Raw genomic sequence first — 72,089 nt, 5'->3', positions numbered from 1 at the left:
AGGTTGTCCATTTTATTGGTATAGAGTTGCTTGTAGTAATCACTCATGATCCTTTGTATTTCTGTAGTGTCAGTTGTTACTTCTCCTTTTTCATTTCTAATTCTGTTGATTTGAGTCTTCCCCCTTTTATTTCCTGATGAGCTTGGCTGATGGTTTATCAATATTTTTTTTATCTTCTTAAATAACTAGCTTTTAGCTTTATTGATTTTTGCTGTTGTTTCCTTCATTTCTTTTTCATTTATTTCTCATCTGATCTTTATGATTTCTTTCCTTCTGTTAGCTTTTGGATTTTTTTATTTGTTTGTTTTTGGGGTTATTTGTTGTTGTTCTTCTTCCTTCTCTAATTGTTTTAGGTGAAAGGTTAGGTTGTTTATTTGAGATTTTTCTTCTTTCTTGAAGTTAGATTGTATTGCTATAAACTTCCCTCTTAGAACAGCTTTTGCTGCATCCCATAGGTTTTGGGTAATCATGTTTTCATTGTGATTTGTTTCTAGGTATTTTTTTTTTTCCTTTTTGATTTCTTCAGTGATCTCTTGGTTATTTAGTAGAGTATTGTTTAGACTCGATGTGTTTGTATTTTTTACCATTTTTGTTCCTCTAATTGCTATCTAGTCTTACAGTGTTGTGGTTAGAAAAAATGCTTGATACAATATCAGTTTTCTTGAATTTACCGAGGCCTGATTTGTGACTCAAGACGTGATCCATCCTGGCGAATGTTCCATGTGCACTTGAGAAGAAACTGTATTCTGTTGTTTTTGCATGGGAAGTCCTATAAATATCAACTAAGTCCACCTGGTCTAATATATCATTTAAAGCTTGTGTTTCCTTATTATTTTCTGTTTGGATGGCTGTTCTTTGGTGTAAGTGGGATATTAAAGTCCCCTACTATTATTGTGTTACTGTCAGTTTACCCTTTTATGGTTGTTAGCATTTGCCTTATCTATTGAGATGTTCCTATGTTGGGTGTATAAATATGTACAATTGTTATATCTTCTTCTTGGACTGATCCCTTGATCATTATGTACTGTCCTTCCTTGTCCCTTGTAATAGTCTTTATCTTAAAGTCTATTGTATCTGATATGAATATTGCTACTCCAGCTTTCTTCTGATTTCCATTTGCATGGAATATCTTTTCTCCATCCCCTCATATTCAGTCTGTATGTGTCACTAAGTCTGAAGTGGGTCACTTGTAGACAGCATATATATGGGTCTTGTTTTTGTATCCATTCAGCCAGTCTGTGTCTTTTTTAATCCATTTACATTTAAGGTACCTATTGAAATGTATTTTCCTATTACCATTTTCTCAATTGTTTTTGGTTAGTTTTTGTAGGTCTTTCCCTTCTCTTGTGTTTTCTGCCTAGAGAAGTTCCTTTAGCATTTGTTGTAAAGCTGGTTTTATGGTGCTGAATTCTCTTAGCTTTCGCTTGTCTGTAAAGCTTTTGTTTTCTTCATTGAATCTGAATGAGATCTTTGCCGGGTAGCATCGTCTTAGTTGTAGGTTTTTCTCTTTCATCACTTTAAATATGTCTTGCCACTCCCTTCTATCCTGTATTTTCTGCTGTAACGTCAACTGTTAACCTAATGTGTATTTCCTTTTGTGCTATTTGTTGCTTTGCCCTTGCTGATTTTAACATTTTTTCTTTGTGTTTAATTTTTGTTAGTTTGATTAATATGTTTCAGTCTGTTTCTCCTTGGCTTATCCTGTATGGGACTCTCTACACTTCCTGGCCTTGACTATTGCCTTTCCCATGTTGGTGAAGTTTTTGACTATAATCTCTTCAAATATTTTCTCAGACCCTTACTTTTTTTCTTCTTTTTCTGGGACACCTATAATTCGAATGTTGGTGTGCTTAATGCTGTCCCAGAGGTCTCTGAGACTGTCCTCAATTATTTTAATTCTTTTTACTTTATTCTGCTCTGCAGCAACTTTTTCCACTATTCTCTCTTCCAGCTCACTAATCCATTCTTCTGCCTCAGTTATTCTGCTATTCCTTGTAGAGTATTCTTAATTTCAGTTATTGTGTTGTTCATTACTCTTTGTTTGCTCTTTACTTCTTCTAGGTCCTTGTGAAATGTTTCTTGTATTTTCTCCATTCTGTTTCTGAGATTTTGTATCATGTTTACTAGCATTACTCTGAATTCTTTTTCAGGTAGCTTGCTTATTTCTTCTTCATTTATTTGGTCTTGTGGGTTTTTATCTTGTTCCTTTGTCTACAAGATATTTCTCTGTCTTCACATTTTTTCTAATTTACAGTATTTGAGGTCTCCTTTCCCTAGACTGAAGGGTTCTAGTTCCTCTTGCTTCTGTTTTATGCCCCTGGTGATGAGGTTGGTCCAGTGGTTTGCATAGCCTTCCTGATGGGAGGGACTGGTGCCTGCTTTCTGGTGAGTGGATCTGAGTCTTTTCCCTGTGATGAGCAGGGCCATATCAGGTGGTGTGTTTTGTGGTGTCTGTGAGCTCAGTATGACTTTAAGTAGTCTGTGTGTAGATGTGTGGGTTTGTGTTCCTGTCTTGTTTGTTGTTTGGTGTTAGGCATCCAGCACTGGGAGTTGCAGGCTGTTGGGTGGAGCCCAGTCTTGGATTCAGATAGAGGCCTCCATGAGAGTGCTCAGCAATTAACCTTCCCTGGGGCCAGGAATTCTCTAGTGCTCCAGAGTCCTGGACTCACTGCTCCCACCCCAGAGCCTCAGGCCTCACTTCCAGTCAAGGAACTAAGACCCTGCAAGTCACTCATCCTCACAATAAAGGGGATTAAAAAAAAAAGATTAATAAAACCCCAGACAAATGGTAAAAAGTAAAATCAAGCAAACAAAACAGAAACAAGGAAACATGCACTGACACAAAAGAAACAAAAACAGAATTAAATTAAACAAAAAGCAAGAGAACCACCAGACAAACAAAAGAACCAAAGGACAAAATCAAACAATTAAAAAGAAAACTAACAAAAACACAAAAACAAAACCAAGTAGAGTGCCAAGTAAAGAAGGAAGCAAAGAAACAAAACAAACAGACAAAAATGATACCAAAAAAAAAGAAAAGTAAAAGAAAATGGGGAAAGAAGACAGAACATCAGAAAGCAACATAGAAATAGAAATATAAAAAATAAAATTAAAATATATTAAAGAAGAAGAAAATAAAAACTAACAATACTCCAGACAAATGGTAAAATCAAAATCAAACAAAAACAGAAATGAGGAAACACACACATATGCAAAAGAAACAAAAACAGAACCAAATAAAATAAAAAGCAAGAGCACATCCAGACAAACAGAAGAACCCAAAGACACAATCAATAAGAATCAAAATGAGCAAAAACACAAAACCTAAAAACAAAACTAAAGCAGTGTGCCAACTGATGAATAAAGAAAAGAAACAGAACAAACAGATAAAAATGATTTTTTATAAGAGGGGAAACCCATAGAACAACAGAAAAGCAAAGTAGAAATGGAAATATAAAAAAATTAAAAATATATTAAAGAAAAAGAAGAAGGAAAAATAAGGGAAAAGAACACAGAACAACAGAAAAGCCAAGTAAAAATAGAAATATTAAAAAAAATAGAATAAAAAATAAGCAATATATTATAAAACACAAAGATCCCAAAAGACTAAATGAAAAAAAATACAAAAGAAAAGAAAAGCCAGAACAAACAACAGAATGAATCAAAACATATTAAAAATAATAGTAACAATTATGGTTCCCTGTGGTCTCAGCTGTAAGTGTCCTTGCACAGGCCATGAGCCACAGCCCACCTCCACCTCCCCAAGAGTCCCTCCTCTGCCTTTGAGCTAGTCTTTGTACCTGCTGTGGGCCCTGTGGGGACCACTCAGACTCTGATCTGGCCCAATTCCTACGTGTGCTGCCCCCAAAGTCCACAGCTGCCAGAGATAGACCATTTTCATTTGTGGGAACACTCATTGTCTACTCAGATATTCCATAGACACAGGGTCTACTTATCCAATCATAGACTTAATCTGCAGCTTGTTCAGCCGATGGAAAGATTTTCACTCCTCTTCCTTATTCGCCCCATCCCTGGGGTTCAGCTTTGGTTTATCCCCACTTCTGTATGTGGTCCACCCACAGGAGTCTGGTCCTGAGGCTACCTTGGAGCTCTTGGGTCTGCCCCTGTGAGGATAGGGCACAGAGGTGGTATGACTGTTTTGATCATGGGAGCCCTGGTGATGCCAAATGTGGAGGGAAGATTGTGGCCACAGGCACAAGAGATATGGCCCTAGTGAGGGCCTTTTCTGGCATCTGGTGTAAGGCACATTAGGGCCAGCCCTGGCTGGACTTTCCTCTGGCACCTGGCAGGATGCGCTCAAGGGCCAGCCCTGAGAGGGCTTTTTCTATTGCTTGGTGGCTGGTGCCTGAGGGCCAGCCCTGAGAAGGCTTCTTTTATTGTTCATCAGCAGGCGCCAGCCTGTGTGGAGAGAGAGAGGCTACAATAGTGGCTCCTCCCTCTGTGCATGACTCAGCAGTAGCACCCTGCTTCCATGGCAGTCTTGTCTTTCTCCATAGGCATTCCCTGCTACTGATTTCCTCCCTCCTGTCCCCCCAGTCCATCTCCCCACAGCCAACAGCTGTTCTCACCCCAGGCCTATTCTCCAAGCCCCACGCTCCAGCTCCCAGCCCCCTTGCACACCTGTGAACACACATCCCGGTCTGGGACAAGTAGGGCTGCAGTACGGACCATATGTGTAGTTCTCACTCTGTCCCGTCTGCCACAGACTGGCTGCTTCACCCTCTTCCGACAGCCTCAAATGCTTCTCTTCTGTCCCAATTGATATCCCTGTCAGAGGGGGAGTTTCCCTGCATTCAAGAATCTCTCCTCTGCTTCAGATCCCCACCCCCACCCCCCACCGCCAGGTGTCCAGTCCCACTTTCTCTCTACACTTCCTGGCCTTGACTATTGCCTTTCCCTTTTTTTCATCCTACCCAGTTATGTAGGGATCTTTATATTCCTTTCCAGTGTCCAAGGTCTTCTGCTAGTGTTCAGCCAGTGTTCTGTGAGAATTGTTGCATCTGTAGATGTATTCTTGATGAATCCATGTAAAGAGATGAACTCCATGTACTCCTACTCCTCCACCATCTTTACTCCCTCTTTCTTTCCTCATGTTTTTATCAGCCAGAGTTGATTGATGGTATTGGCCTCCCTCCCATTAGAAAGGAGCTGATCTTTATTCATGATAAAATAAGAAAATATTCATGACAATTATAGTCATTTTTATACCTGGTCATAGCTGGTATGTATAACTACCTTTTCCCACTATCTATTCTGTATTCCTTTTACCTTCAACAAGCCCCTCAGCTGGTCATGGTTATTTACCTGATGGGGTAACTAAATCCTTCATTCCTGAAGAGTCTGGGCCATTAGTAGTACTGCCGGGATTGGACTGTTGTAGCTTTCCATTGACATTAAATTAACCACAGAGCATGGTAACATTAAGAGGTTCCCAAAAGTATCTCTTGTATTCTAGACATGCTCTTCTTCACCTACTTTTGGAGTAATCATCCAATATCCCCTTGGTAGTCAGGATCAGTTACCTCAGCCAGCAGAGTAACTGCCTTCTTTGCCTATAGATTCAGAGGCCTGAGGAGCCCCAAGTAGCCAAGTGGCAGTCTTAACTTTATGTCTCCTGGTGGAAACATTCCTCCCTCTGGAACTAAGACTTCTAGACCAGCGGAGTATAAGGTCATGGGAACATGAAGCAACAATCTTGCTAGTGGGTCACTAGAGGTAACAGTGAGTGGTGCTACTCCCATTTCCACCCCTTTTTTCCTGAATCCACAAATGCTAGTTATAAGAGAAACAGCACCATATATTGGAAACTGGTTCAGAAAGAACACAGCCTTCTGGGAAAAGTTGTCCCAGGTCTGCAAGTTATTGCCATCAAGCTGGAATTGTAACTGAGTCTTCAAAAGTTCTTTCCAGATAAAGAAGATGTGGTACATATATACAATGAAGTATTATTCATCCATAAAAAAGAATTAAATAATGTCATTTGCAGCAACATAGATGGACTTAGAGACTGTCATACTGAGTGAAGTGAGTCAGACAGAGAAAGACAAATATCATATGATATCACTTATATGTGGAATCTAAAAACAATGGTACAAATGAACTTATTTACAAAACAGAAATATTGTCACAGATGTAGAAAACAAACTTACCAGGGGGAAAGTGGGGGGAGGGATAAATTGGGAAATTAGGATTGACATATACACACTACTATATACAAAATAGATAATTAATAAGGAGCTACTGTATAGCTCAGGGATCTCTACTCAATATTCTGTAATGACCTATATGGGAAAAGAATCTAAAAATGAGTGGATATATGCATATGTATAACTGATTCACTTTGCTGTACATGTGAAGCTAACACAACATTGTAAATCAACTATACTCAAAGAAAAAAAAAGTCATTCCACTATTCTATCAAATCAACTGCTTCGAGGATGGTGGGAGATATAGTAAAACCAATGAGTTCTGTAAGCTTAGGTCCAGTACATTTGCTGAGAAGTGAGCTCCTTGGTCAGAAGAAATGCTATGTGGAATATGTGACAGTAGATAAAGCATTCTGTAAGTCCACGAAAGGTAGTTTTGGCAGAAACACTGCATGCAAGGAAGGCAAATCTGTATCCAGAGTAAGAGCCTATTCCAGTAAAAAAAAAAAAAAAAAAAAAAAGGTGTTGCCCCTTCATGATGGAAGCTGTCCAGTGTAATCAACTTGCTACCAGGTAGCTGGCTGATAACCCCAGGGAATGGTGCCATATGGACACTCGGTCTCTTCATCTGGCAGGTTGGGCACTCAGCAGTGCCTGTAGCCAGGTCAGCCTGGGTGAGTGGAAGTCCATGTGGCTGAGCCCATGTATCACCTCTATCCCTGCCACCATGGCCACTTTGTCCATGAGCTCTCTGGGTGATGACAGCGTGGCTGGGGAGAGAGGCTGGCTGGTGTCCATAGAATGTGTCATCTTATCCTCTTGACTATTAAAATCCTCCCCAGCTGAGGTCACACTTTGATGAACATTCTCCTTGAACACAAATATGTTCATGTTTTTTACCCATTCAGAGAGACCTATCCACATACCTCTTCCCAAAATTTTCTGTAACTAATTTCCCAATGATGTTTCTTCCAAAGCCCTGATCATCCAACCAAACCATTAGCTATAGCCCATGAATTGGTGTATAATCACATGTCTAACCATTTCTCCTTCCAAGTAAATTAAACAGTCAGGTGCTCTGCTCAAATTCTTCTCACTGGGAGGATTTCTCTTTCCCACCATCCTTCAGGGATACCCCAGAGAGGGGCAGCAGTGTTGCAGCTGTCCACTTTCAAGTGGTGCCTGCATACCATGCAGACCCATCTGTAAACAAGGCCCTAGTCTTCTCTTCCTATACTGACTGATTATAGGGAGCTCCCCATGAGGTCGTAGGTGCAGGCTGGGGGTGAGAAGGCAGAGTAGCAGGAGGGGAGATCATGGGCATTTGGGTCACTTCTTCATGTAACTTGATTGTGCCTTCAGGGCCTGCTCAGCTCTAGTCATTATAAACCGCTTCCAGTTGATGATAGAGCTCATCCCACTTTATGGCTTGTTAGGTCAGATAATACCCAGTTCATAAAGGGCAGCTCAAGTCACATGGTAACTTGGTCCATGCTTAGTGTTCAGTCTCCACTAAGGCCCAGTAGTAATCCAAGGGTTGTTTCTCGAAAGGAGATTATCTGTGCGTGATGGCAAGGCTTTGCTCTAAAATACTAAGAGCCCATGCTGCAATTAACCTATAGGGACTCCAAACAGCATCCCTATCTCCCACTGACACCACTGGATCTACTGGATCACGTGGCCCAAGTGGTGGAGCAGCTTTTATGGTAGCCTGGATCTGTTGCAGAGCCTTCTCTTATTCTGGGACCCACTCAAAAGCTTTTTCAAATCCACTGGTAAATGGGCTTAAGTAACACCCGAAATGAAGAAAATGTTGCCTCCAAAATCCAAAGAGGCACACTAGGCATTGTACCTTTTGAGATATTAAGAGGGCCAGATGTAACAACTCATCCTTTACCTTAAAAAGGATATCTCAACATGCCCCACACCACTGGACCCTAGAAACTTCACTGAAGTATAAGATCCCTTAATTTTTGTCAGATTTATTTCTCAACCTCTCACACACAAATGTCTTACCAATAAGTCTAGAGTAGTTGCTACTTCTTGCTCACTAGGTCCAATCAGTTTAATGTCATCAGTGTAATTGACAAGTGTGATTCCTTGTGGGAGGGAAAGGTGATCAAGTTCACTGAGAACTAAGTTATGATGTAGGGCTAGAGCATTGATATACCCCTGAGGTAGGACAGTGAATTAGTAGTTTGGGCCTTACCAGTGAAAACTGCTTCTAGTGGTCCTTATGGACAGGTAAAGAGAAAAAATAAGTTACCAGCTCAATATCAGGTACCAGGAAATGTGCTAATTTGCTCAAGTAGTTAAACCATATTTGGTAAAGCAGCTGCAATTGGAGTCACCACCTGGTTAAGTTTATGACAATCCACTGTCATTATCCAAAAACTCATCTGTCTTCTGCACAGGCCAAATAGGCAAATTGAATGGGAGTGTGGGTGGAATAACCACCCCCATATCTTTCAAGTCCTGGATTGTGGTACTAATCTCTGCAATCCCACAATGGGTGCAGTGCTGCTTTTGGTTTACTGTTTTCCAAGATAGAAGCAGTTCTAATGGATTCCACTTGGCCTTTCCTACCATAATAGACTCACTCCACAGGTCATGAAACCAGTTGGAGATTCTGTCAGCTGTTAATTATGTCTATCCCAATTATGCATTGTGGAACTGGGGAAATAACTACAGGATGGGTTCAAGCACCCACTTGACCCACTTTGAGATGGACATGAACAAAAACTCCACTGATCACCTGGCCTCCAGAAGTCCCTACTAGCAGACCACAGTGATGTTTTGAGTCCCTTGGAATCAATGTCAGTTCAAAGCCAGTGTCTAGTAGTCTCTAAAAGGTCTATTTCCTTTACCCCAAAGTACAGTTACCCTGGTAAAAAGCTACAGGTCTATTTAGGGAAGACTAGAGAAAGAGCAACAGTATAAATGTTGGCAGTGTTCCAGAACTCTTCCTCAAGGTGGTCTGGCCTCCTCTTCATTCAAGGCATTCCAAGTCTGTAAAGTGGCTCAAGTCTAGGAATTGATTGAGGGGCCGTGACTGTGTTTTTATGATTCAGGTTAGACTTGGGTTCACTTGAACTAGAACTTTTCTGCTTATATAGATCAAGGAAGATGTTAGTAGGCTTCTTGTCTATTTCATTTTAAAAAGGCCATAATCAACTAACCAATGCCATAGCTCTATTCAGACTATTCTGAGTGCTGCTTTAACTCTGTTGTCCCTCACAGTAACCATGCCCACCTTGCCTTGGTGGTTGAGCCTCCATCACCCAGGACTCCAATTCCATTGCACTTAGGTTTCCCAATTCAGTGTCCTCAGTTACCACTGTAAGACCCGTCCTGAGGAAAAGAGCAATCCCATAGTTTATACTAGGTGCTGGGGCTCCTTTCACAAATTTATATCTTATAGTCGGTGAAAGTTACGCCTTCTAGATTTTCTCAGGGTGGGCAAGTATGTCTTAAATGACAAGCCCATTTTAACATTCTGATCTTCCTGAACCTTTGAATCTCTTCCTTTACAAAGGCAGGCCTGGCATTTCTAACTCATCACTATGGTCCTACTTTGGGTTCATGTTTCAGCCAATCAACAAAACAAATTGTTTGAGCCCTTTCTAACTCCCCAGGATGCAACATTAAGTGTGGAAAGTTTAAATATCCATTCCCACATATGTTCCCCAGATTTCTATCTATAAATTAGAAAACTCAAGTAGTTCTTTGGAGTAAAGTGCACATCCTCATAGGATATATTTTGTACCTCACTTTTAGGGGCCTGCTGGGACTTTAGTTATGGATCGGCGGGGGGGGGTGGGGAGGTGGTCCTCAAAAGAATCAGCATTTTTTCCAAGGCAACTTTGTCGAGGGAGGTCTTTACATTTTCCTGCTGTACAATATATATTTGTTGCTTATTTATTTTATAAATAGTAGTTTGTACCTCTCAATCCCATACCCCTGTCTTGGCCCTTCCCCATCCCTCTCCCCCTGGTAACCACTATTTTTCTTTCTATATATGTGAGTCTCTTTCTTTTTTGTTACATTCATTCATTTGTTTTCTTTTTTAGATTCCACATAAAAGTGATAGCATACTGTACTTTTCTTTCTCTGCCTGACTTCTTTCACTATGCATAATACTCTCTAGGTCCATTCACGTTATTACAAATGGCAGAATTTTATATTTTTCTATGGCTGAGTAATTGTTTCCGTATTCTGGCTATTGTAAGTGATGTTGCTGTGAAGATTAGGGTACATATATCTTTTAGAATTAGTGCTTTTGTTTCATTCAGATGTATACCCAGGAGTGACATTGCTGGATCATATGGTAACTCTATTTTTTGTTTATTAAGGACCCCCCATACTGTTCTCCATAGTGGCTGCATCATTTACATTCCCATCAACAGTGTACTAGGGTTCTGTTCTCTCCACATTCTCACCAACATTTGTTATTTGTAGACTTTCCAATGATAACCATTCAGACAAGTGTGAGGACATATCTCATTGTGGTTTTTACTTAGATCTCTCTAATAAATAGCAATGTTGAGCATCTTTTCATGTGTCTGTTGACCATCTGTATGTCTTCTTTAGAAAAATGTCTGTTCGTGTATTTAGTCCATTTTTAATTTTTGTATATTTAGTTGTATGATCTGTTTATATTTTGAATATTAACCTGTTATTGGTCATATCATTTGCAAATATTTTCTCCAATTCAGTAGGTTGTATTACTATTTTCCTTTTGTTGCTGGTTTCCTTTGCTGTACAAAAGCTTTTAACTTTAATTAGTTCCCATCTGTTTATTTTTCTTTTATTTCTTGTGCTTTAGAAGACAGATCCATCCAAAATATTACTACAATTTATGTCAAAGAATGCTCTGCTTATGTTATCTTCTAGGAGTTTTATGGTTTTCAGTCTTACATTTAGTTCTATAATCCATTTTAAGATTTTGGTGTGAGGGAATATTCTAATTTCATTGACTTATTTGTAGCTGTCCAGTTTTCCCAGTACGACTTATTGAAGAGAGATTGTAGAATAGACATTCTTGCCTCTTCTGTCATAGATTAATTGACCATATGTCCACAGGTTTATTTTGGGTTCTCTGTTCTGTTCCACTGATGTGTCCATTTTTGTGTCAGTACCATGATGTTTATTGTAGCTTTGAAGTGTAACCTGAAGTCTGGAAGGGTTATAACTCCAGCTTTGCTTTTTTATTCTCAGGATTGCTTCAGCAATGCTGGATCTTTTTGGTTCCATACAAGTTTTAGGATTATTTGTTCTAGTCCTATAGGATATGTCATGTGTATTTGGATAGGGATAGCATTAAATCTGTTGATTGCTTTGGGTAGTATCGCCATTTTAACAATATAAATTCTTCCAATCAAAGATCATGGGCTATCTTTCCATTTCTTGGGATAACCTTCAATTTTCTTTATCAGTGTTTTACAGTTTTCAGAGTATAGGTCTTTCACCTCTTTGGTTAAGTTTATAACCAGGTATTTCTTTCTTTTGATACAATTTTAAGCAGGATTTTTAAAAAGGTTATCTTTCTGCTAGCTTATTATTAGTGGATATAAAAACAGCAAATTTACTTATATTAGTCTTATATCCTGCAACCTTGCTGAATACATTTATTGGTTCTAATAGTTTTTTAATGGAGATTTTATGGTTTCCTAAATATAATATAATGACATCTGCAAATACTGACAGTTTTAATTCTTCCCTTCCAAACTGGATGCACTTTATTTCTTTTTCTTGCCTAATTGCTGTGGAGAGAACTTCCAATACTATGTTAAATAGAAGTGGCAAAAGTGGGGATTCTCGTCTTTTTCCTGATTTTAGAGGAAAGCCTTTCAGCTTTTTACCATTGAGTATGGTGTTAGCTATGACTCTGTCATAAATGACCTTTAAAATGTTAAGATATATTCCCTTTGGATAAACTTTGATAAGAGGTTTTTTTAATCATGAATGGATGTTGAATTTTATCAAAAGGTTTTTCTGTGACTATTGAAATGATCATATGATTTTTATCCTTACTTTTTGTTAATGTGGTGTATCACATTGATTGATATGTATATGTTGAACCATCCTTGCATCCCTGGAATAAATTCCACTTGATTATGGTATATCATCCTTTAAATTTATTGTTGAATTCAGTTTGCTAAAATTTCGTTGAGGAGTTTTCCATCTATATTCACCAGCAATATTGACCTGTTATTTTCTTTTTTTATTGCATAATTGTGTCATTGTAGAGTGAACTTAGGAGTATACACTCCTCTTCAATTTTTTGGAATAGTTTGAGATGGATGGTTATTAGTTCTTCTTTATATGATTGGTAGAATTCCCCTATGAAGCTGTTGAGTCCTGCCAGTTTCCAGTTAGTTTTCCATAAGAATTGTTCCATGTGTAGATATATGTCTGATGAATCTGTGGGGGGAGGTAAACTCCACATCTTCGTACTCAACAATCCTGATCCCCCTCCCTTCAATAATTATGTTAAATGTCAATGGACTAAATGTTCCAATCAAAAGATATAGAGTGGCAGATTGGATAAAAAAACAAAACCCATCTATGTGCTACCTACAGAAGACTCACTTCAGGTAAGACACACACAGACCAAAATGAGTAAATGGTTAAAAATATTTCATGAGAACAGAAATGACAAGAAAGTGGGGGCAACAATACTCTTATTAGACAAAATAGACTTTAAAGGAAAAGCTATAACAAAAGATAAAGAAGGGCATAAATGGGAGGATGGAGTCAAGATTGTGCAGCAGGAGGACACAGAGTTCACGTTTCCTCACAACTAGGGCACCTAGCAGGCACTGGTGGGAGACCTTGGACACCTAAGGTGACGGGAGGAACCCCTGAGTCACCAGATAGGACTTGGGGGAAAGCAAGGGACAGTGGAAAAGTGGAGGCAGGACAGGACTGGTGCCCCTGAGGGGCATCTGGGGGAGACGAGAGGTTCCCATGCCTGGAAGGGCACACTCACAATGAAGGGATCAACAGGGAAAGGGAGAGGGAATGCAGCCAGAGTTTCTGCCACAGATTTGATCCCAGGAAGCCTGCTGAGGTTCTGGCAGATCCTCCACCCTCTGAGTCCCCTACCAGCTGCACTGAGCCTAAGTCTAGCCTGCTACCACCCAAGGGCCTTTTCTGGATGTGTGGGTCCTGAGCAAAGGGCCTGCCCCCGCGCTAAGCCCCACCCTCACCTAAGATCAGCCCCACCAAAGCCAAGACCTTTTCTGGCCTTATTTATTTAGCTAGTTTTTGTCATTGTGGTTCTGTTTTACCTTGTTGTTCTTTCATTTATATTTTTTCTAATATATTTTCTATTTTTCTAATTTTATTATTATTTTTTTACTCTTTGTTATTTTACTGCTCCTTTTTCTCTTTTTTTTTTTGGCAAGCTGTATAGCTTCTGGGATCTTGGTTCACCAGCTGGGAGTAGGGCCTGAGCTCCTGTAGTGGGAGCACCAAGTCCAAACCACTGGACTAACAGAAAACCTCAGACCCCAGGGAATATTCATCGGAGTGAAGTCTCCCAGAGAAAATCATCTTGGCACCAAGCTCTGGCTCTACCCAACTGTCTGCAAACTCCAGTGCTGGAAGCCTCAGGCCAAACAACCAGTAAGACAGGAACACAATCCCACCTATTTAAGAAATGAGATGACAAAAAATGTGTTACAGATGAAGGAGCAAGGCAAAAACCTTCAAGACCAAATAAATGAAGAGGAAATAGGCAACTTACCTGAAAAAGAATTCAGAATAATGATAATAAAGATGATCAAAAATGTCAGTAATAGAGTGGAGGCATGAATTAGGAAATACAAGAAATGTTTAACATAGACCTAGAAGAAGTAAAGAACAACCAGTGGTGAACAACACAATAACTGAAATGAAAAATACACTAGAATGAATCAATAGCAGAATGTTGAGGCAGAAGAACAAATAAGTGAGCTGGAAGATAGAATGGTGGAAATAATTGCTGAGGAGCAGAATAAAAAGAAAAAAGAATGAAAAGAATTGAGGACCATCTCAGAGACCACTGGGACAACATTAAATGCACCAACATTCAAATTATAGGGGTCCCAGAGGAAGAAGAGAAAGAGAAGTGGTCTGAGAAAATATTTGAAGAGATTATAGTCAAAAAATTGCCTGACATGAGAAAGGAAATAGCCACCCAAGTGCAGGAAGCACAGAGAATCCCATACAGGATAAATCCTAGAATAAACATGCCAAACAACACAATCAAACTAACAAAAATTAAATTCCAAGAAAAAATATTAAAAGCAGCAAGGGAAAAACAACAAATAACATACAGGGAAATCCCCAGTTTATCAGCTGATTTTTCAGCAGAAACTCTGCAGACCAGAAGGGAGTGGCAGGATATATTTAAACCGATGAAAGGGAAAAACTTACAACCAAATTACTCTACCCAGCTAGGATCTCATTCAGATTCAACAAAGAAATCAAAAACTTTACAGGCTAGCAAAAGCTAAGAGAATTCAGCACCACCAAACCAGCTTTACAACAAATGCTAAAGGAACTTCTCTAAGTGGAAAACACAAGAGAAGAAAAAGACCTACAATAACAAACCCAAAACAGTTAAGAAACTGGTAATAGGAACATACATATCGATAATTACCCTGAATGTAAATGATTAAATGTTTCAACCAAAAGACACAGACTAGATGAATGGATACAAAAACAAGACCTGAATATATGCAGTCTACAAAAGACTCACTTCAGACCTAAGGACACATACAAAATGAAAGTGAGGGGATGAAAAAATGTATTCCATGAAAATGGAAATCAAAAGAAAGCTGGAGTAACAATACTCATGTCAGATAAAATACACTTTAAAATAAAGACTGTTATAAGAGATAAAGAAGGATACTACACCACCCCCATCAAGGGATCAATCCAAGAAGAAGATATAACAATTATAAATATGTATGCACCAAAGATAGGAGCACCTCAATATATAAGCAAATGGTAATAGCCGAAAATGGGAAATCAACAATAACACAGTAATAGTGGGGGACTTTAAGAACCACTTACACCAAATGGACAGATCATCCAGAAAGAAAATAAATAAGGAAACACAAACTTCAAATGACACATTAGACCAGATAGATTTAATTGATATTTATAAAACATTCCACCCAAAAGCAGCAGACTACACTTTCTTCTCAAATGCACATGGAACATTCTCTGGGATAGATCACATCTGGGTCACAAATCAAGCTTTGGTAAATTTAAGAAAACTGAAGTCATATCAAGCATCTGTTCTGACCACAACACTATGAGACTAGATATCAATTACAGGGAAATAAACTGTAAAAAAAAAAAAAGAAAAACTCAAAAACATATGGAGGCTAAACAGTGCACTGCTAAATAAACAAGAGATCACTGAAGAAATCAAAGAGGAAATCAAAAAATACATAGAAACGAATGACAATGAAAACACAACAACCCAAAACCTATGGGATGTAGTAGAAGCAGTTCTAAGAGGGAAGTTTATAGCAATTCAATCTCTCCTTAAGAAACAAGAAAAATCTCAAACAAAAATTCTAAACTTACACCCAAAGCAACTAGAGAAAAAAAAATAAATCAAAACCCAAAGTTAGTAGAAGGAAAGGGTTCTTTGAGAAGAAAAACAAGATTGATAAACCATTAGCCAGACTCATCAAGAAAAAAAGGGAGAAGACTCAAATCAATAAAATTGGAAACAAAAAAGGGTAAGTAACAACAGACACTGCAGAAATACAAAGGATTATAAGAAACTACTACAAGCAACTATATGTCAATAAAATGGACAACCTAGAGGAAATGGAAAAGGTCATAGAAAAGTACAATTTTCCAAGACTGAACCAGGAAGAATTAGACAATATAAATAGACCAATCACAAGTACTGAAATTGAAACCATAAATAAAAATCTTCCAACAAACAAAAGTCCAGGACCAGATGGCTTCATAGGCATATTCCATCAAACATTTAGAGAAGAGCTAACACTTATCCTTCTTAAACTCTTCCAAAAAATTGCAGAGGGAGGAACAATCCCAAACTCATTCTACGAGGCCACCATCACCCTGATACCAAAACCAGACAAAGATATGACAAAAAAAGAAAATTACAGCAGACCAATATCACTGATGAACATAGATGGAAAACCCTCAGCAAAATATTAGCAAGCAGAATCTAACAATACATTAAAAGGACCATTCACCATGATCAAGTGGAATTTATCCCAGGAATGCAAGGCTTCCTCAATGTATGCAAACCAATCAGTGTGATACACCTTATTAACAAATTAAACAATAAAAACCATATGATCATCTCAATAGATGCAGAAAAAAAGCTTTTGACAAAGTTCCCATTTATGATAAAAAATCTCTCCAAAAAGTGGGCATAGATGGAACCTACTTCAACATAACAAACCCACAGTAAACATCATTCTCAATGGTGAAAAACTGAAAGCATTTCCTCTAAGATCAGGAACAAGACAAAGATATCCACTCTTGCCCTTATTCAGCATAGTTTTGTAAGTCCTAGCCTGGCAATCAGAGCAGAAAAAGAATAAAAGGAATCCAAATTGGATGATATGAAGTAAAACTATCACAATTTGCAGATGACATGATACTATATATAGAAAATACTAAAGATGCCACCAGTAAACTAATAGAGCTCATCAATGAACTTGGTAAAGTAGCAGGATACAAAACTAATGCACAAAAATCTCTAGATTCCTATACGTTAACAATGAAAAATCAGAACACGAAATTAAGGAAACACTCCAATTTACCAGTGCAACAAAAAGAATAAAATACCTAGGAATAAACCTGCTTAAGGAGGCAAAAAGACCTGTATGCAGAAAACAATAAAACACTGATGAAAGAAATCAAAGATGGCACAAACAGATGGAGAAATATACTATGTTCTTGCATTGGAAGAATCAATATTGAGAAAATGACTATACTATCCAAAGCAATCTACAGATTCTATGCAACCCTTATCAAATTACCAATTGCAGTTTTCACAGAATTAGAACAACAAATTTTACAATTTGTATGGAAGCACAATAGATCTCGAATAGCAAAAGCAATCTTGAGAAAGATATACGGGGCTGGAGAAATCAGAATCCCTGACTTCAGACTATACTACAAAGCTATAGTAGTTGACAGTATGGCACCTGCACAAAAACAGAAATGTATATCAAGGGTACAGGATAGAAAGCCCAGGGATAAACACATGCACCTATGACATAAACCCCAGTAAGATCTTTTTTGACCCACCTCTTAGAGAAATGAAAATAAAATCAAAATGAACAAATGTGACCTAATTAAACTTAAAAGCTTTTGCACAGCAAAGGAAACAATAAACAAGATGAAAAGAAAACCCTCAGGATGGGAGAAAATATTTTCAAACGAAGAAGTGGACAAAATGTTGATCTCCAAAATATACAAGCAGCTCATGGAGCTCAATATGAAGAAAACAAACAACCAAATAAAAAAATGGTGGAAGACCTAAATAAACATTTCTCCATAGAAGACATACAGATGGCCAACAAACACATGAACAGATGCTCAACATCACTAATTATTAGAGAAATGCAAATCAAAACTACAATGTGGTATCACCTCACACCATTCAGAATGGTCATCATAAAAAAATCTAGAAACAATAAATCCTGGAGACGGTGTGGAGAAAAAGGAACCCTCTTGCACTGTTGGTGGGAATGTAAATTGATACAGCCATGGTGGAGAACAGTATGGAGTTTCTGAAAAAACAAAAATAGAACTACCATATGACCCAGGAGTCCCACTACTGGGCATATAACCTGAGAAAACCATAATTTTCCCAGTGATTTTTGCAGCACTATTTACAATAGCCAGGACTTGGAAACAACCTAAATGTCCAAAAACAGATGAATGGAAAAAGAAGATGTGGTACATATATACAATGGAATATTACACAGCCATAAAAAGAACAAAATTGGGTCATATGTAGAGATATGGATGGACCTAGAGTCTCTCATACAGAGTGAAGTAAGTCAGAAAGAGAAAAAAAAATATTGTATATTAACGCATATATGTGGAATCTAGAAAAATGGTACAGAAGAACCTATTTATAGGACAGGAATAGAGATGTAGAGGTAGAGAATGGACACGTGGACACAGACGGGGAAGGGGAGCATGGGGTGAATTGGGAGATTAGGATTGATATATATACACTACCATGTGTAAAATACATAGCTAGTGGGAACCTGCTCTATAGCTCAGGGAGCTCAGTTTGGTGCTCTGTGATGACCTAGATGGTGGAACTGGGGGTGGGGGGTTGGAGGAAGGTCCAGGAGGGAGGGAATATATGCATACATATAGCTGACTCACTTCATTTTACAGCAGAAACTAACACAACATTGTAAAGCAATAAAATAAAATAAATCCAATAAAAATAAATAAAAATAAGGAGATCAATACAAGAAGAAGCTATTACACTTGTTACTATATATGTACCCTATACAAGAGCAGCTAAATATATAAAGCAAATATTAACAAACATAAAGGAAGAAATTGATTCTTGATTCAATTTTAGTGGGTTGCATGTTTCTAGAAACTTGTCCATTTCTTCTAGGTTGTGGAATTGGTTGGCATATAATTGTTCAGAGCATTCCCTTATGGTTTTTTGTGGTATCAGTTGTTTTGTCTCCTTTTTCATTTCTTATTTTGTTTGTGTTCTCTCTCTTTTCTTCTTTGTAAGCCTGGCTGCAAGTTTATCAATCTTGCTTATCCTTTCAGAGAAACAACTGTTGGTTTTATTGAATTTTTCTATTGTTTTTTAAATCTCTATTTATTTATTTCCTCTCTGATCTTTATTTCTTTCCTTCTGTTGACTTTAGATTTTGTTTGTTCTTCTTTTTCTAATTCTTTTAAGCAGTAGATTAGGTTGTTTATTTGAGATTTTTCTTGTTTTTGAGGAAGGCCTGTATTGCTATGAACTTCCCTTTAATAGCTGCTTTTGCTGAATCCCATAGATTTTGTATGATTGTGTTTTCATTGTCATTTGTCTCAATGTATTTTTTAATTTCCTCTTTGATTTCATCGCTGACCCATTGGTTTTTTAGTAACAAGTTGTTTAGTCTCCATGTAATCATTTTTTTTCCTCATTTCTTTTTCTTTGGTTAATTTCTAGTTTCATGCTGCTGTGGTCAGAAAAGCTGCTTGGGATAATTTCTGTACTCTTAAATTTGTTGAGGCTTCCTTTGTGCCCAAGTATGTGGTCAATTCTAGAGAATGTTCCATGTGCACATTAAAATAATGTGTATTCTGGGTTTTTTGGTTGTAATATCTTGAAAATATCAAGTTTAACTTTTCTTTTGTATCACCTAGTATCTCTGTTGCCTTATTGATTCTTTGCCTGAAAGATCTGTCCATTGATGTCAGTGGGGTGTTAAAGTCTCCTACTATTATTTTATCCCTGTCAATTTCTCCTTTTATGTCTGTTATTATTTGTTTTATGTATTTGGGTGCTCCTATATTAGGTACACTTATGTTGACAAGTGTAAAATCCTCTTCCTGTATTGATCCTTTTATCATTATATAATGTCCTTCTTTATCTTTCTTTATGACCTTGTTTTAAAGTCTACTTTGTCTTCTATGAGTATTGGCACCTCCACTTTCTTGTCATTTCCATTTGCATTAAATATCTTTTTCCTTCCCTTCACTTTCAATCTATATGTGTCCTTTGCACTAAAAATGGGTCTCTTGTAGGCAGCATATCATAGGCTCTTGTTTTTTTTATCCAGTCTGCCACTTTGTGTGATTGGAGCATTTAGTTCATTGACATTTAGGGTAATTATTAATAGATATGTATTTATTGCCATTTTAAACCTTGTTTTCCTATTGATTTTATATTTCTTCTTTGTCCTGTTCTTTTTCTTTTTCCTTTTGTGCCTTGATGATTTTCTTTTGTATAATACTTAAGTTCTCTTTTTTTTTTTTTTGTAAATCTATTTTATATTTTTCTTTGGGGTTACCCTGTTTTTCAAGTATATTAACCGCTTCCTAGATCTACTTGCTTTAGACTCATAGTCATATAAGCCCATAGATATTCTAGGGAAAAAGAAATCTACATTTTCTTTTTTTTTTTTTTTTTTTTGTGGTACGTGGGCCTCTCACTGTTGTGACCTCTCCCATTGCGGAGCACAGGCTTCGGACATGAAGGCTCAGCGACCATGGCTCACAGGCCCAGCCACTCCGCGGCACGTGGGATCTTCCCAGACCGGGGCATGAACCCGTGTCCCCTGCATCGGCAGGCAGACTCTCAACCACTGTGCCACCAGGGAAGCCCTGAAATCTACATTTTCTTACTCTCCTCCCCCACATTTAATAATTTTTATATCCTTTTTTACATCTTCATGTTATCATCACTTTCACAGAAAACATTTTGATTTTTTGTAATCTGTGTGCTGGCTTAGTTATGTGATATATTTTCCAACTGTGATTTTCTCTTTCCTATAGATTTTTACTTCTTTACTGTTTAGAGAAGACCTTTCAATATTTTCTTTAGGATAGTTTTAATTTTGCATATTCTTTTATTTTTTGCTTGTTTGAGAAATTCTTTACCTCTCTTTCTATTCTAAATGATAATCTTGCTGGGTAGAGTATCCTAGGTTTCAGATTTTTCCCTATCAGGACTTTTTGAATATCTCTTGCTACTCCCTTCTGACCTGAAATGTTTCTGTAGAGAAATCAGCTGATAGCCTTATGTGGGTTCCCCTATAATTAACTCTTTATTGTTCTCTTGTTGCGTTTAGAATCCTCTCTTTAACTTTTGCCATTTTTATTATATGTCTTTTGGTTTATCTTTTTTGCGACCCTCTGTGCTTCCTGTACCTGGATATCTGTTTTCTTCATTAGGTTTAGGAAGATTTCAGCCATAATTTCTTCAAATACCTTTTTGATCTCCTTTTCTTTTTTCTCCCCTTCTGGAATCCCTATTATGAATAGGTTGGCATGCTTTATAGTATCCCATGGATCTCTTATATTGCTTTCATATTTTTTTCATTTGGCTTTCTGTCTGCTGTCCTGATTGGGTGATTTTCATTATTCTATCTTCCAGGTCACTTATTCATTCTTCTCCATTATTCATTCTGCTATTCATTGCCTTTAGCTCAGCTTTCATCTCTGCAAATGAGTTTTATAGTTTTTCTTGGTTCCTCTTTATAGTTTTTAGTTTCTTTTTACAGTACTCTACATTTCTGTTGATAGACTTTCTTAATTTCTTCAGTAAGTATTTTTATTATCTCCTTTCTGAAATCAGTGTCTATTAGAATGAAGAGGTCTGCTTCGTTGTTTCTTCTTTTAGGAGAATGCTTTTGGTCTTTTAACTGGGTGAGATTCTTCATTTTACTTATATTTCTCTTACTCTGTGAGTTTAGGAGAAACAATTATCTACTGTGGTCTTGGAGGGCTCTTTATACGTGGGGTCATCCCTGTGTAGCTTATGTGGGTTTAATATATATGGTGGGAGGGCTGTTTTTAGTATGGATACCTGTTGCCTCTTTCCTCACTGTGTGCTGGTCTTTATCCCCTTGATGGGGGGTGTGCAGATGTGGTTGCTGGTGCCTGGTCTTGGAGTTCTCGGTGGCAGTGGATGGCTCAGATACACCCCCGGGACATGTGATGTGACCAGTGGTGGCTCTTAACCACTCCTGGGTTGCATGAGGGAGGCAGCTGGAGCTCTTGACTACTCCTGGGGTCAGGGAGGGAGTTGGCAGGGGCCCACAGCCACTCTTTGTTTCCAAAAGGGAGTCATTGGTGGCCCAAGATCACTCCTGTATTCCAGGAGGGAGTTGTCAGAGGAGGGAGTGGGTGGAGGCCTGCAACTGCTCCTGGGGTCTGGGAAGGTGTCAGTGAGGGCTCTTGACAACACCTGGCATCAAGGTGGGTGGTGGTGGAGGCTCGTGACCACTCCTGGAGCCCATGCAGGCAGTGTCTTGCCCTCTGGGAGCACACAGGGAAAAAGCTACCATCCAGATCCTGCCCCTCCCCTGTGCACCCCACCCAAACAATGGCAACTGGTCTTTAAGACAGCTCAGGCTTCCTCTGCATTCCAGCCATGGTCATACTGGATTCCTGCCCTCCCTCCCCCAGTCTGTCTCCACATAGCCAACCCCAGTCTTCTGCCTGGTTCTGATCTCTGGAACCCGAGTTCCAGCATCCAGCCCCTGCCAGCACTGGTGGGCATGCGTGTCAGGCTGGGGAGTACAGGGCGACAGCACTGACTCATCTGTACAGTTCTCCTTCTTCTCTGGCTGCTGCAAACTGGCTGCTGCATTCTCCTCTGAGGCTCTGAACCTCTGAAGCTACCCTTCTGTCCTGGCCAATTTCCCTGCAAGTGAGGTGGTTTCCCTGGGTGCAGGAATCTTTCTTCTTTCACAACTCCCTCTTAGGGGCACAGGTCCCTTCTTGATTCCTTTTTTGCTTTTTTTTTCTTTTATCCTACCTGGTTACATGGAGATTGTCTTGCCCTTTCATCAGCCTGAGGTCTTTTGCCAACGTTCAGTAGATATTCTGTGAGAATCATTCCACACGTAGATGTATTTTTGTTGTAGATGTGGGCAAGGGTGAGGTTCATGTCCTACTACTTTGCCATCTTGATTGCTCTTTATTGTAGTTTTGATTTTCATTTCTCTAATAATTAGTAACGTTGAGCATCTTTTCTTGTGCCTATTGGCCATTTGCATGTCTTCCTTGGAGAAATGTTTATTTAGGTCTTCTGCCCATTTTTTGTTTGGGTTGTTGTTGTTGTTATTGATTTGTATGAGCTGTTTGAGAAAACACATTCTTTTCAAGTGCATTCATTATGTAAAACAGTATGGAGATTCCATAAATAAACTAAAATAGAGTTACAATATGATCCAGCAATCCCACTGCTGGGCATATATCCAGAAAAAACAAAAACTCTAATTCAAAAAGATATATTGCCCCAATGTTTTTAGCAGCATTATTTACAATTGCCAAGACATGGAAACAACCCAAGGGCTCATTAAAAGATGATAAGTTAAGAAGATTTGGTATGTGTGGGTATGTGTGTATATATAGATAGATAGATAGATAGATAGATAGATAGATAGATATACAGATATATAGATATACATACACACACATATATATAATGGAATTTTACTCAACCATAAAGAAGAATGACATATTGCCATTTGCTTTCCAACATGGATGGACCTAGACAGTATTATGCTAGTAAAAAAAATGAATCAGACAAAGAAAGACAAATATTATATGATATTACTTATATGTGGAATTTAAGAAATGATACAAATGAATCTATATATTGTACAAAGCAGAAACAGACTCACAGATATAGAAAACAAATTTTGGTTACCAGGTGAAAGAGAGGCAGGGAGACATAAATTAGGAATGTGGTGGTCCAGCTGCTGTCAGAGATTTGGACTGTCCCTAATATGTCCCCTGTGTAAGTGCCAGTAATGGCTGCTCCTGCCCTTCTCTGATATCACCTCATGTCTGAGTCACCTCTGCATTCCATGGCCAAATTCTTTCCTTGGTCATGGCAGCCTTCACTCCAGTGTGGAGCTATAATGTGAAGTAAATGGGGCTGGAACATTCATTCAGCTCAGGCTAGGGCACACATCAGGGTGGGAGAACTTGGGCAGCCACTCGTGCAGTTTTCAATCTGTTCTCTCTGTTCCACCATGGGTGCTAGTCAGCATTCACACTCCTCATGAGCAGAGCCCAGGCTTCCCACAGTCCTCCTGTTAGTCCCACCAGCCTTCCAACCAGCCAAGGGGGGCCCTCTTCCTTGTGTTGGACAATATATGACTGGAACTGCTCACTCCCCAGAGAGAGTCTCTGCCCATGTGATCTCCCTTTTCCTCTGAGTTCCCTCTCCAGGGCACAGGTCCTGACCTGGCCACTTCTCTTCCCTTCCTACCCAGTTTTGTGTGGATCTTTCTTAGAGCCTTTGTTGTACAAGAGTCTTTCTGCCAGTGTCCAGTTAGTTTTCAGTGAGAATTTTCCTCATGTAGAGGTACTGTTGATGTGTTCATGTGGGGGAGGTGAGTTTCATGTTCCCCTACTCTGCCATTTTGATCACACTTGTCTATTGATTTAAATGTTAATATCCAAAAAACTTCCTCACAGACACACCCAGAATAACGTTTGACCAAATATCTGGATACATGGTGGCCCAATCAAGTTGACACATAAACGTAACTATCACAGAGTTTTAAGCCATAAACAAAAAATTGTAAAACACTTCTCCCTCATACACTTGTTATATATTTACTCAAAACTGATTCATAATCCGCATGTTAGTTACTACATCCAATTTAAAACAAATTCCTGTTCTCATGGACATATAGTATTAATTCCTCTTTCAGAGTATTCCACTGACATGTTATAAAATAATATTGCAAAATGTTTATTCTGTCTTTCCAAGTATGATATTGTCACTAACTCTGTGTATGATTTTATAAACTTATTACCCAGTATGTATCTTTATATGTTTTTAACATAAGAACTAAAAATTTAAATCTACTTTTAGCTTTTCTTCATTTTGGTGACACTACATTAATATCAATATTAGTATTTTTTTTCTTTCTGTAGATATAATCAATTCTTTTATCAGAGATTTCACTATGTAATTCTGAAAATTACATAAAACCTTCTGTGGCTCCCTCCTACTATTTGAAAAAGTCCCATAACAGAAAACATACTAGGGACCAGGGGCAAATATCCCACTGATCTAGATAAGTTGGATTTCCAAATATTCATGAACATGTTTCCTAGTCAAGCTCTTGCTTTGGCTATTCTTATAAAATCATCATACTTACAGAGAGTTGGACTGCCCCTAACATGTCCCCTGTGTAAATGCCAGAAATGGCTGCCCCTGCTCAAGTTTCACTTGTCCCAGCAGCAAAAGATTCATATTCATATTGAAACTGGAGTCTTCATTCATAATGATTATAAAACCTTTTTGAATTACATCATTTATACTATTATTTTATCATTAACTGAATGCCTCAGTGAAGTATAGTTAAATTATTGATCCATTTTGTGAATTCAGAATATATACAGTTCTATGATCACAACAATAAAATAGGGTTAGCGATAAACAAAACTAATACACAAATGATGTGAACATAAGTTATATAAACAGATTAATGCAGAATTGTAGCAAGTATACAATCCTTGAAACATAATTATTATTCAGAACAGGAAGACATTTCTTTATTACATTTATATTGTGCATTATTTTATATTATACATTATTACTGTTACATTTCAAATTTATGAAATGTATGTGAACAAACATTTTATTTTATCATCTTAAAGCACCCAAACTCTTTCAAACTACCCAAAGACCATCAGGAGCCACCAGTGTTTCAAGGACTGTTCTTTAAGAAACATTGCCCTAGGGGTTCATTGCAGATATATCAGGGAATGCAACAAAAGGCAAGAGGAAGGAGTGACTGGCAGAACAGAAGACAACTCATTTCAACAAGAGGATTCAGCTTTTATCTAATTTACATATTGAGTTTCTAAGGAAAATTTTTACTTCAAGAAGTATTTCTACTTCAAGGAATTTTTTATATTTAAAAAGCACAGTCACTAAGTTTGTCTAGAATATAAACATGAAAAAATTAAAGATAAATTATTTGGATGACCTCATACTATTAGCTAGTGGCACAGTTAGAACAAGAATCTAAGGCTTCCCAACACAGCTGGTCTTTTCACATATCACTTTCTCTCCTTTAGAATAGTGGAAGGAAAAGGGGGTATGATCGTTTTAGAGCAAAAAGCTACTAACACTGTAGAAAGAAGGTCTAAGGGATATGCCAAAAGTAATTAACATGTAGCATACCCAGTAAAACTTCTGTCATGAGCGAGATAAAGGGAAGAAATATATAGGGAATAGTTTTATTCTACTGCATGTCTGAGAAAAGAAAGAAAATTGAGAAAGTTACTCATGTTATTTTGTTTCAGGAGTTAAAGTGAAACCTATTTAAGAGATTACCAATTGGATTAGCAGATTTTGTTATACAAAACTAACTATTCAGTAAATTTGATGGATGACCTAAATTTTTTTTGCTCTGATTGAAGTTATTTCTGTGTAAGACATAGAATTCACTTATAAGTTCCATTCTCTGAAAATACCATTTCCCAGCCAGAACTACACTAAAAAACAAGCATCAACTGCTGACCTTTTAAATTCATCACTCTTTGTAATTCCAATCACAGAAAAATACTTAGGAAAATGTGGCTCTTTCATCTCTGTGTGGTAGTGGACACACAGCTCTTCCTACAGAAGCTGGCAACCTCCAGTTCCTTTCCTCACTTGTGAGAAATGCTTTGAAAAAGCCATTTCCAGCCAAAGTTCTCAGCCTTCTATTTCCTTCTTTACTTAAAATGAGGAAATGATTTGTAGAAAGGGAAAAAAAACAATAAAAGGATTCATTTATTGTCTACTTAGCTGGTCTGAATTATCTCCTAATTCACATTTTTGCTGATTTTGGGAACTCCTCAAGTCCCTTCTCAGCACTTGACAGAACCAGCTATTTTGTAAATTTTTGTTCTCGTAATCAACCTGGGAGTTGATTAAAAAGAAAATGCTAAACTTTCTTCAACTTATGTCAGATGTTAAGCTAAGATTACTATATAAAATGATCCAAGAAACAGATAAAAATCAAAATTGTGTGTGTGGTTTATTTAAAAACATACAATCAACACTGCAAATCTTCACATTACTTATTCTTACAATAAATATCCTGTAACGATAGTTATTTGGGTTAACAATGAAGTAAGTGCCTTTGCATCCCCAAGGAACCACAGATTAGGAAGAGATAACATTTATTGAGTGTTTGGTACATGCCACTTTATGTGCATCATCTCACTTAATCCTCACCTCAGTTTATGATGAGGTCACACTTTACAAATGTGAAAAGTGGGACTTAGTAACTTAAATAAGTTTCATGAGGTCACATAGCTAGCCATTAAAGTACAGAGCTAGACAGACAATAATTATATTTCACTCTCCATAATAGGTAAGGATGCAGCAAGGGTATTACTCATAACATTGCCATATCTTCTTTATAAAGACTCATGGCAGAAGCCACTGTTGGTCTCAATTCCAAGAATAATTGAGCTTCTCCTGAGTAAATGGATATTCTTATCCTTATATTGCCTACTAATAAATGTACACCCTCTTGAAGCAGTGAAAAAAAATCTTAAAGCATTTACCCCGTAAGTCTTCCTAACAAACATCCTCATTTTGTTCCCTTTCTCATTCTTCCCTTGAGACCACTTCCTTCATTTGTGTAATCTGTGTTTCATTTGATCTCGTTTTACCTTCTCTGTCCATGATAGGTATCTGAAAGTTTTTCTGGAACAGAAAGGAGATAAATGTATAAACACATAAACAAAACTGGGATGATAATAGTCTAGAAATGTGAAAGATTATTATTACAGAAAAAATGTCACTCTATGATGAAAAATTCTTTCAGATCACCGGCATAGTGGATAACTCACAAGTGTCAAAGTAAGAATTTATTTTGAGAGACTAGCTTGTTGTTGGTAGAATTCCTTTCTCAAATGGTAGAATGTCAACTTTTCTCAAAAGAGCTTTGCCATCTCAACAACTTGAAAATTTCAACCTTAGTTTTTCTTCTGAAATTGTCTAGAAAGCATACAAATGAAGCTCAGTGGTGAGGATGAGGGAGAGTTGATAACGAGTTGCTGCTGTTTTCTGGGGTTTTCCTTCATTGTGCAAAACAGAGTGACTAGGCATATTTCTTTTTTTTTTCCTCTAAAACTTCATAATGGAGTACGTTTCATAATTTAGCATGTAAGTGAATACTTGCATTACTCTTCTCTTTTAAAAAAAATGAAATCACAGAAAACCCCAGAAATGCTGCTCTTTCTCTTTCCTTTATCAGTTTCCAGCAAACCAAAACAAGGCACTGTTTCTCCTGGGTAAAAAAAGACTCATTTACTGACCAATTCAATGATATCATTTTGTAACCATTTGATATTTTGAAATTACCAATAATATGAAATTATAAGAATTACTGTAATTGTCAATATTGTTATTATTACAACAAATGAGGACCACACAAATAAATAACCAGTGATGAAAGACTTTTTATTTCAATATTCTCTATAGTACTACCATTAAAATCATTAAAAGATAGTGTACCTAAGTGGACCAGTACAGAAATTAGCTCCAAAATTTACCAGATTTTTCTCCATCTTCTCTCATATATATCCCTTATGATGTTTTTTAAATAGGTAAAATTACAAAATCTTAATATTCTTCCTTTTTGACAATCACAATGTCCTCTCTGTAACTTCAATTTACAAAAGTTGGCATTTTAACATATATAAAACATATTGCATTGATCAGAATATATTACTTCAAAGGACTCATTCTGTTTATGTTAGATTAAAAATATGAAAGTGATTTTTATTTTTAAAAAAATTGGAAATTTTTCTGAGGTAGAATTATACCTATAGATAAAATTCTTAATTGAATCTATTTAAGAACAATAAAAGTTCTGAGGTGAGATATTGGCCTTGAGTTCAGTACAGTAATTTTTACTTTGGGTAGTTTACATATGGATTCTTCACCTGAGTTCCATCTGATTAAATTGTTCAATTGAGAATATTTTCAGTAAAATGAGGAAAATGAGGAAAATGAGTCTGAGGATTCCCTGACCATTTAATCATCCTGGTTCTCACAGATCCTTGGAATGAACATCAATGAATTGCCTTAGATCTTCCCATCATTCACGTTTCCTACCAAGACTGATACTGATCCCAAGGCTCTTGTAAAATGAGCAAGCACAGACAGCCCAGACTAAATCGGCTCACTGGAATACATACTGAGGAGGCACCTTGAAATTCAGTATGCTAAAACAGAGACAAAACCCAACAAAACCCTCTATGTCTTATTACATTTCTAAAGTCACCTTTCTTTCTTAAAGATAGATTTATTTTCTTTACTGAGGATCTTAGATTAGAAACTTCCCTGGAGACAATTCAAGCCTGGGTAATGTGACTGGCATGGGCATGTAGAGAGATCACTTCACTGACCACAGAAACAACACCACCTGTGGACTACCACATGGAAGCTGTTTAATTAAACACAGCATCACATGCAGAGTAATTTCTGATGGGAAATGAAGAGCCCACTTGAAACTGCTAGGGGCATTAGACCAGCAAAATGTAATTATCTGAACTGAAATCCAGCTGACATCTCTGACAGCAAGTACCAGGGGATCTTTAAGGATCAGATGTTCCATTTTAAGTCAGAGTTCCTGGTTTCAGTGTCCTCTACTCTCCATCTCCTTCTCTCCAAGGTAGAGAGGACACCTTATGCTGAGTCACCAGCACCATTTAATTTGGCTTCCAATTCTTATTGCTATGCAGAGGAGACCAGTTTTATACTAACAGAGTAACTGAGACAAGCATCCAAATATTTTAGGCCAAATGAATTTTGATTCTTTTCAAGTTAAAAGGATTGTGTAATATTTATAGAGGCTAGAATTCTGCCTCGTTCTCCTTCCCATTCCAAACAAAACCAGTTTTCTTTGTTTTTTTTTAAATTTGCACTTCCACCTCAGATATCTCAGATGGTCTTTCTGTGGTGCTCAATGAAGGCATTCATTTAAATTATGTCTTTTGTAAATTAATCTCTTAAGAATGAACTCTTCAGCCTTTTAGCCATAGGTTCTACGTTTTACGCAGAAACAAAGTGAACAGATTATAACTAGGATATGATCTGAGCTGTGCCAATGATTGGTCTCAATATTTTCAGTATCTCAAGTGAGATTAGTGAACACAATCTCTAAGATGTGCTCTTTGCCTTAAAAAAAATAAAGAAACTTCAGAAAATTCAAGGGTATTAAGAATTAGAGGTAGAAATGTTTTCTCAGTTTAATTAGCTTTTCATTGTGAAGGTATATTTCTTACAGTGTATATATATATATATATATATATATATATATATAAAATTACATACATACATAGTCTCCATTTTAATTTTCGATATCTCAGTTCACATTGGCTAAAATACCTTCCCCTGGGAATATCTTTTATAATCAGTCTTGGTTGTTAGAAATTTTTCCTTGGTATTTACTCAGATCAATTTTTCCTTTGTTTTAGGTTCATGCTTAACTACATCCCATTGGACTTCTCTAAACAATTCTTTTCTTTTCCCCCTGATTCATCACAGAAAAAACACTGCTCACTTGCTTGACAAATTTACCATTGTCCTTCTCATAACTTTTTTTTTACTTTGACTCCTCTCCCCCCCACCCTTTAAAGACAGTAATCGTTGGTCCTGTTGTATGGTCATTATCCCAGAATAATTATTAACACCAGGGAGCTGGTTTGGATAATAAATAATACAGCTACCTTAACCTTAAGACACTGATTGGGTGATATCTTCCTTCCAGAGAAAACTGAGTAACAGACAATGTACTCAGGAGATCGCTCTCATAATTATGTAGAAAAAGTTATGAAACTGGGGCTTCCCTGGTGGCGCAGTGGTTGAGAGTCCACCTGCCGATGCAGGGGACACGGGTTTGTGCCCTGGTCCGGGAAGATCCCACATGCCGCGGAGTGGCTGGGCCTGTGAGCCATGGCCACTGAGCCTGCGCATCCAGAGCCTGTGCTCCACAATGGGAGAGGCCACAACAAGTGAGAGGTCCACGTACCGCAAAAAAGAAAAAAAAAAAGTTATGAAACTGAACATAATGGCTACTCTCTTTATGCTCTACTTCTTCATTGCATTAGAATGCTAACATGTTTAGTGTTAATTATGTAACCATTTGTTTAATACCTTCTTTCTGCTTTAGACTAAAGCTTCATGATAGCAGGACCATATTTCTCTGCTTCTTCCCACTATCCTCAGAACCAGCACAGTGACCATCACATAATAGGTGATTAACAAATATATGTTGAGTAAAGAAATAAATGAAGTTGGATCTCAGAAAGTCTTAGAGGCTTGTGTAGCCTGAAATCTGCTTTATCTTCTCTATATCACTCCAGTCCTCTCATCAACCTCATCTTTTCATTTGGTTTTATAAAATTATTTGCATGCACTCTGATTTGTATTTGTGAGAATATAGCTAATTATCAACAAACTACAATCCTACCAACTTGAGTTCCTGAAATTAAACTCAAAGGAATTTGTGCTCCAAGATTAGTATTTGTCAACTATTGACAGGGATGAATACATCTAGAAAACCCAGATCCTATTAACAAAATTAATCTTATTTAAAATCCTATAACCTACCCACCCATTCATTCACAGCACGGAATCCTGGATTTTACTCTTCTCCAATTTCCAAAAGACGTTGCTCTGAATTTATCCATCTCCAATAGCTCTGTACTGTAGTTCTTCTTCGTGATCCTCTAAATACAGTGCTCTTTCTCTCTTCCTTTCATTGCCAGACTTTTTGAATAAATGGCCTAGCTTTATTTTTTCTTTTCTTTGGAAGTATAGTTGGATTACAGTGTTGTGTTACTTACTGCTGTACAGCAAAGTGACTCAGTTGTGCAAGTGTGTCAACTATTCAGGAAGAAATCATTGCCTGCTTAGGGACTCTTGACACAGTAGGGTAAGTACTGTACTAATCACCACTTTCTTTTCATTAAACACCTATCAATTAGATAACTCCTACTGGGATGTTAACGAGCTATTGTAGAACAGTTCTGTCTAATTGAAATACAATGTGAGCCACAAACATGAATCAAACATGCAATTTAAAATTTTCTACTACCCACATTAAAAAAGTAAAAACGAAAGGTGAAATTAATTTTCATAATATATTTTATTTAGCTAAATATATCCAAAATATTACTGTTTCAACATATAATCAATATAAAAATTTTTTCTTGTGGGAATTTATTTTTTATTAAATTATAGTTGAATTACAATGTTGTGTTAATTACTGTTATACAGCAAAGTGACTCAGTTATACAAATATATATATGTGTGTATATACACACACACATCCTTTTTCATATTCTTTTCCATTAAGGTTTATCACAGGATACTTAATATAGTTCCCTGTGCTGTACAGTAGGACTTTGTTGTTTATCCATTCTATATATACCAATTTGCATCTGCTAATCCCAAACTCCCAATCCAACCCTCTCCGACTCCCCATCCCCTTGGCAACCACCAGTCTATTCTCTGCGTCCCTGATATTGTCTCGTAGATAGGTCCATTTGTGTCATCTTTTAGATTCCACATATAAGTGATATCATATGGTATTTGTCTTTCTTTTCTGATTTCACTTAGTATGATAATCTCTAGTTGCATCCATGTTGCTGCAAATGGCATTATTTCATTTTTTTATGGCTGAGTAGTATTCCATTGTATATATGTACCAGGTCTTTTGATCCATTCATCTGTCAATGGGCATTTAGGTTGTTTCCATGTCTTGGTTATTGTGAATAGTGTTGATATGAACATAGGGGTAAATGTATCTTTTTGAATTATAGCTTAGTCATGATATATGCACAGGAGTGGGATCATATGGTAATTCTATTTTTAGTTTTCTGAGGAACATCCATACTGTTTTCCACACTGGCTACACCAATTTACATTCCCACCAACAGTGTAGGGGGGGTTCTCTTTCTGCACAACCTCTCCAGCATTTCTTATTTGTAGACTTTTTAATAATGGCCATTCTGACTGGCATCAGGTAGTACCTCACTGTAGTTTTGATCTGCATTTCTCTAATAGTTAGCAATGTTGAGCATCTTTTCATGTGCTCACTGACCGTCTGTATTTTTTCTTTGGAGAAATATCTCTTTAGGTCTTCTGCCCATTTTTCGATTGGGTTGTTAGCTTTTTTGTTGTTGAGTTGTATGAGCTGTTTCTGTATTTTGGAACTTAAGCCCTTGTCATTTGCAAATATTTTCTCCCATTCTGTAGGTTATCTTTTCATTTTGTTTATGGTTTCCTTTGTGTGCAAAAGCTTGTAAGTTTGATTAGCTCACATTTGTTTATTTTCATTTTTATCTCTACTACCTTGGGAGACTGACCTAAGAAAACATTGGTACAATTTATGTCAGAGAATGTTTAGCTTATGTTCTCTTCTAGGAGTTTTATGGTGTCATGTCTTATGTTTAAGTATTTAGGCCATTTTGAGTTTATTTTTGTGTATAGCAAGAGGGTGTGTTCCATATTCATTGATTAACATGCAGCTGTTCAACTTTCCCAATACCATTTGCTGAAGAGACATTTTCCCATTGTATATTCTTGCCTCCTTTGTTGAAGATTAATTGACCATAGGTGTGTGGGTTTCTTTCTGGGCTCTCTATTTTGTTCCATGGATGCATATGTCTGTTTTTGTGCCAATACCATGAGGTTTTGATTACTGTAGCTTTGTAATATTGTCTGAAGTCTGGGATGGTTATGCTTCCTACTTTGTTCCTTTTCTTGAGAATTTCTTTGGCAGTCCTGGGTGTTTTATGGTTCCATATGAATTTTAGGATTATTTGTTTTAGTTCTGTGGAAAAGGTTGTGGGTTTGTCATAAATACTTTTACTATTTTGAGATACATTCCCTCTGTACCCACTTTGGTGAGAGTTTTTATCATGGATTGATGTAGAATTTTGTCAAATGCTTTTTCTGCATCTATTGAGAAGACCATGTGTTTTTTGTCTTTTCTTTTGTTTTTGTGGTGTATCACATTGATTGATTTGCATATGATAAAACTTTCTTGTGAACTTGGGATGAATCCCACTTGGTCATGGTGTATGATCATGGTGCATGATCCTTTTTATGTGTTGTTGGATTCAGTTTGTTGAGAATATTATCTATTTCTTTTTGATTCAGTTTTGGTGGGATGTATATTTCTAGAAACTTGTCCATTTCTTCTAGGTTGTCGAATTTGTTGGCATATAATTGTTCATAGTATTCCCTTATGGTTTTTCGTATTTCTGTGGTATCAGCTGTTATGTCTCCTTTTTCATTTCCTATTTTGTTTATTTGTGTTCTCTGTTTTCTTCTTGGTGAGCCTGGCTAGAGGTTTGTCTATCGTGTTTATCCTTTCAGAGAAACAGCTCTTGGTTTTATTGAAGTTTTCTATTTTTTTAATCTCTATTTTATTTATTTCCTCTCTGATCTTTATCATTTCCTTCCTTCTGCTGACTTTAAGTTTTGTTTCTTCTTCTTTTTCTAATTCTTTTAATTGGTAAGTTAGGTGGTTTATTTGAGATTTTTCTTGTTTTTGAGGAAGGCCTGTATTGCTATGAACTTCCCTCTAATAACTGCTTTCGTGTATTCTGGTTTTTTAATGTAATGTCCTGAAAATATCAAGTTTAATTCTCCTATTGTATCACTTAGTATCTCTGTTGCCTTACTGATTCTCTGTCTGGAAAATCTGTCCATTGATGTGAGTGGGGAGTTAAAGTCTCCTATTATTGTATTCCTGTCAATTTCTCCCTTTATGTCTGTTAGTATTTGTTTTATGTATTTGGATCCTCCTATGTTAAGTATATATATGTTGACAAGTGTAAAATTCTCTTCTTGTATTGATCCTTTTACCATCATATAGTGCCCTTCTTTATCTTTCTTTATGGTCTTTGCTTTAAAGTCTATTTTGTCTGATATGAGTACTACAACCCCCATTTCTTGTCATTTCCGTTTGCATTAAATATCTTTTTCCATCCCCTCACTTTCAATCTATGTATGTTCTTTTACCTAAAGTGGATCTCTTGTAGATAGCATATCTTAGGCATTTTTTTTTTTACCCAGTCTGCCACTTTGTGTCTTTTGATGGGATCATTTAGTCCATTGACATTTAAAGTAATTATTGATAGATATGTATTTCTTGCCATTTTAAACCTTGTTTCTCTGTTGGTTTTATATTTCTTCTTTGTCTCTTTCTTTTTCTTTTTTGTTTTTCCTTTTGTGGCTTGATGATTTTCTTTTGTATTATACTTATGTTCTTTCTTTTTTGGTCTTTTTAAATCTATTGTATGCTTTAAATTTGTGGTTACCCTGTTTTTCAATTATGCTAACCCCTTCCTTTATCTACTTGCCTTAGATTAGTAGTTGTATAAGCTCAAACACATTCTAGGGGGAAAAAAATCTACATTTTATTACTCTCCTCCCCCACATTTTATAATTTTGATGTCCTCTTTTAATCTTGATGTTTATCCTTTTGCTGTTCATTGTGATTATCACCACTTTCATGGAAAATTTAAGTGATTTATTTTCCAATTGTGACTTTCTCTTTCCTATAGATTTTTACTTATTTTCTATTTAGAGAAAACTTTTCAATATTTCCTTTAGGATAAGTTTAGTATTGCTTTATTCTTTTAGTTTTTGCTTGCCTAAGAAATTATTTATCTCTCTTTCTATTCTAAATGATAATCTTGCTGGGTAGAGTATCCTAAGTTGCAGATTTTTCCCTTTCAGTACTTTGAATATATCTTGCCACTCCTTTCTGGCCTGCAACATTTCTGTAGAGAAATCAGCTGATAGCCTTATTTGGGTTCCCTTATAACTGACTCTTAGTTTTTCTCTTGCTGCCTTTAGAATCCTCTCTGTATCAACTTTTGCCATTTTTATTATAATATGTCTTGGTACATGTCTGTTTGAGTTTATCTTGTTTGAGACTCTCTGTGCTTCCAGTACCTGGATATACGTTTTCTGCTTTAGGGTTGGGAAGATTTCAGCCATAATTTCTTCAAATATATTTTTGATCCCCTTTTTTCTTTCTTCCCCTTCTAGAATCCCTATTATGTGTAGTTTGGCATGCTTTATAGGTCTCTTATATTGCTTTCTTTTTTTTTTTTTTTCATTTGGCTTTCTGTCTTCTGTCCTGATTGGGTGATTTCCATTATTTTATCTTCCAGGTCACTTATTTGTTCTTCTGCATTATTCATCCTGCTATTCATTGCCTTTAGCTCAGCTTTCATCTCTGCAAATGAGTTTTCTAATTTTTCTTGGTTCCTTTTTATAGTTTCTAGTCCCCTTTTACAGAACTCTGTATTTCTGTCAATAACCTTTCTTATTTCTTTCAGTATTTTTATTATCTCCTTTTTGAAATTGGTGTCTATTAGACTGAAGAGTTCTGCTTCATTGTTTGTTCTTTCAGTGGAATGTTCTTGGTCTTTTAACTGGGAGTGGTTCCTCTGCTTCCTCATTTTACTTATATTTCTCTTACTCTGCGAGTTTAGGAGAAACAATTATCTACTGTAGTCTTGGAGGGCTATTTATATGTGGGGTCTTCCCTGTAGCTTGTGTGGGTTTAATATATTTGGTGCAAGGGCTGTTTTTAGCCCTTGGAGGGCTGTTTCCCCCTTATTTGAATGTTACCTTAATTATGTACAATACCATTCCACACTTCGATTTCTGTTCCTACCCTTATTTTTCCTTTTCTTTCTCTGCTGCCTTAGTCTGCCTCTTTGAGCTCATTTTCTCCACAGTCCCAGCATCCTACTCCACTCAGCCACACTGGAATAATCTTAGCTCAGGACTTGTGTGCTTACTCTTCCATCTGCCTGAAATGCACTCTCCCTTAATTTTCTCATAGCTCTCTCCTACAACTTTCAGATTTCTGCTCACCTTTCCAAAGAGTCTTGTCCTCCATCACTCTCTATCCCTGACATTGCACTTACTGCCTGACTATGATGTATTTATCATTTCCATATCTGCTCACTAGAATGTAAATATTAAATATGAAGAAAGAATTTTCTTTCTTTTTTAATCTTTCTTTTCTGAATTATCTCCAGAAACTACAATAGAATTGGAGCTCAATAAATACTTGTTGAATAAATTATGTCTGATTTTTGTTATATTTTTCCTTATGTATAATAATAAATTTTAATATTCTCATGTTCTCCATTTTGCTGGGATCATCTTTTCTTCCCTCATTGTATCACAAATGTGATTAACTGCTGAAATTTTTTTTTACAAATTCCACAGATATTGATGCCTGGGAAGAGGGAACAATTCCTGAGCTTCTTTTCTGCTGTTTCCCTCTTGCACCAAATTTCTGGGTTAGGTCTCCCTCCACTACCTCTAGCTGTCAGATAAGCCATGACCCTCACCCATTCTCAGGATCTCAAATCTTCTTTCTTTTTTTGCATTACATGGGCCTCTCACTGTTGTGGCCTCTCCCGTTGTGGAGCACAGACTCCGGATGCTCAGGCCCAATGACCATGGCTCACAGGCCTAGCCACTCCGCGGCATGTGGGATCTTCCTGGACCAGGGCACGAACCCATGTCCCCTGCATCGGCAGGCAGACTCTCAACCACTGCACCACCAGGGAAGCCCTCAAATCTGCTTTCTTAGAAAAGATGGACTAGCCTCTCAGATTTCCTTTGCATAAACAAAGGAAACTTTAACAGAGCACCCCAGTCAAATAAACCAGTGAATCTTGCTACTATCCCTGTATATTGGTTTCTTTTTTTTATTGTATGATTCCATTTATATGAAAAGTCTATAACAGGCAAATCCATAGGGACAGAAGGTTGGTTAATGGATGCCTAGGGCTGGGAAGTGCACCCCGTATATTGTTAATGTCTGACATTTTCTCTTCCTGCTACAATAAGTGATTAAAAACTAGTAACTCATACTAGTGATTAACATGAATTATTTATTGATTTCCCAACACAGATTCAGTCCTCACAACAACTCAATGAAGTAGGTACCATTATTAAATTCCCATTAGCCTATAAAGAATATTAAGCTTAGAAATTTAATTAATTTGTCACTATAATAAATTTGTGAAAGAATCAGATCTGACTCAAAACCAACCACCTTTATCCCACTTCCACCATAATACTAAATCTCTTTTAGATCAAGTGGAAGAGTGAATTAATGAATAAATGAATGATTAATTGCATCTATTTTCCATATTATAAATGGGTTTTTTTTGTTTGTTTGTTGTTTTGGGTTTTTTTTGTGTGGTATGCGGGTGCCTCACTGTGTGGCCTCTCCCATTGCAGAGCACAGGCTCCGGACACGCAGGCTTAGCGGCCATGGCTCATGGGCCCAGCCGCTCCATGGCATTCCCGGACCGGGGCACGAACCCATGTCCCCTGCATCAGCAGGCAGACTCCCAATCACTGCGCCACCAGGGAAGCCCTTATAACTGGTTTCAATAATGTACTTTCAAGTTAAATATATGGAAGGGATAGTTTTTCCCCAGGGAGAGCATCCTGTGTCTAGTGCCCATTGAGCATAAAGAGCCTGAGTGACCTTTGCCAAAGATTTAGCAGAGGATGCTTCTGCACTGCATAAGAGGAATAAATCTATAATCTCCAAGGTCCCTTCAAGATCAAGTGATGCATTTTATGATTCCAAGACACTCCCATAAAGTGGAAATTTCAGAATCACAAATGACTGGCTGTAGTCTATATAAAAAGAAGTAAAAATAATCTAATTTGGTCTTTATGATCTTCTGAAAAAGAATCATTTTAGGATGAACCCAGGAGATAACAATAAAAAATATCAGCATTTTGAACTCTATCAAAATATCAACATTTTGAACTTTAATTCATATTTTCCTTTAAGTTTACACTTTTGAAACACTGATTTTTCTCAAGAGTTGGAGAAAATTAAAATGGTAAATTACAAGCACTTTGTGTTCCTGGAACAGACTACCCAAATGCTAGAAATGCCAGCTTCAGCATGTGTTGAGAAAGCAGTCAGATGTTAGCCAACTGAAACAATATCTCCTAGTGCATCTAAATAAAAAATTCATCTTCATTTAAAAATCAGAAATCAAAATGGAGTTCAAAATTCCCAATAAGAGTCAAGAAACTGTAAGTACTAGTGAATCTATAAACCTGCTCTTTGCCAGAGGTATCCATAGAGTTCCTAGAACACTGAGAATGAAACAGTAAATAAAACTCTAGATACAATCACTTACCTTCTGATTTCTGTACATTGAGCTAATAATAGTAAAGATGCCCATTATTTATTTGGTTAATTATTTGTGATTTTCACATGCCAAATTCTGATTTGGAAGAATGAGATCATATGCCCCAGCACTGGAGGTGCAGGAAAGAGGAGGGGAGGTGATCCATGCAGATCACGGGGAGAGCTAGGGAGGGGGAGGGTCAACCACTACTCACTCCCCCCAAATCTCTAACAAGGAAAATGAATAAAACTGTCAAGCAAATAGAACAAAGTGCTGAAGAGCCTTGAAAATTTTAGAAATAAACATTCATTCTCAGAGTCACAGAAAAAAATTAGGTTTAATTCCATAGAAATTAGTTTGAAGAAAAATGAAATTTGAATTATAATTGAGACATAAAGCCTGGATACTTTGGTTTTTCACTAGAGCTCACCACCATCTGATGAGCCAAGGTGGATAAGAGCATGTTTCCCAAAGTGTGGCTCACAAACCTCAAGCATTAGAATTATAAGGGAGTTGATAAAAGAATACTGAACCTTGCATCAGAGCCAATAAATAAGATTCCTAAGGGTAGGGTTCAAACAATCTACATTTTGTAATAATACACCAGTGATTCTTATTTGTACTACAGTTTGAAAATTGGGGGGCTTGAATAACATTTTTAGGTAAGTAATATTTTTTAGAGAAATGTAAAGTGCAGGATTGTGATTAGTTTTGAGTACAAGAATGAAGAAAGAGCAAGCTTAGTTTTTAGAAAACAGAAAGCAAATTCAGAAAAAAAAATGTTGTAATTTAAAGAAGAGAGCTAAAACCAATTTTCTCTTTTCTAATTCCCCTTTGTTCTTAGAACAAAAAGGAGAGTCATTACACTAATAGAGTTCCACTAGTTTGTTTGAAGACATTTAATGTGTCCTTAAAAGGTCTTTTCTTCATTTTACCATGCTTCTTCTACACCCAATCTTACTTTCCTTATCTATCCTTTCTGTTTTTGCATGTTGGGACGTGTAAAATTGACACTAATCCAGGGCTAATCTTAGGCAATACTGTGAAATAATAAAAGCTTTTCTAAATGGATAATTGAGAGGTTTCCTCTCAATTAGGATAATGCTAACTAGCAGGAAAATGCTAGTTTCCTGTGGCTACCATAAAAAAAATATATCACAAACTAGGTGGCTTAAGACTAGAGAGATTTATTCTCTCACTATTCTGGAGGCCAGGAGTTAAAAGTCAAGGTGCTGACAGGGCAGTGCCCTCTCCAAAGGCTCTGGAGAAGAATCCATCCTATACCCACCTCCCAGCTTCTGGTCGGTAACAGCAGTCCTTGGTGGTCCTTGGCTTAGAGATGCATCACTCCAGTCTCTGCCTCCATCTTCACATGGTGTAACTCCCTGGGTATCTCTGTCTTCACATGGAATTTCCCACTGAGTCTGTGTCCAAATTCCTCTCCTCTTATAAGGGTCTACCCCAATTCAGTATGACCTCTTCTTAACTTGATTGCATCTGCAAAGATCCTATTTCCAAATTAGGTCACATTCACAGGTTCTGGGGATTATGACATGGACACCTCCTTTCGAGAGCTACCATTTAACACACTGCAGAGGAAATGGAATTTAAAAGCAGGGTAGATTTTCACCTGTCTGAAATGATTTGGATGTAGTCTTGCCTGATGTGGAATAGATTAAGTTACTTTTCGAGGCCATTCCCAAACATGTCTATTCTATAATTTTATAATCAGGTCAGAATTTGTTTTTCTAAAACCATGGCTAAAAAGAAGAAAAAAATTTTTAAGCAAATCTATCCTGAGTAAATTAAATACAATGTATTCTATTTTCAAAAATTTAAATTTACAAAAATATTTTATTCTGAAAGACAACAATACATTTTCATACTCAATTTTGAACAATGAATTTTTTTAACGTTTAGTGATTTATTAAATGGTGTGAATCTCAAAGGTGGGCTAATTTATACCCTGAATTGACATTAATTTAGCATCAATCTTCTCAAATCTTTCTTTTGTGTTATACAGGTCAGATTTAGACAGAAAATTTAAAAGACATAGTATGTGCTAAAACAAAGTCTTAGGGTGGATATTTTGCCCTTTCTGTGTCTGTGCCAACTTCTTCTCTTATTCTGTAACTCAAAGTTTGAAAAATTCCTATGTTTTCTGAAGGACTTCATTCTAGTGGAGATTTAAGGAAAAGGAGGAGAGAATTGTGGTGAAATATATCAACTCTCACTATCATTGTCTTTGCATCTTGAAGTAACTTAGGTGTTCTAGAGTTCATAGTTTAAGCTCATATAACCTGGGAGGTAAGCTCTATTTCCTAAATGCTCTCATTGATAGAAAACTGATTGAAAGACACAACAGTGAGGAGATTCAAATGAGGAACACAATTGAGGGAGAAGAGAGATGCCAAAAGGCAGGAAACTGAGATTAATTTCTACTTCACTGCATTTCCAGGTTCATCTTTGGAACTTGCTCTCTACCCTATTCATTTAAATATGAGTATACACTATATAAAAGATCTTGGAATACTTCTTTTGGGTCATTGCAGGTTAATTCTGGTTCACAGGCTCAAGAAGCAAATAATTCAATGCTATGATATTTACATAAGAATTTCTAGTATGTCACATCTCTAATAAAATATCTTCCAACAAAATTATACTCTAACCATTTAGTAGTTTGGAAAGTATAGAGAAAGGAAAAGATCAAGCTTAGTGATTTCTTCAACCTTCATAAAAAGTCTGTATTTACTAATGTTACATACAGGACACCCTGAAATTTAAATATTGCAGTCCAAAACACAGGAGTTTTTAGATTCCATGTAGGAGCTGAATTCTCTTTCTCTCCTTGACATTTCCAATTCACTAGAGAAGAATGTGAATAACCTAGAGACTTGTTTTTAGAATTGACCAATGACTTTTATGTGCAGGAACTGTCTTTCACTTGCTTTAAAGATCACTTAAATAGCTATCCTCAATGGTAGTATCAAGACAAATTGATATGTCATAGTCACATCACTAGGAGTGACACAAACATTTATTTTGAACAATAGTTCAAGTATAGAAGTTGGAGATATAATCTGTGCTTTCTGCATGCCACCATAACTCCCCATTTGGGGCTGGATTTCCATCAGTTGCAATTTAAAAAATCTTATTAACACAAGGGATCATATACTAAAACATATCCAGATGATTAGTGTAATAATGTCACTCTTCCACTTTCTAGATTATATGTACATAGGAAACCTCCAAATAGCCTGAAATCAATCACACAACTGTGGCTACACTCACTGATCATGTCAAACTTGTGACCATCATATATTACATGTCTTAATTCACACCTACACACACACGCACATGTGCGCACACACACACACACACAGGTTTCATAGTATTGTCCTAATGTAGCTTAACAGAGAGTACTACACAGAGTTCTTTACCCAGCAAGCATAACTGACTGACCAATGGCAACATAATGCTTGAATTTCCTCCAGTCATACCTACCCACTGTATAACCTGTTTATTTCTCCTTTGATATTATTTTATGTTCTTCCCTTCTAAATTTTTATTGTCCACTATAGCTTCTTCTAGGCCATACAATATTAAAAACCAGTTAATATAAATTTTAATAGTATTTTGTGACTTGACAGCTTTTACATGCTGAAGTTCACAGAATATAAAGCATCATTGATCCAAAAAAAATCAAATATTTGTTCAAGCCTTTAGTCAATTTGAAATAGTTTGCTAAATCAACTAAATAAGCTTTAATAAATCATTTTTCTTTGAAGAAAGTCAGCAAATGATTTCACCTTTTCTTAAATTATCTATTACTGACATTTTTTAAAGAATAGGGTCTAGAGGGAGCATTCCTTTAAAAGTGAAATAGGTGAAGTAAAATCTCTTTCAGATCTTTCTCAGTAGTAAAAGCTGATTCTTCTATTAACCTCTTTCTCTCTGTTATTATTATCATCAAAAATGGAAAAACATTGTTGATAGCATGTATTGTATCAATAGCATTGTAGGGTACCATTTATTTTACTTTAGGAGAGTTTATTTCATCTTGGGCCAACTTGGAAAGACTTTCAGAGGACATCAGCATTCTTCATATTAGATAAAAGCAAGAACACTGCATATACACATTGATCTGGAGTTATTCAAATACTGGATTGGGGAAGAGAGAATTTCCTTCCTTGTTACAGAGTAAATTTCATATCATATTAATACAAATCCCTTTATAAATTGAGAATGTCAGTGGAAAAATTTCAGCTTTTTGGAGATATAAACTGGAAATGTAGAGACAAGTTTCTATCAGAACAAAAAAGTAATAAAATAAAAACAAAATTTAATGTCAACTTTAAATGCCAGTGTATTATAAAGTGCAAATAGTGAAAACTGGATTTAAACCATAACAGTTGCTTGAGTATCTTTAATTACTTATTTGTAATTTATAAGTAGTATAATATATATACTGTTAATATATACTGTTTATACTGTTAATATATAACAGTTAATATATACTGTTTACTTATATAATATATATAAGTAAATATATACTGTTAATATATACTGTTAATATATACTGTTTATACTGTTAATATATAACAGTTAATATATACTGTTTACTTATAGAGTGCTAAGCGTATGACCCCCAAGGAATACTTTTCTGGCAAATTTTTAAAATTTAAATAGCCCGGTAATAAATATTTTGGGCTCTGTAGGATATCCAGTCTCTTCTGAACTCTGCCATGTAGTGTGAGATCATCCATAGACGACACAGAAACAAATGTGTATGTTCCAATAAAATTTTATTTATAAAATCAGGTGATGGGCCAGATTTGGCCCACAGGTGTCACTTGCCAACTCCTACTCTATGCCAAATTTTCAATTGTCATGTAAGCTTCTAAGAGTGGGATGGTGTATATATTTAATAAATAGAAATTTTCCTTAAAATCAGATGAGTTCTCTTTCTAAATTTACCAATAACGTCTTAATTCATTCTTTCCAAAATGTGTTCCCTTAAGGCCTATATTACTTACATGGAGAAGGAGAGAGAGTATTTTTGGAGAAGAAAATGAGCATGATTGGTCATACTCTGACTTAAAACAGCCAATTCTGCTTTATTCTACTTTATATATTTGAGCTATGCAAAATTTCATTTAAAAAAGATTCTACTTTGAAATATTAGAAAACCACTGCTCTAAATTACTTGCATAAGTAACATCTATCCCTATTTGCCACTTAAAATCATATATATGTCTTAAGATCACAGAGGAAGGTGCCTCAAGTGTAGAGTGAAGAAGACCTATATGTTTGTCCAGTGTCTTAGTAGAGAATCCTAGAGAGTCAAGTAATGACTACAAAAGACAGATGCTAGTAGTGTCAAGACAAGGACAGGCTTGTGGGGAGAAGTCCATCTTCAAGTTTCAGAAGCTTCTTCCCCTGCCCCTATCAGATTTTAACAGGCATCATGGAGCAAATGCTGCAGCTTTTCAGCAGTGCTCAGATCACATGTGAGAGCCAAAACTGAGTAGACAAAGGGGGTACTGAGAGTAGTGTAATGGGCCATGTAGACAGAGGGAGAGCTAACAAGTATTTAGAGATGATTCTCACTGAGGGTTATGGGAAACTTGTAGGTATAAATCATTTCAAACATCCTTCTGATCCAGAGACTGAAGTTACTATTATAATTTTGACAGGTCTGCCATAACAAAGGCCATCAAGAACTAGAATTTAGGGTACAAATTTTCCTTTTTAGAGAGAAGTTATATATCAAAGGAATTGATATATTTGGGACAAAAAAGATACTTTAATTAGATTACAGCATGTGAAATTGTCCACTTACTCACCAGCCATAGGACTCAGGAATTTTGGAAACTAATTACCAAACTGATACCCTGAATAAATGCAATCTTATGACACATATTTATCATTTTCAGGCTCTCTGTTCATCTTTGGTTCTAGTATCTCACTCACTAACCTAACACTTATCTACATCCTAAGGGAAGTCAAAACATGAGATCTGGAGGTAGAGCAGTCTCTAAATGTGACTCCCTTAAAATGGAAAGCATTCTACTCAACTGGACAAGCTTAAGTTTCTTTTAATCTCAAGAACTGAATGAGAAAATCAAAGGAATGCAGACATGGTCTCACTTCAGAGCCATGTTAGTCAGGAAGGCTCTATATATTCCGTCCAAAGAACTAGATGTGTACTTTGGTTAACTGCACTAAATGAATGGTAACACTTAGTCTAAGTTCTTATAATCTAAGTAGAATGACTTCCTATAAGCATGATTTATGGATTCAAGGAGAATATAATCTAATACCCCAAATTATTAATAATGTTCTATAAAGTGTGTTTGAGAATAAATATTAACTACTATTAACCTAATATATTTGCATTATATATGTGTGTATATATGTATATTCATACATACTTATATACATACACAGAGAGAGAATGAGAGCAAAGTTCCCAAACTTTCTCTGTTCATGGCATCCTTGGTGTTTCAGTAACTTTTTCGTGGCACCTCCCCCCGACCAAAAGAACTGCCTAATAATTCCATTGTTAACAAATCAGAAATCATTAAAAATGCAGTTTCATAAAGATACGACATCAGCAAAAGGAAGAGAGCATGATCTAATGTCGAAACTGTGAACTACCTCAAGTGTCATAAGGTGATCAAGTGGTATGGAGTATTGTTGTGTTTCCCTTGAAAATTTAAATTATCCCATGGAATTCCTGAGTTTGATGTAGTATCCTGGAATGGCTCAGCACATAGTTCAGAAACCATGGGTTTGGAGCAAATCTGGTAACTATCTTATACCTAATCTCCCATCCCAACTTAGTCACACAACACTAGAAATTTGCATTTTAAATGTCTCAATCTCTGTTCAATCTTGAATTGACCATTCTCTCAAGTTTAAGAAGAAATAAACTTGAAATTGACTTTAATTTGAGGCTTTGAATAGAACCCACGGTTCTCTGAGACACTATCTGTTTAACCCTCTTTCTTCTTCAGTGGGAGAGTCTCAATTGACTATACACAACTTATATGGAGGAAAAAGCTATATTCATCCTTTTAAGGTCACAATCAATAGTTCTCATTTTTCCCCAGAGGCAAAGCGAAGAAACAGGTGCAGAATATTTTCTCCATTCTGAATACATTCCTTCACTGAAAAATCTCAATGACTATCCTTAATCCATCGAGAAATTCTAAATTAATAATCCTTCACTACACAAGCAGCTTGCCATTCACATGTGGTTTCTTCATATGTTTTAACACATGTGAGATTTTAACATCACTGACTGACATAGAGAGATGACGGCTTCCTTTACCCTCATGTTCCTCATCATCTTGGACTCTTGCAAAAAAAAATAAATAAATAGAATATTTTTAAAGGGTAAAATAGTTTTTCTCTGCAAAATATAAGAAGCATCAAATAGCAGCACTTAATAAGAGAAGAATCCTGCATGCTTATGAAGAAAAGCTAAGTGTGTGTGTGTGTGTGTGTGTGTGTGTGTGTGTGTGTGTGGGTGTGCAAGCTTGCATGTGTGCACCTGAGTGCATACATTCACAGAAGACAGAATTGAGGGAGAGAAGGGAAAGATAGAGATTCATATGTCTTGCAGGTATGTGAATGTGAACCTATTATGACAATGTGAAGATGGCAAACTGATTGTAGGCAAACAGGAAGGAAAGAGGAGTCTACACTCAAAGTGTGAGCCAAAAAATTGCAGAAGGTCAGAAAATTTTCTCAAATCATTGACAGTTTTCAGATGGATCTAGAATGGTTAAATCTGTTGACCTGAAAAAAATACACAGAAACAAATACACTCTAGCAAAGATGGGTTTATTTGGGATCAGCAAAGTACTGCAATTCGGGGTCTGCAACCATGGTGAGCAATGTGCAAGTTTCCACATGGCAAGAGAAAGAGAACACTTTTGTAGGGAGGAAAAGGAATTCAGGAGGGCTGTAGTGAGCAAAGAGTCCATGGTTTTTCATTGACTGGTTCATTGCCAGGAAAGAAGAGGAGTCTTTCTTCTTCCTGTTGGGAAGAAGAAAGACCTATCATCACAGAGTGTGAGAGATCCCCCTTCTGGTCTCCCAACTCCATTTAATTGAGATCTCTGTTTATAATTTTTTTCACAAATCAAAACATGTTAATACCAATGACAGCCAAGGGAAAATTACAACTTTCCAAAGCAATCTGAATTAAACTATATCCTCCTTCCTCCACACATTCCTGGGAAGCTTATCACAACAGCAACCATGTGCATTATAGACAGCATCACCCTTCAACTGGGCAATTGGCTTCTTTCTATGCAGTAGTGTGATTTGAGACTACCCTCTGCTCCAGCAATTGGTAAGATGCTCCGCATTAACCTTTGCATGGTTATCCTCTGAAGGCAAAGACAGGATCCTACTGCATTTACAATTAGCAAAAGTGCTAAAGGCAGCAACTTTGATAAGGAACATAGCACAGCCTAGGTTGGTATTGATAATTTCTCTTCAATACAGTTATGAGTGCACTGCAATTATCTATGAAAAATATCAGTGTACAAAGATCAACAAATCATGTAACAAATCATAAAAGTATATGGGAAATTAATCACTGAGTTATGTTTATTTTAACACAAACTTCAAACTCTGAAAGAAACTTGGTAAAACCATTAAATATGGCATTCATTAAACTCAGAAAGATGTTTGAAACTGATGTAAAAACATAGCTACATTGCAATTTAAACTTAAATCTCAATAAATACCTACATTTAAAGGCTCATAATAGTTACTGGATGTGTAGCCAAAATAAAGCCAGATGTCAGTGAAATGATCCCAGTGTGAGCTATCTCTTCCCTTGCTATATCCCTACGAGTATATTATGGAGTTCCACATGACAGAGAACCATCATACTTTGGTGGTAGGAATCACCCAAAAGAAACAGATTTCTAAATTTGTATTCTAATCCATTTGTAACTTCCTAGAAACAGTAGCAGTAGTATTGTAATAAATCCTAGAAGTTTTAACATGTACTTACATGTAAGTCTCCCTTTTCCTCTGGTGAATCTAAAAGGTGTCATGAAGATGTCATGATGACACTTTAAACATTTTTTTCAAAGAATTTTCTAACCAGATAATTGCAGACTTTAAAACAGCCATTATTGTTAAATATTTCATTATTTACATCTCTGTTTCAATGTCTTTCTCTGTGAAATGGATATTGTAACAGTGCCAACTTTATAAGGTGGTTGTGAAGACTAAATTGTTAGCACATGACTGCTAATTCTCATAGACAGATGTGCTTCAGCATTTAGACCTATGATTTTTCATTTAGAGAGACAACATAGTACATATGGTATGTGTCATGTAACACTGCAATCAAACACAATATTTCTGCAGAGCCTATAGTATTTACCTTAAGTGGGATAAGTAAAAATTATAAGGATATAAAGATTATAAATTAACTGTCCCTTCAGGATGGTTTTTGCCACAGAGTAAGTTCGGATCACATCTGGTCTTGCTGTTAATTGAGTTTAAAACAAACTTTTTGAATTTTAGAATCATAGACCAGAAATTGCAGTCCTGTATATATAGAACACTTGGACACCTAGCCCCGTAGCTGGCATATGGACAACATCCAGCATGTGTTTTTCAATTGTTATTATTATTATTATTTAATTTGGAGCTCAAGAAGGTAATATCTTCCTCCTTTCTTGCTTTCCTTCCATCCTTCCTCTCTTCCCTTCCTTCCTTCTCTCTCTTTAAACAAATAAAGATTCAGAGCATTTTACTTATAAAGCACAATTCTACGTGATGAGATAATTTGCCAAGGATAGTGTTTGCATAAAATGCAATTCCTTTTCCAGTACCAAGAACCAGTAATATTTCTAAAAATATTATTATATTGCTGCATAAGTTGTTTATCATCAAAAACAAAAATGATAGTCTTTCTATAGTCATACCAAGCAGCTATCATCCATACATTTAAAAAGTTAATAATTGAATTAAATTAGTAAGTAAATGGCAGCCATTCTAATTGTGTTTCTGTAATTGTTGCCATAATTTTGATTACCAAGGTTTTATCTCATCACCACATATAACAGGAAAAATGTAAAACCCTAGAAGATTCTTCATAGTTAAACAATTTAAAAAATTAATAACTAAACAATATATATATTTAAGCTCATTTTGACATCTTCCAAAGAATCACCCCTCTCCCCCGAAAAATGAGACTTTTAAACCTAATTTCTAAGTCAATAACATGGCTGATTGAAAAAAAAAACAAAGAACTAGGGTAATGCTCTGTACTTAACCAGAGTATTGAGCAAAACCAAATCTTTATTAAATAACATTTTTAAAGTTAAAAAGTACAAAATTCCAGCTATAAAATAAATAACCCATGGGGATATACAGCATGGGAGTTATAACTAATAACACTGTATTGCATATTTGAAAGTTGCTAAGAGAGTAGATCTTAAAAGTTTTCAACACAGGGAAAAAATTGTAACTATGTGTGGTGACAGATGTTAATCAGACTTATTATGATCACTTCACAATATATATAAATATCAAATTATTATGTTGTACACCTGAAAATAATATAATGTTATATGCGAATTATATCTAAATTTAAAAAATTTTTATTAAATGACATTTTACACTCAAGAGATGAAAATCTTCAAAGCATTCCCAATGAATTCCATAAGAAAGTTATTTATGATTAGTACAAATCTGTACAGAAAAAAAAAACTCTTGGGGCAAAATGCTAAGTATCCTTTATAACAGAATGAAAATCAATTATACTCCAGGCTCTCTCTAAATCAAGTTTTAACTTATAAACAGGACTGACCCTTCTACTGAAAATGTTTTCATCATTTTGCCCAGTTGTTCAACTGTTGACCTAAAATTGCTGAGATCTAATTGAAAGATTAACCTGCAACTTTTTTGTGCTTATAACTAATTTTGCCTATGTTGAATACAATGTTGTATAAAATGGGGGATAATAACTCTTACCACCTAGAGTTACTGTGTGGGTCCAATTAAATTTCAAGAGACATTTAATTTCAAATAACTACTGCTTGCCCAATAGAGACATGTAAAGCATTATGTGACCTGTAAGCAACATAAAATGGTAACATTATTTACTCTTAATTTATTGCAAATAAAGTGAGTAAAAATAGATGTAGAGAATCATATTTATACATTTCTATTAGGTAGTGAACTGTGTCAGATTCATCTTAAAATTCTTTAATTAAAAATCCATAAGAGGAGGGTGGAGACAAGATGGCAGTGTGGGAAGATGCAGAGTTTGCATCTCCCCACAAATAAGGCACCTACCAGATGCTGGTGGGGGGCCCCGATTAGAAGGGAAGAACCCCGAAGCAAACCAGTAGGACGTGTGGGGACTGAGAGTGGAGGAGAAGTGGAGACAGGAAAGTATTGGTGCCCCTGAGGGGTGGCTGAGACGGTGGAGGGGTTCCCACACCTGGAGGGACCCTCAGGGGCTCAGATAAAGGGAGAGCACGCCCAGCATTTCCCCTGCCCAATCGGCCACGGAAGCCTGCCCACATCTTGGGTCAGGTCCTATGCCCTCAGAGGTCTCCTCTAGGCAGGGTTTGTCCTGGGGATGTAGGAGGGAGGCTGGGGAGATCAGGAGAGCCAAGTGGGAGGGGACTTCCAGGACCAGAGGAGCAGGAGAGGAATGGAGAGTGTTTGACCCACCCACTCGAGCCCAGGAAGCCTGCTGGGCTCACAGGTGATGTCCCCGTCCTGTGAGACCAGAGGTGGGAGACATGCCTGGGCCCCTTCTGTTGCATTGAGCCTAAGTCCCACTGCTCACACCCCCCAGGGCCTTTTCCCTCCATGTGGGTCCTAAGCATAAGCCCAACGCACCTCCCAAACCTCACCCCTACTTAGTGCTCACCCTCCACAGAAAACCTTTTTCCACCTTTTTTGGTTTTTTTTTTTCTCCTCCTCTTTTTCACTGTTGTGGTTCTGTTTTACCTTCTGGTTGTTGATTCATCTGTATTTTTATTTTTATATTTTTTCTAACATATCTGTTAATTTCCTAGTCTAATTTTATTTTTTACTTTGTTACTGTTCTCCTATTTTTTTTGTGTGTGCCACCCCATGTGCCTTGCAGGATCTGATTCACAAGCTGGGGCTTGGGCCAAAGCTCTTGTGGTGGGAACTCTGAGTTTGAACCACTGGACTAACAGAGAACTTCAGACCCCAGGGAATATTCATCAGAGTGAGGTCACATGGAGGTCCTCATCTCAGCACCAAGACACAGCTCTACCCAACAGCCTACAAACTCCAGTGTTGGAAGCCTCAGGCCAAACAACCAGTAAGACAGGAACACAATCCCACTCATAAAAAAAAGGAAAAAGAAAATGAGAAGGCAAAAACGTATGCAACAGACGAAGGAGCAATATAAAAACCTAAAAGACCAAATAAATGAAGAGGAGATAGGCAACCTACCTCAAAAAGAATTCAGAGTAATGATAATAAAGATGATCCAGAATCTTGGAAATAGAATGGAGGCACAGATTGAGAAAATACAAGAAATGTTTAACAAAGATCTAGAAGAACTAAAGAACAAAAAAAAAAAACAGAGGTGAACCACACAATAACTGAAATGAAAAATACACTAGAAGGAATCAATAACAGAATAACTGAGGCAGAAGAATGAATAAGTGAGTTGGAAGACAAAGTGGTGGAAATAACTGCCGAGGAGCAAAATAAAGAAAAAAGAATGAAAAGAATTGAAGACAATCTCAGAGACCTCTGGGACAACACTAAATGCACCAACATTCGAATTATAGGGGTCCCAGAAGAAAAAGAAAGGGTCTGAAGAAATATTTGAAGAGATTATAGTGGAAAACTTCCTTAACATGGGAAAAGAAATAGTAACCCAAATCCAGGAAGCACAGAGTCTCATACAGGATAAACCCTAGGAGAAACACACCAAGACACATATTAATCAAACTATCAAAAATTAAATTCAAAGAAAAAATATTAAAAGCAGCAAGAGAAAAACAAACAATAGCATACAAAGGAATCCCTATATGGTTATCAGCTGATTATTCAGCAGAATCTCTGCAAGCCAGAAGGGAGTGGCAGGATATACTTAAAGTGATGAAACAGAAAAACCGACAATCAAGATTACTCTACCCAACAAGGATCTCATGCATATTCAATGGAGAAATCAAAAGATTTTCAGACAAACAAAAGCTAAGAGAATGCAGCACCACCAAACCAGCTTTACAAAAAATGTTAAAGGAGCTTCTCTAGGCAGGAAACACAAGAGAAGAAAAAGACCCACAAAAACAAACACAAAACAATTAATAAAATGGTAATAAGGACATACATATAGATAATAACCTTGAATGTAAATGGATTAAATGCCCCGACCAAAAGACACAGACTGACAATGGATACAAAACAAGACCAATAAATATGCTATATAAAAAAGACCAACTTCAGACCTAGGGACACATATAGACTGAAAATGAAGGGGTGGGAAAATATATTCCATGCAAATGTAAATCAAAAGAAAGCTGGAATAGCAATACTCATATCAGATAAAACAGACTTTAAAATAAAGACTGTTACAAGAGACAAGGAAGGACACTACATAATGATCAAGGGATCAATCCAAGAAGAAAATATAACAATTATAAATGTTTATACACTAAACGTAGGAGCACCCCCAATACACAAGGCAAAAGCTAACAGCCATGAAAGGGGAAATTGACAGTAACACAATCATAGTAGGGGACTTAACACTCCACTTACACCAATGGACAGATCATCCAAACAGAAAATAAATAAGGAAGCACAAGCTTTAAATGACACTATAGACCAAATAAATGTAATTGATATTTATAGAACATTCCACCCAAAAGTGGCAGAATACACTTTCTTCTCAAGTGCACATGGAACATTCGCCAGGATAGATCACCTCTTGGGTCACAAATCAAGCCTCAGAAAATTTAAGAAAATTGAAATCGTACCAAGTATCTTTTCTGACCACAATGCTATAAGATTGGAAATCAATTACAGGAAAAAACTGTAAAAATTACAAATAATGGAGGCTAAATGGTGTGCTACTAAATAAGCAAGAGATCACTGAAGAAATCAAAGAAAAAATAGAAAAATACATAGAAATAAATGATAATGAAAACACAATGAGGCAAAACCTATGGGATGCATCAAAAGCAGTTCTTAGAGGGCAGTTTATAGCAATTCAATCTCACCACAAAAAAACAAGGAAAATCTCAAATAAACAATCTAACCCTACACCTAAAGCAACTAGAGAAAGAACAAAGAAAACACACAGTCAGTAGAAAGAAAAAATTATAAAGATCAGATCAGAAATAAATGAAATAGAAACAAAGAAAACAATAGCACAGATCAACAAAACTAAAAGCTGGGTCTTTGAGAAGATAAACAAAATTGATAAACCCTCAGCCAGACTCATCAAGAAAAAAAGGGAGAGGATGCAAATCAATAAAATTAGAAACGAAAAGGACAAATCACAACTGACGCCACAGAAATACAAAGGATTATAAGAGACTATTACAAACAGCTATATGCCCATAAAATGGACAACCACAAAAAAAGGGACAAATTCTTGGAAAGGTACAATTTTCCAAGACTAAACCAGGAAGATTAGAAAATATAAACAGACCTATCACAAGTAATGAAATTGAAACTGTAATTAAAAATCTTCCAACAAACAAAAGTCCAGGACAAGATGGCTTCACAGGTGAATTCTATCAAATATGTAGAGAAGAGTTAACACCCATCCTTCTCATATTCTTCCAAAAAATTGCAGAGAGAGGAACACTCCAAAATTCATTCTACAAAGCCACCATCACGCTGATACCAAAACCAGAAAAAGATATCACAAAAAAGAAAATTGTGGACCAATATCACTGATGAACATAGATGCAAAAATCCTGAACAAAATACTAGCAAACAGAATCCAACAACATATTAAAAGTATCATACACCATGATCAAGTGGAATTTATCTCAGGGATGCAAGGATTCTTCAATATGCGCAATTCAATGTGATACACCATATAAACAAATTAAGGAATAAAAGCCATATGATTAACTCAATAAATGCAGAAAAATCTTTTGACAAAATTCAACACCGATTTATGATAAAAACTCTCCAGAAAATGGGCAAAGAGGGAACCTACCTCAACATAATAAAGGCCATACATGACAAACCCACAGCAAACATACTCAACGGTGAAAAACTGAAAGCATTTCCACTAAGATCAGGAACAAGACAAGGATGTCTACTCTCACCACTTCTATTCAACATAGTTTTGGAAGTCCTAGCCATGGCAATCAGAGAAGAAAAAGAAATATAAATTGGAAAGAAATAAAACTGTCACTGTTTGCAGATGACATGGTACTATACATAGAAAATCCTATAGATACCACTAGAAAACTGCTAGAACTAATCAATGAATTTGGTAAGGTTGCAAAATTAATGCACAGAAAACTCTAGATTCCTATACACTAACAATGAAAAATCAGAAAGAGAAATTAAGGAAACAATTCCATTTACCATCACAACAAAACTATATATATAATACCGAGGAATAAACTTACCTAAGGAGGCAAAAGATTGTACTGAGAAAACTATAAAACACTGATGAAAGAAATCAAAAATGACATAAACAGAGGGAGAAATATACCATGTTCTTGGATTGGAAGAATCAATATTGTGAAAATGACTGTACTACCCAAAGCAATCTACAGATTCAATGCAATCCCTATCAAATTACCAATGGCATTCTTCACAGAATTAGAACAAGAAATTTTACAATTTGGATAGAAACACAAAAAACCCTGAATAGCCAAAGCAATCTTGAGAAAGAAAAACAGAGCTGGAGAAATCAGGCTCCCTGAATATACTACAAAGTTACAGTCATCAAGACAATATGGTACTGGCAAAAAAACAGAAATATAGATCCATGATACAGGATAGAAAGCCCAGAGATAAACCCATGCTCATATGGTCACCTAATTTATGACAAAGGAGGCAAGAACTTACAATGGAGAAAAGACATCCTCTTCAATAGGTGGTGCTGGGAAAACTGGACAGCTACATGTAAAAGAATGAAATTAGAACACTCCCTAAGACCATACACAAAAATAAACTCCAAATGGATTAAAGACCTAAATGTAAGACCAGACACTATAAAACTCTTAGCGGAAAACTTAGGAAAAACACTCTGATATAAACCACAGAAAGATCTTTTTTGACCCACCACTTAGAGGGGTGGGATAGGGAGGGTCAGAGGGAGATGCAAGAGGGAGGGGATTTGGGGATATATGTATACATATAGCTGATTCACTTTGTTGTACGGCAGAAACTACCACAACATTGTAAAGTAATTATACTCTTATAAATATGTTAAAAATAAATAAATGGGACCTAATTAAACTAACTTAAAAGCTTTTGCACAGCAAAGAAAACCATAAACAAGATGAAAAGACAACTCTCAAAATGGGAGAAAATATTTGTAAATGAAACAATGGACAAAGGATTAATCTCCAAAATATACAAACAGCTCATGGAACTCATTATCAAAAAAGGAAACAATTCAATTACAAAATGGGTGGAAGACCTAAATAAACACTTCAACAAAGAAGACATACAGATGGCCAAGAGGCACATGAAAAGATGCTCAACATCACTAATTATTAGAGAAATGCAAATCAAAACTACAATGAGGTATCACCTCACACTGGTCAGAATGGCCATTCTCAAAAAATCCAGAAACAATAAATGCTGGAAAGGATGTGGTGAAAAGGGAACCCTCCTGCACTGTTGGTGGGAATGTAAATTGGTACAACCACTAGGGAGAACAGTATGGAGGTGTATTAAAAAACTAAAAATAGAACTACCATACGACCCAGCAGTCCCACTACTGGGCATATACCCTAGAAAACCATAATTCAAAAAGAGACATGCATTGCAATATTCATTGCAGCACTATTTACAGTAGCCAGGACATGGAATGAATCTAAATGTCCATCGACAGATGAATGTATAAAAAAGATGTGGCATATATATATACAATGGAATATTACTCAACCATAAAAAGAAATGAAATTGAGTTATTTGTAGCAGGGTGGATGGACCTAGAGTCCGTCATACAGAGTGAAGTCAGAAAGAGAAAAACAAATACCATATGCTACTGCATATATATAGAATCTAAAAAGAATAATAATTTAAAAAATAAAAACCCATGAGAACCATTTATTAATCATTTTCTAAACTCTAGACACAGGCTACTTTGCATGCATTTTTAGTACCTTAGCAACCCTTAAGGAGAAATTTTCTAAAGAATTATAAATATCATCCAGAGTTATTGATAAACCAAATCATTAGAGAGGTCCTAGGCCCAGATATCAGGATGCTGTGTAAATTTCCTAGGTTGTTCCTAGTTGAAGCAATATTCCTCCCTAGAGAAGAAGAGACCCAAACTCACCTAAGGTCACAAGGTGTCTCTAGAGCAAGCAACTGGGCTGAGTCTACCCCTGGAGTTGAATCAGATTTTATCCTCAGGTAAGATTAGAATCACCCACTCCACTTAGTATCACTATTGCACTATTACTGTGGCACACTCCCACAACGGCATGGTATGAATAGAGATGCAGTAGAAATGAACAGAACAGAGAAATGGGATAAATCCAACAAAAAATGTTGAACAAAATGTCAAGTGGCAGAATATATGTAGTATATTATGTACATGTTATTTAAAATATGCAGAACATTATTTTGTATTTAATATGAACATATAGTAAAAGTATAAACATATAAATAAGAATGATCAAGAGCAAAGTTAGCATGTTTTTATCTCTGGAAAGGGAGAGAGACAAGTGACATCAGGAAAGGGACACAAAGGGCTTAAACCAAATCTAAGATATTTTATTTCTTTATAATGAAGGTCTCACTAAGGCAAAATGCTAAGATTTGTTCAAACTAAGTATGGATGATCATATGCACATTTTTTATTAATTGTCATACATTTGAAATATTTTATAATTTTAATTTTTAAAAATGAATGGATGTGCATGATAGGGGAAAAGACGAAGGGAGAAAACATGCTACCAAGGCATTTTGTCTTGGAAACTGGCAATTTATTACACACACTCTGATTTTCCAGTAATCTCTTTATCAACAAAGCAATGCCAGATTTTTCTGCAGACTAAAAAAAAAGTATAATATCACTTAGTATGATTCCAGTTCTATACTGTATGCTCTCATTTAATCATTCCCAAAATGTTATGAAATAGTTATTATTATTCCCATTTTGCAGGGAAGGAAATTCAGATGCAAAGTAATTTGCTCAAGGCCATACAGCTGTGCCAGAGTTGAGCTTCAAACCCATAGAGGTATGAACACAACACTCATTCTCTGTTGGCTGTACTGTATTGGGAAACCATAAAAACCAGACAGAGGAGGAAGGAAGCAACTCAAGCAGGTAGATTAGAATGGAAAGAACCAGAGGCATCACCAGAGTAGAGCCAATTATAAACCAGTCTAGGTGAAGAAATGCTTTTAAAAGAAGAGGTCTGAACCATGCTTTAAATACTATCTCATTATTGACTTAGAAGAATAAAATGGAACACAGGTGGTGGAAGTTAGAAAGGGAGTAAGAACTCATGGGAAAGAAGGTTCATTTCCTCGGAACAAGAATGGAGAGTGAGATTTATACACAAAGAGAAAGGCATAAGAGAGAATAGACCTAATGGAAACTTAAAGAGTCCAAATCAGAAAAGAAACTAAATGACAGAAAACATTTGAAGACTATTAAGATATAAAAATAAAGAAAATTGAGGAATCAAGTATTAGCTTCTGAAATTTGAATCAAGCCAAATTTTTAAGGCAGAAAGGAGAGCTGAATCATCTGATTTTAAAGGTAGGAAAATTGGAACAAATGATTAAATTTAGAAAAAAAATGGGGAGCAGAATTGTGGTTTGTTTATTTTTACAGGTTAAATGGAAGACTCTTTTGAAACATGTATTAAAAGCATCTGATTCCACATAAGGAAATTTGAAAAGTGGAACAGGGAAAAGAATGCTACTTCTCTTTCCCTGAGCCTTTTGTAAGTACTTAGGTGGGTGTGTTCGGGTGGAAACATAAGCTTTTTTTGGAACACCCTCTTACCCTCCCCCACCCCAACCTGAAATTCTAAAGCTGTGTTTATGACAACACAGTCATTTCTACAGTAACTGAAGAGCTGTCAGCAAAAGAGGATTCTTATTTGAGAAATAAGCAACTAAAAAATTCTTAAACCACAAAGAACAAGTTCCCATGCCAATACCCAAAGTGACAAGGCCAAAGCAATGCAAATAAGGAAAATGTTATGTTCTGGGAAGCCCCAACTGACCTTATAGTGATTTGGTCTCCAAACTTCATAGAAACATTTCTACAATTTAACCCAATATAGTCAGACTTGGATGTATTTTACTGACTCCTCAGACACAAATTTATCAATGGGTATCCAAACTCAAATAGAAAGCATCTGGTTTGTACCCTGCTTACTAACCACACATGATATGTAGAATTCAAACTGAGTCATTTGGGGACTCTGTGATAAGAATTATGAATTCCTTGTGAAGGTTAGAGATGGTCCAAACTCCATTGAAGAAAATTAAGTTAAACTATTGCTCAGTGATTGTTTTCTAGTAGTTTGAGGGAAAAACTGTGATGTATTACTATTTTAGGAAAGCTATCAGACCACCTACCAAGTGGTAGCAGAAAAGCTACCACATAGTTTTCTTCAGTGAGCTCACTTTCCTTCTGTTTACTAATTCAATTTCAGAGTGCTTCACTCTTCTCTTTTCCATTTGTCGTTACCAATAGGGAAGAGTTTTAATATTGTTTACAACAAATTTTCTTAATCTGTAGCTTAAGAAAAAAGAATCTTAGCAGATATTCTAGCTCATGTCAAAGAAAAAAGTAACTGGAAAAGAAGTGATTATCTACCTTAACTAAATATGTATTCTAAATAAAAGAAAGCTACAAATTGCCTACTTTACATTTTTTTAGTCATGAAAACATATCTTAGACCCTGTGTTTCAATCTGCCAGACAGCAAGCGATAAACTGATACAGGACATATTGACACCATGAAAGCAGTTTACTTTTGGTAACAGTAACTACGCTACTGGAGAATCAAAGTCTTCAAGGAATTTTTTCAAGGGTTCTTATGCCATCGTTTATATAAGTTTAAAATAAATGTACAATTTAGGATTTTTCTAATACTGAATAGATGCAACTATAATAATGTGAACCACAAAATGTTGGAATTTCCCATTCCTCAAATTTTGGCAATTTAAGGAGCTGGATTAACTCAGTTGAGCCAGTAGGGTTCATTTCACAACAGAGAAGCTCTTTAGTCATCTTAAAGAGTTAAGAGGCTTTGATTGGATGGTTTCTTCAAAAGTAGCTGCAGAAAAAGCTAATGTAGTAGTTTTAAGAATGTGGAATTGAAATCCAAAGATCTAGAATTGTTCTAACTCTAGCTGTTTTTACCAGGCAGGTGGCCTTGGTTAAATAAATCAGCACTCAGTTTCTTCATCAGCAAATCAGGGACAATACCAACTACAATTCTCACAGAATTATGAGAATCAAGTCGAAAATCTATTCAGACATATCTATGTGCATATGCATTTACTCCCTGCCTTGAAAGAATTTGTGTATATATCTGTGAGGGAAAAAAATGTAGAAGTTGGGACAAAATGAAAGTACCAAACTCAGAAAAAGCCAGATGATCAACATGTGAAAATGCATGCCAAAAAAATATGCAAAACAGTGGCTAGAAGGGGGCTGCACATTTGGTGGAAAGATAGTAAGATTCTAAGACAACAAAGCCAAAAGAGAGAGAAACAGGATAAACTGCAGGAGTCATGGGGTCTGTAAAGGCAAATCAGTTACTGAGGTGAGACCAAAATTTTTATAATACTGAGCTATCAGAGAAATTTCTCTAGTGGACCTCACAAAAGTGTGCACTTGAATAAATAAAAACCATCAACATCTTTCCAACTACCTCCTTGGATCCATAAAATGATGCATTTCATGGGACTGTTTATTGTCATGAATCTCAGCACAGGTCAAAACAGGATTATAATGCTGAATCACGGTTTAATAGAACCAACTTTCTTGTATGTCAAAAAAAGCTCTTTACTGGCTGCTGTGAACACATTGTAAATGTATTTAACTAGAGCAGGATTTCTCAAACATTTTGGTCTCAGGATGAACTTGATATACAGAACTACTAGATATATGCCAAGTAAATGTTGGAGGACATCCCTCAAAACTTATAATTTTGATTTTGGAATAGTTGAATGTAACCCATTTTTAACAGATATTAAATTGTCTTTGAGCCACTGCTAAGTTCACAGGATACAATGATATCCTCAACGAACTGAAGGATACCTCTTAATTTTGTATAGTGGGGTGAATGTCAAGCTGGAGGTATATATCTAACTTATTTAGAAATGATATTGTGTCTTTATTATAAGTCTAAAACAGTTCTGAGTCAGAACATCTTCAAATAACACTACAGCTTGTTTTTAAGTTAACTTTAGTAGATAAAGGATTCTAGGGCTCACGGGGGAAAAAGCACCAAGGGATTTCACAGCTGAACAATAAAATGCTTGCATATTTCAACTGGAATCTGGATTCCCTGCTCTCATCATCCAAATTCATGCTATAGGACATCCTCATGATTGATAATGTTCAATTTGGGTCTTCCTACTCACATTTATTATACCTGTTTTTTGGAATAATGAGAAATTTATAATAAGATTGAATTTTATTGAATTTTAAGTAATATCTTCCAAATTTCAGTTACCTATGGTTCTCAAAACCAGCAGTCCTCATGATATCAGTCATGAGGGAAAAGAGCTCTACCTTTGCCCAATACAAAAGATTAGATAGTGTTCGTTTAAATCTAAGAGAAAATCATTGGTAAAAAGTGAAAATGAGACTACTTGTTCTAAGCACCAGAGACAAAGTTTTGAGCAATCTTCACATTGCTCAACATGGGAGTCCAGTTTACATGTCTAAGACTCTCTTATTCTTTTTTCCCAGCTTTATTGAAATAAAATTGACATATAACATTGCATAAGTTTAAGGTATACAACATCATGATTTGATATACATATATATTGTGAAGTGATGACACAATAAGGTTAGTTAACACATCCATAACTTCACATAGTTACCTTGTATATGTGTGTGTGTGTGTCTGTGTGTGTGTGTGTGTGTGTGTGGAGAAATTTTAAGGTCTACTCTCTTAGCAATTTTCAAATTATACAATACAGTATTATTCATTGTGATAGCCATTCTGTACAGTACATCCCCAGAATTTATTAATCTTATAATGGGAAGTCTGTATGTTGTGACCACCTTGAACCATTTCCCCTAACCTCTGCCTCTGGTGAACACCAATCTATTTTTCTGTTTTTATGTTTGCTTTTTTTGCATTCCACATACAAGTGATATCTCATTGTGGTTTTGATTTGAATTTCTCTGATAATTAGTGATGTTGGGCACCTTTTCATGTAACTTTGGCCCTTTCTATGTCTTCTTTGGAAAAATGTCCATTCAGGTCCTCTGTCCATTTTTAATTAGTAATTTTTGTGCTATTGAGTTGTGTGAGTTCCTTATATATTTTGGGTGTTAATCCCTTATAAGATATATGGTTTGCCAATTATTTCTTCCATTCCATGTTGCCTTTTCATTTTGTTGACTGTTTCTTTTGCTGCACAGAAACTTTTTAGTTTGATATAATCCCACTTTATTTTTGCTTTTGTTGCTTGTGCTTTAGGTGTCATATCCAAAAGATAATTGCCATGACCGATGTCAAGGAGCATTCTTCTAGGAGTTTCACAGTTTCAGGTCTTATGTTTGTCTTTAACCCATTTGAGTTAATTTTTGTGAGTGGTATAAGATAGAGGTCCAGTTTTATTCTTTTGCATGTGCATTTTCAGTTTCCCCAGCACCATTTCTTAAGCAAACTACTCTTTCCCCATTGAAAATTGAGAATGATTGTCAAACATTTGTTGACCATATATGCATGGATTTATTCACTGGTCTATGTGTCTATGGTATTTTTTGCTTTATTTATTTATTTATTTTATTTATTTACTTGCAATACCATACTGTTTGATTACTATGTAGTTTGAAATCAGGAAGCATCATGCTTCAAGCTTCGTTTTTCTTTCTCATGATTCCTTTGACTATTTGGGGTCTTTTTGGTTTCATACAAATTTTAGGATTTTTTCTATTTCTGTAAAAAATGCCATTGGAATTTTGATAGGGATTACACTGAATCTAGATCGCTTTGCGTAGTATGGATATTTTAACGATATTAATTATTCCAATCTATGAACACTTTCCATTTATTTGTGTCTTCTTCAATTTCTGTCTGCAATCATATCTCATCAAAGGGGTTTTGCAGTCTGTGTTCCCTGGCAGGGCAGTACCTCCAGTAGCTGGACTTTGCAATTACTCCCAGTTGGGTGGGACCTCAGGCTGTGTTCCCCAACTAGATGGTACCTTTGGCTGCAGTCCACGTTTAGATGCATGGGGCCTTAGGTTGTACTCTGGTATCAGGCAGAACACAGGTTATGCTCCAAAGTTGAGCAGGGCCGAAGACTGGTCTTCAAGATCAAGTAGGCTGTAAAATGTGCTCCATGGGTGCTGGGTATCTGTGGCCACACTTTCCAAAAGGCAGGACTGGACATTTTGTTTGGCAGTTGAGCATGACTTTGAATTTGCTTCTCTGCACAGGCAGGGATCTAGAATGGGCTCCAAGGCTGGTACAGTCATTGGTTGGGGACGAAATCAAGCAGTGTTGCCAGCTGAGCTCTCTGGCCAGACAGGGTCACCAGTTTGGCTCTGCAGATGGCCTGAGCTGCTGTCTGGGATCTCTACTCAGACACCACTGTAAGCAGTAACTCATTCTGTCAAGATCTGAGTGCTGGTTGATGTGAGCCCTGGCTCCCTTCTCCATTTCTCTTTGATCCCTAATGTTCAAGCCCTACAGATTCCCCCAGTGATCCCCATGAGTAATCCCCAGCTCAAGTGAGCATCCCAGGAAGCATCTCCCAGTGTTGAGGTAGCAAATGTCCACCTTGTGCTCTCTTCCTACTAGAGAAACTATAGACCTAGGGCCATTCTATCAGTGAAATGCTGTGCCAGCCTGGGGGAGGGACAATATGGTCACAGTGAAATTGCTCCACTTACCCTTTTAATGAGGTCCTTGTCAGTCTCTGTGCTCCAGGAGGGAGCTTCAGCCTTACTCCCAGGTTTTAGGATTTTCACAATGGTGCCTTATCTATGAGTAGTTTCCTGTTGGTATTCTTGTGAAGGGGACTGAAATTGGAAATAACCTATGCTGTCATCTTAATGACATTACCCATTTCTTTTATTTTTAATTTTTTAATTGAAGTATGGTTGATTTACAATGTTGTGTTAGTTTCAGGTGTACAGCAAAATGATTCAGTTATATATATATTTTTTCAGATATATATATCTGAAAAATATGTATGTATGTATATATATTTTTTCAGATATGTATATTTGAAAAAACATATGCTTTTTCAGATTCTTTTACCTTATAGGTTATTACAAAATATTAAGTATTGCTCCCTATGCTCTACAGTAGGTCCTTGTTGGTTATCTTTTTTTTTTTAATTTTATTGAAGTATAGTTGATTTACAATGTTGTGTTAATTTCTGCTGTACAGCAAAGTGACTCAGTTTTTATACATATGTAAATTCCTTTTCATATTCTTTTCATTCTGGTTTATCACAGGATATTGGGTATATTTCCCTGTATTATATAGTAGGACCTTGTTGTTTATCAATCCTATATATACTAGTTTGAATCTGCTAATCCCAAGCTCTCAATCCTTCTCTCCCCAACACCCCTCCCCCTTGGTAACCACAAGTCTATTCTCTTTGTATGTGAGTCTGCTTCTGTTTCATTTGTGTCATATTTTAGATTCCACATATAAGTGATACAATGGAATATTACTCAGCCATAAAAAGGAATGAAATAATGCCATTTGCAGCAACATGGATGAACCTAGAGATTATCATACTAAGTGAAGTAAGCCAGAAAGAGAAAGACAAATACCATATGATATCACTTATATGTGGAATCTAAAATACCTGTTTATTTCTGCAGTGACCTTTTATACTGTCCACTCTTCTGGTGCTCCTCACATGGAGTGAGAATGGCCTCACACAACTTATTGCCTAAATCGAATGAAGTCCCTCTCAGGTACCCACTCTCCTGACTTGGTGGGAGATGTCACAGAACTCCCTTACTCTTTCAACCATTAAATTAACTAAGTACAAGAGTTAAAGTTAGTTATAAATAACACTCTTTTATAAAATAAATATTCATTGATTGTAGAAAATGAAAAATTTAGAAAAGTATAAAAAATATAATAAAAACTATATTGAGTTAATCTTTAACATTTTGGTACATATCTTTCTAGACTAGACAGATGTACTTATAGAAATAAATATAAACATAGAAACTAGGATAAGATGGTAATATGTTTATGTACATAATTAGCATCATGCTATATTTAGAATTGTATACTCATTTTAATTAAAATTCTGTAAGAAGTATTTTTTCTGTCAATAAACATTCTTTAGAAATGATTTGTAACTGTATACACCATAATTTAAATTTTTTCTCTTACTGTTAGGCATTTGGGTTATTTGTGAATACTTTGAAAACTATAAATCAAGTATATAAATATAAATTATCCTGATTCATTCATTGTAACAGTCCCAGGAAGATTATAGTACAACTTGAGTATTATCCTTTGTTGTGAAAGGATGACCATAGTCTACATTAATATATGAGTAAATTAACTAAGCAGAAAGAATAGTTTATTTCAGAATAAATACTTTGACATCTAAAAAAGTCAGTTAACTTTACTTAAAACCCTGCTACAGAATAACAGAATGACTATAGAATAACTACCCACTTTTTTCTAATGATTTTTTCTAAGCGGTTTGTCCTGTCTAGCTTTATCAGTCTAATAAGAATCTATGCTTCAACTTCCTCACTGCTTTAGGCAGAAGTTCCTGTGAACATGTCAAATGCATGAGTGAATGGATAAATTGGCATAGTGGGAGAGCACACACACAAAAGTGAGATGATGGATGACCGATTTCCCTAATTACTGAAGTTTTAATGAGACGATAAAGCCCTTACTAAGGATTTCCTAAGTTTTATTAGAAGTCAATACTCTCTTTCTATTGGCAAAATAAGGGCAGCCTAAACCGACTCACAAAAGGGCAGTGTCATACTCAGTTTACAGTTGATGGTCGCTGTTAGTGCCAAATGAAGCAATAATGCACAGCACTGCTGAACATGCAAACAAAGCAAAGCAAAACCAAACCAAAAAACATTTTTAAAAGGGGAAGTGATTTCACATGGTAAGGATGACAAAACTCTGAGGCCAAAATAACTGAATCTCATTACTCCTTTAAAATTGTAGCGCTGAGTCTTCACTCATCTGGGCATCTAACCCACAAAAATAATTGAATCATGTTAATTCTCTTCTAATTCTGCCACAGCATATCTTTCCAACCAGCGGAGATCTGAAGAATAGGGTCTTTTCTCACGTAAAGTACTTGCGTTTCACTTAAATTAATCCAGTTGACATCCTTTGTTCATTATGCCCACATTACTATTAGTTACTTATTATTATGAGTTACTTAGTATCTACATATTAATACTAAATATCTGCATATTATCTCTAAACCCTAATTCCTATGATTTCCTCTTGCAGGATGCTCTTACGTAGCCACACAACCATGAACAGTTTTCAGCTTTTTCTGAAATCCTGTTTATTTCCAAGTCAGTGAAATAAGAACAGAGGAAAATCAGGATGTCAGCTACATATCTATTTCCCATGTTTCAGACTAACTCTTTCTTTGGTAACACAAGGTACTTAATGGCTGTTACTCTTGGTACAGTAGAGAATTGCAGTTCAGTTCCCTTCCCTGCAGACAAAGTGTAGACAATTATAACTGCTCAAGAAAGTTGCGTAGTCCCCGACTAGTTTGATTTAGTACTATAATAGTTAGTTTTCTGTTGCTCTTACTACATTTGAAGACTAGACCCTAAAAAGCAGGATCATTTGACATGAAGGTATACTAAGTGATTTTACATAGTCATTATCCTCAAGATAAGTAGGCACTTTCTATCTTAATCAACACAAATGTTTGTTGTTGTTTTATCAATTGCATAAATATTTTTAATCCTTTAAAACAACTTGGGGAAAAAGAAAGGTCTTCAATATATTTTGTAAAGGATTTATTTCAAAACTTACTGATAATATGGTATTAGTGAATGTCATTTTTTAAAAGCTGTGAAATGCATATTTAACTTCTTATAATTACAAAAGTATATTTGATATCCTTGAAATGTTGGCTTTTGCAGTAGGCTCATTCAGTGAGTGTTCCTCCTCTTAGAAATATATTTTGGGAGTGGCCTTGGTGATCATGTTTGTTCAGGCAACATTAATTGGTACCCAGCAGCCCTAGAAGGTTAAGCCAGGGATGGACACATAACTTAGATTCTCTTTCACAGGAACTGGGAATTGAGGCTAAGAGAAATTAATTTGCAGGTGGAACTATTTATAATATTTAAACTTAGGTGGTATGGGACAGCCATGTTTGCAGGGAAAACTGTGCTACAGAGAGAGTGAGTTTTGAAGACATACAGAAGGAAGTTGAGACACAAGAACATTTGGTCACAGACAGACTGAGAGAATAGCTGTCTTAGCTTCTGAAAATAAAAAATTTTCAGTTTTTATTCCAACTCCTTCATGGTATGATTCACTCCTCGATCCTTATATTTCCTTTTCATGTTTAAGTTCACTTAGAAGGGATTGTGTGGTTTATTTAGGGCCAGAAGGACACTAAATTTTACAGCTGTAGAAATAATGATATTTTTCATTTTATATATTTTTTCAGCTCAAAAGTTTCCATTTGGTTCTTTAGTATGGTTTCCATTTTTTTTAAGATTCCTTTTTGTTTCCTGATTATATTCATCTTTGCCTTAAACTCCTTGATTAGGTTTATAATAACTATTTTAAAGTCCTTGTCTGCTAACTACATTATTTCTGTAATGCTGAATCTATTTTGATTTTTTTGTTACTTCTTTTCCTACTTATGGGTCACATTTTTTTGCTTCTTCACATACCTAGTCATTTTTATTGTATGCTGGACATTATGAGTGTACAGTGTTGCACGTCTCAATTTTTTTATCTTCCTTGAGTTTCAAGGTTTGTTCTGCCAGGTAGTTAATTTCTTTGTAAGTCTTATCAACTCTTTCAAGGCTTATTTTCAAGCTTTGTCCGGGTGGCCTAGAGTTTTCTTTACTCTAGGGATAGATTGGCTCTATTCCTAAGGGGTGGTGTCCTGCCTGGGAACTGTACTGAAATCCTGAGTGTTCACTGACATCTCTCCACTCTGGTTATTTGCTTAGTCAGAAACTATCTCCCAACCCTTTGCAAGCTACAGAAATTGTTGTCTTCTTATCTCCCCAGCAGTTTCTTCCTCAAAAACAGTGTTTCTTTTGTTTTTCTGCTTATTCTTGTGGAGTCTTGCTCTGGGCATGCACAATTTAGATTTCATAAACTCCTCTTTGCAGTGTCTCCTCCATAGTAACTTTCTCAGACAATCCAGCTCCTTCAATTTCCCAAACTCTGATCTCTGCTACATCACCTCAGCAAGACCATTTTTCTCAAGTTGGCTTTCCCCTCCTTGCATAGTGGATTAAAAAGTGCCTCCAGACAGAAAGCCAGAGCCATCATAGAGCTCAATTCATGTGTTACCCACAACTGAGGATTTACACTCTTGTACCTTTTATCCAGAGTCTGAAGGAAATAATTTCATATAATTTGTCCTGTTTAATAATCATTTATGTTGATTTATATTGGGTACCTAGTCTGGGACTGATTAGCTTATTATAGAAAACATCTAAACAGACTTATGTAAATCATTCCTTAAACTTAATTTTACCTAAAATCAATCTATGTATTGACTATATTTTTCATTTATCATCTTGCTTAATATTAGGATTCTTCATACACTTTTAGAATTCTTTTTTTTTTTTTTTGGCTTATTGTGAGTCAAAGGTATTTTTATTACTTTGATCTCACTTTTGTTTCCTCTATGCTTCTTCCACCCAGCCCAAGGGCTGTCTTTCCAATACCAACTATTGTAGTGATATTTTGGGTTATCTGTCCTGTAGTGATATCTCAGATCTAGATACAGAGCATGTGGGTACCTTGCATCATTCATGATCACAAGGGTCTTTGTAGGTTCCTCATAACTCTCCCATTTTCAGAATCATAAGTGTAAAATACTCATCACTGACCCCACAAATACTTTGCTCTCTTTTACAATGAATAGAACTCAAAGCTACTATTACATGCATATAGATCTGAAGCCCAATAGGTCAGCCCCTTCCATTGTTGCTCAATAGTAAGGTTTCTCTAGTTTTGGGTTAATTCTTTTATACTTTATCTATTATTGTTATGTATTTGGAGCAAAGCATGAAATCACTGAGACACCTTGACCAGAATACATCCCTAACTACCAATCAGAGTTTTTTCTCTGAAATTCCCATAATTAAAACATGGGGTAGACTAAAAACTTCTGATTTTATATAGTAAAACCAGAAAAAAAAATTAGATAGCATACCCTCATCAGAAAGTAATATCCTGTACTTTTAAAAGGAACAGAATCAACCCTATGAAAGTGGGTATAGAGGGAACATATCTCAACATAATAAAAGTTACTTATGACAAACTCATAGCCAATATAATACTCAATGGTGAAAAGATGAAAGCCTTCCTGCTAAAATTTGGGACAAGACAAGGATGTCCACTCTCACCACTTCTCTTTAACATATTATTGGAAGTCCTAGCCACAGCAATCAGATAAGAAAAAGAACTAAAAGGTATTCAAATTAGTAAGGAAGAGATAAAATTGTCATTATACACAGATGACATGATACTATATATAGAAAATCCTAAAGACCAGACAAAAACTACTAGAACTGATAAATGAATTCAGCAAGGTAACAGGATACAAGAAAAGCATACAGAAATCAGTTGCATTTCTTTACACTAATAATGAAATATCAGAAAGGGAAAGTAAACAATCCCTTTTAAATCACACTAAAAAGAACCCAAAAACTTATAAATAAACCTCACAAAGGAGGTGAAAGACTTATATGCTAAGAACTGCAAAACGTTAATAAAGGAAATTAAAAAGGATTCAACGAAATGGAAAAATATACCATGCTCTTGGATTGGAAGAATTAATATTGTTAAAATGGCAATACTTCTCAAGGCAATCTACAGATTAAATGCAATCCCTATCAAATTATCCATGACATTTTTCACAGAACTAGAACAAGTAATCCTAAAATTCATATGGAACCATAAAAGACAAGAATTGCCAAAGCAATCCTGAGGAAAATAACAAAGCAGGAGGCAAAAACATCCCAGACTTTAGACAGTAATCAAAAGCTAAAATAATCACAACAGTATGGTATTGGCACAAAAACAGACATAGAGATCAATGGAACAGAATAGAGTGCAGAAGTAAACCAACACACCTATGGTCAATTAATCTTTGACAAAGGAGGCAAAAATATAAAATGGGAAAAAGACAGTTTTTTCAGCAAGTGGTGCTGGGAAAGTTGGACATCTGCATGTAAATCAATACAGTTAGAACACACCCTCACACCACTCACAAAAATAAACTCAAAATGACTTAAAGAGTGTCATAAGATATGGCACCATAAAACTCCTAGAAGAGATCATAGGCAAGACATTTTCTGACATAAATCATACCAATGTTTTCTTAGGTCAGTCTCACAGGGCAATAGAAATAAAAACAAAAATAAACAAATGGAACCTAATCAAATTTACAAGCTTTTGCACAGCAAAGGAAACCATAAACAACATGAAAAGATAACTTACAGAATAGAAGAAAATATTTGCAAACAAGGTGACTTACAAGGGCTTAATTTCCAAAATATATAAAGAGATCATATAACTCAACAACAACAACAAAAACCCACCACAACTCAATAAAAAAATGGGCAGAAGACCTAAACAGATACTTCTCCAAATAAGACATACAGATGGCCAATAGGCACATGAAAAGATGCTCAACATACATGCACCCCGTTTTTCATAACAGCACTATTGACAATAGCCAAGACATGGAAACAACCTAATGTCCATCAACAGAATAAAGAAGATGGGGGGGGAGACCTTCAAGATGGCAGAGGAGTAAGATGTGGAGATAAACTTCCTCCCCAAAAATAAATCAGAAATACATCTACATGTGGAACAACTCTTACAGAACACCCACCTACTGAACAGTGGCAGAAGACCTCAGACTTCCCAAAAGGCAAGAAACTCCCCATGTACCTGAGTAGGGCAAAAGAAAAAAGAATAAACAGAGACAAAAGGATAGGGATGGGACCTGCATCAGTGGGAGGGAGCTGTGAAGGAGGAAAGGTTTCCACACACTAGGAAGCACCTTCACTGGTGGAGATGGGGAATGGCAGGGGAGAATTTCAGAGCCACGGAGGAGAGCACAGCAACAGGGGTGCAGAGGGCAAGGTGGAGAGATTCCCTCACAGAGCATCAGTGCTGACAGGCACTCACCAGCCTGAGAGGCTTGTCTGCCCACTCACTGGGGCAGGGGGGACTGGGAGCTGAGGCTCCAGATTCGGAGGTCAGATCCCAGGGAGAGGACTGAGGTTGACTGCATGAACACAGCCTGAAGGGGGCTATTGCACCACAGCTAGCCATGAGGGAGTCTGGGAAGAAATATAAAATATGAACAGACCAATCACAAGCACTGAAATTGAAACTGTGATTAAAAATCTTCCAACAAAGAGAAGCCCAGGACCAGACGGCTTCACAGGAGAATTCTATCAAACATTTAGAGAAGAGTTAACACCTATCCTTCTCAAACTCTTCTAATATATAGCAGAGGGAGGAACACTCCCAAACTCATTCTATGGGGCCACCATCACCCTGATACCAAAACCGGACAAAGACGTAACAAAGAAAGAAAACTACAGGCCAATATCACTGATAAACATAGACGCAAAAATCCTCAACAAAATACTAGCAAATAGAATCCAACAGCGCATTAAAGGATCATAGACCATGATCAACAGGAATTTATCCCAGGAGTGCAAGAATTCTTCAACATCCGCAAATCAATCAGTGTGTCACACCATATTAACAAATTGAAGGAGAAATACCATATGATCATCTGAAGAGATGTAGAAAAAGCTTTCGACAAAGGTCAACACCCTTTTATGATAAAAACCCTACAAAAAGTAGGCATAGAGGAAACTTACCCCAACATAATAAAGGCCATATATGACAAACTCACAGCCAACATCATTCCCAATGATGAAAAACTGAAACCATTTCCTCTAAGATCAGGAACAAGACAAGGTTGTCCACTGTCACCACTTTTATTTAACACAGCTTGGAAGTCCTATCCACATCAATCAGAGAAGAGAAAGAAATAAAAGGATCCAAATTGGAAAAGAAGATGTAAAACTGTCACTGCAGATATATGACACTATACATAGAGAATCCTAAAGATACTACCAGAAAACTACTAGAGCTAATCAATGAATTTGGTAAAGTAGCAGGATATAAAATTAATGCACAGAAATCTCTTGCATTTCTATATACACTAATGGTGAATAATCTGAAAGAGAAATTAAGGAAACACTCCCATTTACCACTGCAACAAACAGAATAAAATACCTAGGAATAAATCTACCAAAGGACGCAAACAACCTGTATGCAGAAAATTGTAAGACTCTAATGAAAGAAATTAAAATGATACA

This window comes from Stenella coeruleoalba, assembly GCF_951394435.1.
Source record: "Stenella coeruleoalba genome assembly, chromosome: 4".
NCBI lineage: Eukaryota > Metazoa > Chordata > Mammalia > Artiodactyla > Delphinidae > Stenella > Stenella coeruleoalba.
Note: the sequence above shows the minus strand (reverse complement) of the source record.